This window comes from Rhinoderma darwinii, chromosome 1, assembly GCF_050947455.1.
Source record: "Rhinoderma darwinii isolate aRhiDar2 chromosome 1, aRhiDar2.hap1, whole genome shotgun sequence".
Taxonomy (NCBI): Eukaryota; Metazoa; Chordata; class Amphibia; order Anura; family Rhinodermatidae; genus Rhinoderma; species Rhinoderma darwinii.
Window position 1 is genome coordinate 370,615,069 of NC_134687.1, and position 72,089 is coordinate 370,687,157.

Here is a 72,089-nt window from a genome sequence, read left to right on the forward strand (position 1 = left end):
ACACGTAAATGCTCCTCCTCGCATTTTGCGAGGCTTCTCTGACAGCCGTAAATTTTGAGCTGTGCTTCATTGAGTTCAATGAAGAACGGCTCAAATTACGTCTGAAAGAAGTGTCCTGCACATAATGTATATAAGTGCCCTGCACTTCTTTTGACGAGACTGTATTTTTACACGTCGTCGTTTGACAGCTGTCAAACGACGTCGCGTAAATGACAGGTTGTCTGCACAGTACGTCGACAAACCCATTCAAATGAATGGGCAGATGTTTGCCGACTTTTTGTAGCCGTATTTTCAGACGTAAAACGAGGCATAATACGCCTCGTTTACGCCTGAAAATAGGTCGTGTGAACCCAGCCTAATACATAGAGTGAGCGTGTCCATTACATTTGTGGATTTTTTATTGTGGGGTACAGTTTTGGGTACCATAGTAGAAAATGGGATGCGTACACAGCAATGTGTAGAAATATCAAGATCTGGCATATGACCTATTATTTCAGATATCTGTACAACATGCCAGAAGTCATCAGTTCTGTTAGGCCGGATTCACACGAATGTTGCGAACCTCGGACGTGAAAAATGTCAATTTTTTACGTCCGAGGTGCATCCGTGCTGTACGCTGCGTGTCGCGTTATCACGCATCTCCCATGGACTAGAGTCTATGGAGGGATGCGTGAAGCGCAAAAAAATAGGACATGTCCTATTTTCTCACAGACCCTTCACACGCTCCTTTGAAACAACGGCCGTGTGAACGGCCCTATTGAATGCTATAGGTCTGTGTGACGGCTGTTTCAACGGCCGTCACACAGACGTACTACACGTTTGTGTGAAGAAGTCCTTAGTGGGAGATTTTTATCACTATTAAAGGTTCTTTACAGTAAAGAGGTGGGTAAACTTGTGGAATGCTCTTATGCAGGAGATGGTTATGGCAAATAATTAATAAAAGGACTTATGAAATTTGTAGAGTCAGAAAGGACCCTTCCGGGGTCAAAATCGGTCAAAATTTCCCGTTTAAAAAAACTCCCACAAAAACCAAGTACAGTGTTCTATAAATAGGGAAAAAAGTGATTTATAAAGTTTTAATAGTGTACATTTACAAAGGTCCTTTCACCATATCCACCGCACAGGTGAGTGTTAGATTATCTAAATACGGCTTTAAATGTTGTCCGATTCATTTTTCTTCTTTGTGTTGGAAATCAAGTGAAACAATAAGTGCAATCTTTTTTCTTGATTATTAATAGGACCCTTTAGACTTATTTATTGTTACACGTTATCTGGGGACAGCACAGATCTTGTAAGGATGAGGCTGTAATGTCATCTTATAGACATATTTTGTGTTGACTTCCGTCACTCCTTCTGGTAGATGGAAGCTGAAAGATCGCATCAGAGTACCGAAGAAGATAAAGAGCTCCGTGCGAGCAAGTTGCTCTCCAAGACATACACGAGAACCTGTATATGGAATAAATAAATCATGCAACAAAAGGATATTATGGAACAACATAAAAGTGAAATTAATTGATTGCCAGTAAATAAATACATAAATTGTTCACTAGTATTTAAACAGTCTAGCCAAATTAGGTCTTTACTTTCAGGAAACTGATAAGCTGATGCTCTGCCTGGGGACTCCACAACTTCTGCCCACGTCACTGTCCATATATGGACAATGATGTTGGCAGCAGTACTGGAGTCCCTGAGCAGAGCATTAGCTGATACTCTGCTCAGGGACTCCAGTACTGCTCTGTCGATGTCATTGTCCATATATGTGATTGTAATACAATTTTTGGTTCCCAGATAACCCCTTTAATTATAGAAGGTAAATGTAAAAGTCTACCATGTCATAATACCAACACGGTCGGGCTGTACCTAGTGCGCATGCTCTGACGTGCGCAGTATACTTTTCTTTTTACTCTCCAGCCCAATTCTTATTTGGTCACAACTATCCCTTTTTGACCTACGGCGCATGCGCTGACATGCGCCGTACGGTTCTGATACCCAGCGTCACTCCGCACCTTCGTGAATGTACGATTGAGCAGCGTGGACGCCGCATTCGGTCCATGCTGATACCTGGAGGTGATCCTGTGTTTTTAACATAATAACGTTAGTGTATGCACCTGCACGTTATATAACTGCCACATGTGATAGCACTTCTACTATATTGATTAATTGTGACACTACAGTTATTACTGTACGATACCATTACTGTTGCATGATCCACACAGCCTAACAATTTCCATAGACAAACATTGCTAGTAGTATGAGCTTTAAAACCTGGCACGTGGTCATAGGAAGCCACCTTTGCAAAAGTCAGTTTGGGAAATGTCTGATCTGCCCTGGTAAAATGTAAGTTCTATTATTGTGAAGTGGAAGCATCTAGCAGTAACAACAGCTCAAGCAGAAAGCCGTAGACAACACAAACTCAGAGCAGGGTCACCGAATGCTGAAGCGTGTGACGCATAAAAATAGTCCATCCTCTATTGCACCACTCACTGTATCCTGCAAAAAAAATATACCACGTGGTATACACTTTCATAAAATGGGGGCCTATGGGTGACGGATGCCACTCTGTGGTGTACATCACAGGCCTTTGTTAAGCTTCGGGAAGCTCCAGCGACGTTACTGTCCATAAACATGGACAGTTATCACTGGAGCACAGCATAGCCTGCCTTGCCCGCTGACTCTGGTCGTCCTGTCTCCCCAAGATTGGAATCCTCTGGGCAGCCCTATCAAATCTTCCAACCAGCCGGAGTCCCCGGCTGCTATGTCGGCCTGGGGAAGCTACATCACTAGAACTTCCCTGGGGTAGCCCCAGTGAGGTAACGGGCCAGTAACCTTACTAGGACTATCCCACACACACGTCAGCCCTATCGTAACTTCCCAACATCCAAACTGGATGGAACCAGCTGCTATATCGACCTGGGGTAGCTATGCCACTGGAGAATCCCTGGGGTAGCCCAGGGAAGCTCCAGTAACTTAACTTCTCCAGGCTGACATAGAAGCCAGGGATACCAGCTGTTTGGATGTTACGATAGGGCCGCTGTGTGGGTGGAAGGTTATCTGTGTGGATCCCAGAGGATCACAATCATGGGGAGACAGGGCAACTAGCGTCTGCGAGAAGGGTGGCCTGTACTGCGACTGGAACCTCCAGTGCATATACAGATGTAGCCCCCTTTACCTTGATTTAGCGTGTAACTAGTCTGGAGGAGGCTGAACTCTTAATGGTTGATAGGGGATCAAATACTTATTTCTCTGTGCACAATGCAAATAAATATATATAATTTTGACTATGTGATTTTCTGTGTTTTTTTTTTTTATATATAATCTATCTCTCACTGGTAAAATAAACCTAGCCTAAAAATTCTAGACTGTTCATGACTTTGACAGTGGGCAAACTTACAAAATCAGCAAGGGATCAAATACTTATTTCCTTCACTGTAGATATGCTATTTACGATATATATGTTAAAAAAAAATTGGGATGGCGGGATAAATATATGTCTCGGGGCTTGTGCCCCTGATCTTTTAAGACCCTAGCAATGCCCCTGCCGCTACCAGCCTGCATCCAGTAATCCGCTGGGCCCCAAAGCAAAATATATAACAGGGCCCCCACCTACCATATATCATTTATAATACTAGTGTCTTCTTAGGCGACTGAGGAGCTTTTGGGTCCCCTCAGGCTCCAGGGCCTGGGTGCAACTGCTACCTCTGCACCCCATATAGCTACGCCCCTGGAAGTCATCATTAGTAGTTAGATAATTCTCCATATTAACAATCTGTCTCCTTAGTTGTGATAAAGTCTAGGTTAGCGGACTCTTTAAAAGCTGGCCATTGACGTGTTATAACAGTTGGCTTACCAATCCTTCAGTTAACAGCTTTCAGGCCCTACTGGACATTTGATTTTCAATAGGGAGATCAGCATCTCTCAACCACCTAACACAGCATATTTTATTGAAAACAATATGACTGGACAGTTTGAAATCCAATCCCTACTCTCCCTATAGGACACTTGAGGGGACTTCAGCCCCCAAATCTGATGTCCACATGGGTATTCTGACCTATCTTTTGTGAGGATGGGGGCCTGATAAGTTTTGCAATCCAAAAAGGACTGCTCCTCCTTTGCTACTTGGCTACTTTTGATTGGTGAATGGGGGTCATGCGACCCCCCTGTTCTGTCCTGTTAGATAGGAATCCCAGATTTGACCACCTGTCAGAAATTTATGATGTATTCTAGGGTTTCGGCCTAAATATTTATTCTTGGAATCCCTCTTTAAAAACAAGCAAGAATTATTCTTACCTGCAGAGAAGGGCATGAAAGCCTCATTCATCAAAAAATTCCCATCACTGTCCAAGAAATTCTGAGGGTTGAACTGATTGGGTGTTTTCCAGTACTGAGGATCATATAGCACAGAATCCAAATTGTCCAGAACCATTGTGTCCTTATGGGAGGTAAATATGTTTGACAAAAGAAAAATGAAGAAGTTTTGGACGAGAAATTATAGTATCAGTACAGACTCGACAACTCATGGCTTCTATTAAAATAAAGAGATTCTAATGCTATTTCAAGACACTTATTCTATTTAGTGTCGCTTATGATCAAATTCCTCACCTTCTGCAAGGAGTAGTTACGAACTTTAAAATCTTTTATGCAAGTCCTTGGAATTCCCACAGCTGCTATGTTCCCATAACGTAGAATCTCATGAATCACAGCATTGGTGTAAGGAAGATGCTTTCTGTCTTCATAGTAAAGCTTAGATCCATCAAAAACAATATCCAATTCTTTATGTACCTTGTCTGTAATATATCGCAGATTTCGTCTTTAATTTGGTACATGTCACTTAAGTTTCACGCAGACAAATATCCTCCCATGCTCTTATGCATGCAGACACTCGTCCATGCGCTCATTCCCATATATATATATATATATATATATATATATATACACACAGAAATTAACTTTCAGGCACTGGGATCTGTCTCAGCCATCAGTAGGCAGCAGCAGAATCCAGCAGAAGGCCTTTTCCCACTTCGGGTATGTTCACACGATTAACAAAATACGTCTGAATATAAGGAGCTGTTTTCAAGGGAAAACAGCTCCTGATTTTCATACGTTTTTTGAGCGACTCGCGGTTTTCGCTGCGTTTTCGCTGCATTTTTTACGGCCGTTTTTGGAGCTGTTTTCAATAGAGTCTATGAGAAAACTGCTCCAAAAACGTCCCAAGAAGTGTCCTGTACTTCTTTTGACGAGCCGTCATTTTAAGCGCCGTATTTTGACAGCGACGCGTAAAATGACAGCTCTTCTGCACAGAACATCGTAAGACCCGTTGCAAGCAATGGGCAGATGTTTGCCGACGTAATGGAGCCGTATTTTCAGGCGTAATTTGAGGTGTAAAACGGCTCCATTACGTCTGAAAAGAGGTCGTGTGCACATACCCTAAGGGTATGTTTACACAATTAACAAAATACGTCTGAAAATACGGAGCTGTTTTCAAGGGAAAACAGCTCCTGATTTTCAGACGTTTTTTGAGCAACTCGCCTTTTTCGTGGCATTTTTTACGGCCGTTTTGGGAGCTGTTTTCAATAGAGTCTATGAGAAAACTGCTCCAAAAACGTCCCAAGAAGTGTCCTGCACTTCTTTTGACAAGCCGTCATTTTACACGCCGTATTTTGACAGCGATGCGTAAAATGACAGCTCGTCTGCACAGAACATCGTAAGACCCATTGCAAGCAATGGGCAGATGTTTGCCGACGTATTGGAGCCGTCTTTTCAAGCGTAATTCGAGGCGTAAAACGCCTCCATTACGTCTGAAAAGAGGTCGTGTGCACATACCCTTATTCTTTAATGTCAATGTGTTTTGTTACATAACACTTGCTCTACTCACGTTGTATATCAGGGTAAGCCACCATGTACAGAAGAGCCCACAGCAGTGAGGTGGATGTCGTTTCTGACCCAGCCCCAAACAGATCAGTGATCACGGACATTAGGTTTTCCTCGTTAAATGTGGAGTCCACTTCATTTTTGCTCTATTAATAGCAGGAGAGTGGCATTACATGACACCATATAATAGAATATTTTCTATTCAGTTCTTATACTATCATATATATATTATATATATATATATATATATATATATATATACAGTAAAGATTATTTAAATATAAATAAAAGTAAAGAAAATATTAAAGATTGCCTTTTCAATCTGGGCCAGGTAATAGTCAATGACATCCTGAGGTTCTTCTGATAACCTAGTTTGCTTGTGAATTTCGATCTCTTTTTTTGTATATTGATTCAAATAGTTCATGTGTCGAAACGCAGCTTGGTGCGGACCAGGTATATGCTTCATTAGCCAAGGAAAAGCATCATACATCTAGACAAATGGAATTATATACATTATTCAGCATTGGGTTCCAAAGAGATTCAGGTTCATGAGAAATGTCACTCTGTTGTTGAAAGCTATGTAAGTAGAAGACATATCTGTTTAGGCTACTGTATTTTGGGAATTTAATGCAGCACTTGAATGAGTTTGGGTTGTGGTCTAAAAACTTGCACCGCCACCATACTCATGTGAGAACGAGTAAGGTCATTCAGTATGGAGTAGAAGAACTGATGGTGTAAATGAATGCTTACCAAAAGCATTCACAAGAGGAATAAAGTCTTCATAAAGTATTTTTTTAATACTTTGGTTGAGTCCATGATTTGGTGCCCTCTTTTATTAAAGCATAGCTATCATGCCAAGTGAAATTTTTTAGAATAAGCTTTCGTGTGGGAATACTTGAGTGAGAACAGTATTTCTGACCATAATGTCACCTATATGATGTCTTTTTTAGCAATTTTTCCCTCTGCAGACTTTACTGCTAAATAGTTGTTCATGAGCTCTGCTCCAGAAGGGGCAGGCACCACTACTACTACTACTACTACTACTACTACTACTGCTACTGCTACTGCTACTGCTGCTGCTGCTGCTGCTGCTGCTGCTGCTGCTGCTGCTACTGCTGCTGCTGCTACTACTACTACTACTACTACTACTACTACTACTGTGATGTTCTTCGACAGCCCACAAGTCACAATTCTGTGCCTGCTTCTAATGAACTAGCAGGGCAGTGGCGTAGCTATAGGGGTCGGAGCGGTCGCAGTTGCGACGGGCCCCTAAGCCTGGGGGGCCCACGGGCCCCCGTTGCCATACAGCATTCTTATTAAAAATTTATTTTCTGTGCCGTGAAGCCGGCACTTCCTGGTTACGGTCACATGGTACACTTAGTGTACCATGTGACCATGTTGTCACGTGACCCGTCTTCCAGCCAGTGCAGGGGAAGAGCCAGTGCGGAGGACTCCAGGTGAGCTGCAGAGTCTGTAGTGTAATGTAATGTATTATGTTGTATTGTATTGTGTTGTCTTGTAATGTAATGTATTGTAATGTATTGTATTGTGTTGTGTTGTCTTGTATTGTGCTGTTTGTGGTCGAGACTGGGGGACCGTTAAATTACAGCCCCCCCCTCCTCTCTCCACCGCAAACTGAACAATACAACACAATACATTACACACTGTCGGTCGCGTCCCCCTGGGGATTCGTGTGAAGACCTCCGGGGGGTCATGAGTCACTCACCGAGGTCCCGGTTCCATTCAATGCTGGAGCAAGGAGCTGACGTCTCCTTGATCCAGCATTCACTGTGCCCTGAGCGGCTCGACGCAGGCAGGCGGGATGTAGCGACATCTTCGCGCCTGCCTGCGCTGAGTCACTCATAGCACACACCGGAGGTGGCGAAGGAACGGGGATAGGTAAGTAATTATGCTATTTTTCTATTATGCACATATGGGGGTATTATACTGTATGAGGGGCTGATATTGCGGGGGGGGGGGGGGGCATTATACTGCATGGGGGGCTGATATGGAATGGGGGCTGATAAGATGGGGGGCATTATACTGCATGGGGGCTGATATGGGGGAATTATACTGTATGGGGGGCTGATATGGGGGGCATTATACTGCATAATTTCTGATGACTTACCCTAGCCCAAGTTGAACCAATGTTCTCAACAATACAATGGTTGCAGTTAATCAGTTCTTTAAATGTGACATCATCAATAGAAAAACGGTGTCCATAAACAACAGCGGAGATGACGTTTGTCACTGCATGATCAAGTATCAATGATGGATCAAATGGTTCTCCTAAAAACAATAAGTCTTGTTTAAGTTGGTGGGTAAAAAGATCACTCACTTAAAGTCTAGCACAATTCATATTCTGCTGTTTCCTACTGTATATAGATTCTCTAATAAAGCTGACTGTATATCAGCTTCCAATTATAATATTCCTGATAGCAGGATTCTCCTCTTCAAGCTCAAACGTGATTGGTTTTGCAAATATAATTTACAGGGGGGACTGACCATTTATTCATGCTATCAGACATTGCCTGAATGCCTGGAGCATTAGGGTACCCACATCCCACCACCTTGAAACGGCACCATATACCTTTATGGCTAGGTGGGGGAGTCAGAGCTCTGTTTTTCTTATACCTGTATTTTGATTAAGGGGCCCATGACCATTATTGCCCACTGGCCTAGAGAATTCTAAGTCCCCCAGTGATACTTTTCATAAAGTAGAATTAACTTTTATAATTTAGCCACCACTAGGGGGAATGTGGGAGCTTTCTGCATACTGTTTACTGTTTATACATTGAACTCAATAATAACACAGTATGCAGGAGATTTGGAATCAGAAAGACATCTGGAACAATGAATACACTATGTTATGCAAATTTGTATGACATCTATGTCATTAAAGTGCATGTTATGCATGTAACATGTGTAAGGTCATCCACTGCTCTAAACCAAGCAGGATGGACTTTAAAGGCTATGTACACATTTGATATCGTTGTATTTTTTTTTAAATAAAAATGTTTGGTGCAACTTTTTAAATACTTTTTATTAAAAATTATTTTTACTTTTTGAGATACAGCTGCTTTGTATTCTGTACACCGAGCAGCTAGATCTTGCGCTTAAACATAAATCATTCAGGTCAGCGGCACTGACGGGTTCCGTGACAGTGAATCCTGCGTGTCTCTGACACGCAGGATCGAGCTGTTACCAATCACATCTAATTTCATAACTTAGATGTGATCGATAACAGGTGGATCCTGCGTTTCAGAGATCTTCAGGACCCGCTGTCACGGAACCCGTCAGGGCCGCTGACCTGAATGATTTATGTCTAAGCGCAAGATACAGCTGCTCTGTATACAGAATACAAAGCAGCTGTATCTCAAAAAGTAAAAATAATTTTTAATAAAAAGTATTTAGAAAGTTGCACCAAACACACTGATTTACTCTGTTCTGTTCCCATTTTAGTAATATAAACACAGTTTTAAATCACAGTTTACTAGTCTAAACCAAACTATTTTTGTTTATACTAGTGGGCCGACCTTTCTTGGCTGTAAATAGATCCGCCATACACCTGGCTTCTTCTTGTATCTGTGATGCCAGTACACTCTTTCCTAGTCCAAGGTTTCTTAGTGTCATCAACCCAAAACGTCTCTGTTGTTTCCACATGTGTCCGTTGGCCATTACAATGCCTACACAGAAAATGCACAGGATATACATTTTGACATAACATAAACAATATGTTGGAATGTCTATAGCAGATTTTTTTGTCTGTTAACTTCCGATCTCCCGCCTGATCTTACAGCCCTTTTTTGAACTTCTGTAGAATTGTATGGGGTACATGGAAACAGCAGAGTATTTCAGCTCAGCGGTTTTTATCACTCTCAATGAACTTTTGTTTTAATGGGGAACACGCGACCCTCGCTCTGCCGAATGGTTGGAGTCGCCTACCTATGCCATATATATTAATTGTCAGAACTTTTTTTTATTTTTCCATCAATAGAGTAATGTGAGGGCTTATTTTTTTGCGGGAGTAGTTGTAGTTTCTATTGCCATTTAAAGTACCATATAATGTACTGGGAAATTGAAAAAAAATTCTTTGCGAGCTGAAATAGGAAAAAACTGTGATTCCTCCTGTGTTTTTTGGGTTTCATTTTTACGGCCTTCACCGTGGGGTTAAAATGAGAACTTAACTTTTTCTGCGTCTCAATAAGATTACAGTGATACCAAATTTATATAGTTTTTTTTATATTTTACTACTTAAAAAAAAAAAAACTTTGTTAGAAAAAAAGCCGAAACTTTTTTTTTTTTGTTCCGTGGATTGAGCGGTGTGAGGGCTAAATTTTTTGTCGGACAAGCTGTCGTTTTTATTGGTAAAATTTTTTGGTACATACAACTTTTTTATCACTTTTTATTACATTTTTTTGCACCACTAAGTTGACCAAAAAACAGCGATTTTGGTGTTTTAAATTTTTATTATTTTTTACATTACTTTAGAGGAAAAATTCATGTTTTTTGAACTTGAAATGTTTAATTTTTTTTCACTACTAACTTTATTAACTTTTTTATTTTTAACACATTTTATTAGTCCCCCTAGGAGACTTAAACCAGTGATTGTTAGATCGCTGGTACAATACACTACAATACTAATGTATTGCAGTATATTGTCATTTTTACAGGCTTCTGTTAAAGAGGACCTGTCACCTGGTCAAAAAACTGCAGTTGATAACTCTGTTAGATTGCAGGCGCCTCACAGATTGTGATGCTTTTTAATTTTTTCTTCTAACCCCCACCGTTCCTGAGATATCGGTGCTGTTAGTTCTGGTGTCCGATATGTAAATTAGGCCTTTGACTATCAAGTGGGCTGTTACCCCTTATGAAGTGACAGGTGTTGCCTACTTGACAGTCAAAGGCCTTATTTGCATATCAGGCAACAAAACTGACGGCCACAGGCAGGGCTTAACAGAGGCAGAGTGAAAGCAGTCCTGGGGGCCTTCATTAGGCCCCTGGGCTGCCATGACAACCATCGGCACCACACAATCGCGTTGTGGGGGAACGGATGAGCTGTTGGAGGGGGCCACCCCCTCTTTTCAATGCCTCAGATGCTGTCACGATTGACCGCAGCATTTGAGGGGTTAAATGGCCGGGAACAGCACGATTGCTGTTCCTGGTCGTTAGTCCCAGGTGTCAGCTGTAAAACACAGTTGACAACCGCAGCGTATAGAGCACGCTCAGCGTGTGAGCCCGATCCAGGGGCGTAGCTAGGGGGCAGATGGGGCATGTGCCCCGGGCACAACTAACTGATAGGGAAGGGGGGGCGCCGTGGCAGAGCAGCTGATCGCTGCTGATAGGCACCCTGTATGTTGGACACCAGCAGCAGCAATCAGTGTTAGGGTATGTGCACACACACTAATTACGTCCGTAATTGACGGACGTATTTCGGCCGCAAGTAGTGGACCGAACACACTGCAGGGAGCCGGGCTCCTAGCATCATAGTTATGTATGATGCTAGGAGTCCCTGCCTCGCTGCAGGACAACTGTCTCGTACTGAAAACATGATTACAGTACGGGACAGTAGTTCCACGGAGAGGCAGGGACTCCTAGCATCGTACATAAGTATGATGCTAGGAGGCCGGCTCCCTGCAGTGTGTTCGGTCCGGTACTTGCGGCCGAAATACGTCCGTCAATTACGGACGTAATTAGTGTGTGTGCACATACCCTTAGGAAGAGCCAGTAGTTCATGCAGCGGCATTCTGACTGGGGTCTGTGACGGCCCGGGAGTGGACCAGTCCAGTCATCTGACCTCACTGGTCCACTACCGGGCTGTCACCGACCCTAGTCAGAAGGAACTCCGCCGCTGCCTGCGCCGCATGACCTCCTTGGCTCCTCCGGTGAGTCACGTCAGAGCGGAGAGTGGTAGAGGTAGGCTACCGCTCTCTGCTCTGTTTACAGTGTGGCGCTATTTACCAGGGGTGGGGAGTGTGGCGCTATTTACAAGGGGGCTGGCGGGCTGTGTGTGGCACTATCTACAAGGAGGGCTGTGTTTGGCACTATTTAGAAGGGGGGGGGGCTGTGTGGAGCTGTTTACAAGGGGGGCAGAGGGGGACTATTTTAAAAGGGGGGTTCGTGTGGCGCTATTTACAAGTGTCAGTGTGGCGCTATTTACAAGGGGGTCAGTGTGGCGCCATTTACAAGGAGGGGCTGTGTGGCGCTATATACAAGCGGGACTGTGTGGCATTATCTACAAGGGAGGGCTGTGTGGCACTATCTACAAGGGGGGGCTGTGTGTGGCACTATACAAGGGGGGCTGTGTGTGGTGCTATTTACAAGGGGGGGCTCTGTGGCGTTATCTAAAACAGGGGGCTCTGTGGCACTATCTACAACAAGGGGGCTGTGTGGCATTAACTACAAGGGGGCTGTGTGTGGAGCTATCTACAGGGGGCTGTGTGGCGTTATATACAAGAGGGGGGCTGTGTGTAGCACTATCTACAGGCAGCTGTGCGTGGCATCAGATTAGCAGGTTAGTTTTGTTATACGACTGTTGATAGTGGTGCCTCATCGCAATTATTTTTTCTTTAGAGATCCGTTTTATACATAAATGCGTGGCACCACAATGAGTGCAAATATGACACCGACATACGCTAATATATAAATGGAGGAAAAGAGGAGGAAATGTTTGTGTACACCAGTGTTAATAAAAATAAAAGTTGGAGTATGACCCCTCTTAAAAAATGTGTTGCATCTTTCAACCTAGGCCGTGCGTCACAATTGTGGCACAACGCTGCAGCCATGCTCCATTTTTTCCCCCACATTGACCATAAAATAAAAAAGTAGATACTTACCTCACACGTCTCTTCTCCCCCTCCGGGTCAACTCATCACTCTAATACGGTTCATACAAGGTCCTGATGCCAAACAGTGTCAGGGTCTTATATACGACGCAGCACTTGTCAAAACGTCTGAAATTCAGGAGCTGTTTTCGCCTGAAAACAGCTCCATAATTTCAGACGTAATTGGCATTGCCGTGTGAACATACCCTTAGCAAAAACACAAGCAGATCAGCAATGACTTTTGCAGTGCGGTCATTAACCGCATGCGGTCGGACATTATGAAGATGCAGTTAACTACATAAAAAACTAATTGTTATATAATAACAGCAGTCTGTTCGTAACAAACACCATTGACTTCTATTGAAAAATGACTTGCTGCAGTTTAAAAACGCAACATAAATGCAACATGGCCGCACCGTGTGGCCTTACCCTTAGGCCTTATTCACACGAGCGTAGTTCACGTCCGTGATACGCGTGTGAAAATCATGCGCGTCGCACAGACCTATGTAACTCAATGGGGCCGTTCAGATAGTCCATGATTTTCACGCAGCGTATGTCCGCTGAGTAAAACTCACGACATGTCCTATTGTTGAGCGGTTTTCGCGCATCACGCACCCATTGAAGTCAATGGGTGCGTGAGGATCACGTGCGGCACCCGGACGCACTTCCGTGTGCTGCGCGTGATTCGCGCAACAGTTGTTTAAGAAATGAAGGCAAAAATAAAAGCACCTCCTTCATTTCTGTTAACATAAAAACAGTGTCAGGGGGGATTCACACGAGCGTGTATTCGGTCCGTGCGGGCCGCGTGGTTTTCACGCGGCACGCATGGACCAATACAAGTCTATGGGGCAGTACAGACAGTCCGTGCTTTTTGCGCAGCGTTTGTCTGCTGCGCAAAAAGCGCGACAGGTTCAATAACTCTGCGTATTTCGCGCATCACGCACCCATTGAAGTCAATGGGTGCGTGAAAATCACGCGCACCACACGGAAGCACTTCCGTGGGACGAGCGTGATTCGCGCAACAGCAGTGAAAAGGATGAATGAAAACCGAAAAGCACCACGTGCTTTTCTGTTTCCGAACATCCAAACGGAGTGTCTTTGCGATGAGCGAAGCCGGACAAGCGAACCGAACTTCACCGGGTTCGGCCAAACTCGTTTTGGCCGATCCCGGCAAAAAAATTATCGGTACGCGACGTCAGGAGATAGTCACTGTCCATGGTGCTGAAAGAGTTAAACTGTTTCAGCACCATGGACAGTGACTTGCGATCCCAAAATACATTAACCTGTAAAAAAACCCGAAGTTCTAACTTACCGATTACTCCTGTCTCCTTCCTGCAGTCCGACCTCCCGGGATGACACTTCAGTTCAAGTGACAGCTCCAGCCAATCACAGGCCAAGCACAGGCTGCAGCCAATCACAGGCTGCAGCGGTCACTTGGACTGCTGCGTCATCCAGGGAGGTGGGGCCCGATGTCAAGAGAGGCGCGTCACCAAGGACGCGTCACCAAGGACGCGTCACCAAGGCAACGGCCGGGAAGTTCTCGGTAAGTAGGAACTTTATCTTTTTTTTTTACAGGTTTTTCGCTGTTGTGTTCGGCATTCACTGTCGAGGGTGCTGAAAGATTTAGCTCTTTCAGCACCTTGGACAGTGACGGGCGTTGACAAGCCTCATCTCTATGATGCCGGCTGCGCGAAAATCACGCAGCCGCGCATCAGACACGCATGACACACGCAGCTGTCAAATGGTTTTTGCGCTCGCAAAACGCTGCGTTGTTTGCGCGCGCAAAAACGCAACGTTCGTGTGAATCTGCCCTCATAACAATTCCATATGCGCGAAAATCACACAGCCACGCATCAAACACTTATAACACACGGAACTGCAACTGCAAAAAACGCTGCGTTTTGTGCGCGTGCAAAAAGCACACGTTCGTGGGAATAAGGCCTTAAAGTGGAGCAAAGCCTGGATGTCAGTTCTAGGCTGTATTTTTTTAAATACTTGTTTAGGCTGGGTTCACACGACCATGTTACGTCCGTAATGTACGGAACGTATTTCGGCTGGAAGACCCGGACCGAACACAGTGCAGGGAGCCGGGCTCCTAGCATCATAGTGATGTACGATGCTAGGAGTCCCTGCCTCGCTGCAGGACAACTGTCCCGTACTGTAATCATGATTACAGTACGGGACAGTAGTTCCACGCAGAGGCAGGGACACCTAGCATCGTACATCACTATGATGCTAGGAGCCCGGCTCCCTGCACTGTGTTCGGTCCGGGTCTGCCGGCCGAAATACGTTCCGTACATTACGGACGTAACATGGTCGTGTGAACCCAGCCTTATGCTTGCACTTTTTTTGCAGGTAGCATTGAGGCCCCACGCACACGACAGTATTTTTCATCAGTAATTAAGGACCCATTCATTTCTATTGGCCACGGACACCTTTCAGTATTTTTACTGATTGGTGTCCGTGCTGAAAAAAAAAATCATAGAACCTGTCCTATTCTTGTCAGTAATTACGGCACAGATTTTCCCATAGATGTCTATGGGAGCTTCCGTAAATACAAACGGCTACTGATGTACATCCGTAAACCGTCCGTATTTACCGTAGTGTTGCTAGGCAACATATTGATGACATAATTTGCAACCTGCCTCTTTTTTTTACGGATCCGTATATACGTACATTTACGTATTTACGGACACTATTTCGGGATAGATGAAAATACTCTCATGTGCATGGGGCCTTAGGCTGGGTTCCCACAGTGCAGATTTCCTGCAGATTTTGCGTGCGTTTTTTAAGCCAAAAGAAGGAACGAAACCAAAACAGAAGAAATATATAAAGGAGGGCCTTATAGGTCTGCTCTCCTGGATCCAATTCTGGTTTTGGCTTACAAAATGCATGCAACATCTGCAGCAAATCTGCACTGTGTGAACCCAGCCTAAGGCACACGCTGTAGATTTTGTTGCGGAATTTTCTGAGACTAAAAATCTGTTCCATTTATATGAATGAGGTTGTTTCTGCTGTGTATTGATTTCTGCAACAAAATCTGCAGCATGTCCAGAAGGCCTCATGCACACGACCGTGCATTTGCAGCCGTATACTATCCGCACTTGTAGAGTACCAATTGCGGATAGTATAAAACACATGTTAACCTATGGGCCATTGCACACGACCGTGTATTGTCCGGAGCCCGGACTGGAAAAAAATAGGATATGTCATTATACGGTCCGGATTTGCGTTCCGGCCTCATTGAAATCACTGATCATTGATGACACTCCGCGGCCCTTCGGTGCCGTAATCACGGACCATGCGCACAGCTATGGCCGTGTGCATGAGGGCCTCAGGGTATGTTCACACGCAGAGTTTTCAGTAGTTTTTCAGGGCGTAAACACCTCTAAAAACTGCTGAAATTACGGAAGCAGAACACCTCCAAACATCTGCCCATTGATTTCAATGGGAAAAACTGCGTTTTGTTCAGACGGGACATTTTTTTACGCGGCCGTTTGAAAAAGGGGCATATTTTTACGCGCCCTGTAAAATGAAGTGCATGTCACCTATTGAGCCGTTTTTCATTGAGTCAATAGAAAAACAGCTCCAAAAATGGCAATAAAAAATTCATCAAAAAACGTTTCAAAACAGCTCCGTTTTTACTTTAGCGTGTGAACGTACCCTCAGGCTGCATTCACATTTGCATTCCTTTTTTCTGTTCCGTCATAGGAACAGACGAATGATAAAAAGTAAGTGCCGGGGCCATTTCATGACGGACATTTATGGCGCCCGATGTAAACCCATCGACTTTAATGGGTTCTGTAGGGTTTCCATTAGGGCATCCATAGTTTTCCTGGAAGTAAAAGCGCAGCATGCCCAGACATCATATTTTAAAAACCTTGCTGATTTGTATTTCTATTCTAAGGCCACTTTCACAAGAGTGTAAAACGAGTGCGTTTTTGTGTTCTAATCAACCACGGGGGGGGGGGGGTCCAGGCGTTGCGACTGTAGTATGGGCGCTATAAAGCACATGTATTACGCTCATGTGAAAGAGGCCAAAGAACAACATAGAAATGTAAGTAATGTTGAGGCTAAACAGGTGGGGCCCTCTGCTGCCCCTGCTGGACTCTAGAAACTATAAAAGGCAATTAAAGACAGCTGGAAGGCTTTTGTTACCCAGGGTGCCTCTGTGCTTTAGGTAAGGATTTCATGTTAACGGACAAAATGTGAGTGATCAAGTCCAAGCTTTTATATGGTTTTTAATTTATATATGCCTTGCTAATATTGTTAGAATAATTTGATGACTGCTTTCTGGCTTTTTGGATTTGCAATGGAAGGCATTTATGGAAACTGGTATAAGTTTAAGGAAAATAATTGCTCATAGCAACTTGATTCCAGCTGTCACATTTAATAGGTCTTCGGGTATGTTCACACGACCGCGCAAAATACATCTGAAATCATGGAGCTGTTTTCAGGAGAAAACCGCTCCTGAATTTCAGACGTTTTTGCATGTATTCGCGTTTTTCGCAGCGTCTTTTACTGACGTACTTGGAGCTGTTCTTCATTGGAGTCAATGAAAAACTGCTCCAAATACGTCCCAAGAAGTGTCCTGCACTTCTTTGATGCGGGCGTAATTTTACGTGTCTTTTGACAGCGACGCGTAAAATTATACCTAGTCTGCACAGATCGTAAGACCCATTGCAAGCAATAGGCAGATGTTTGCCGACGTATTGGAGCTGTCTTTTCAGGCATAATTCGCCTCCATTCTGTCTGAAAATAGGTCGCGTGCACATACCCTCAAACATTTTTTCCTTGCTATTTCTTTGTTCAAACTCCCCCAATGAATATATAGAAGTGCTTGTTTTCACCACCTTCCATTAGACCGCATGTGGCCTGTGTGGTGTCTACAGGTTTCTTTCCAAAAGGGGAAAAAATGTCCCAAAAGACACGGGAGCACGGTCGGTGAAGGTGCAAATATAAGGTTATATAACTATTCCCAGGACTCCATACGATCCAGTTTTTGGTACTAAGTTAGGTCTCTTGCACTAAGGCCTAATATGGAATTGGTAAAACCTTTGTAAATTTTTTAATTTTGTAAAAATTTTTCCATAGTATATTCATAATGTAAAATACAGAAACACCCCAGAGCTAATGGCAAATATACATAAAATTAAAAAAAAATTGTCAGTGGTGTTTGGCCTTTCCTATCAATTTAGATCATGTCAGCAATTTTAACAAACAAACTTTATATCAGTCGGTAGGAGAACGCAACTTCTGAGAAAATGTTCATTGGAATGGGAAGGGGGATCCCGTTATGGCAAAACATTAACCTGACCAGCTGGATTCACACATGCAATTTTTAGTCTCGTATACTTTTCCTTTTTGGATTCACTTCTGACTTTGGCTAAAGAGACATTTTAATAGAAACCGCATCAAAAAGTGCATGTGTGACTCCAACCTAAGGCCTCATTCAGATGGTTGTAATGCAGCTGCGTTTTAGTCTGGATTTGCGGTGGAAATGGACAACCGGTCTAATGAGCTAAACTAACCGATACCTAGATCCCTAGATCTATGCTTGTCCAAGTGGTAACAGCTAGAATAAACTACACAAGCACTGGGATCTGTTCCCAATACTGTGATATTATACATAAAAGGGCAGCTGCTATAGTTCTAAAGCTGATCAAAATCCCTGTGATGTGTTCTATTGTAGAAGGCTGTATTGTAGAAAGGGTTTTCCTGTGATTATCATTTATCACCTATACACTGGATAAATGATATCTAATCGGTGGGGATTTGGCCGCTGGGACCCACACCAATCCTGAGAACAATCCTACCCGAATGCCCTATGTGAATGGAGCAGTACTGCACATGCTCCGCCACTGCTCCCATCACTTGACCTTGAAATATCTGACAATTTCTGTCCTTTCTATAATTAAAGGAAAGACCCAACCTCACATACCAAAGAACCCATCTTAACTATTACCTGAAATAAAGACCATGACCGCGTAACTTTGGATAAAAATGGCCACAGCAGCCTCTTTATTTAATAAAATAACTATATATATATATATATATATATATATATATATATATATATATATACACACATGTGTGTATAAATATATATAACGAACAGGAAAGGGCCTTTGAAGTCACCATTTTGTCTCCATTTCAACATCAGCACCTCTCCATCCCCAGCTGCATAGCGTCGATTTGAGGGCCCTCCTGCTGAATGTTGCACCAAAATTATCGTCCCGCTGAGACCTCCGCCCGGTAGGGACATACCGGTTAACATATAGGTACCACCTTTTGGGACTCCCCAATCTTGCGATGGGTCTCCCCTTCTTCCATAAATGTACCACCTTCAAAGACCCCATTCCCGCCAACTGCCGTGACAAATGCTCCTGCAAAGAAAAGAAAAACAAGCCAGAAAAGAGAACAAAAACACTGAAAACCAAAACTACAATGTAAATTAAACCATAGAGCAAAAGAAAAATAAATAAATTTACCAAAATTAAGGGTGGGTCAATGTTCACTGCTGGGATAGACTGAAAGGCCTTCTTCGTGTTTCCATGTACCCTCCCCTTGGATCCTGACTGACTACCAATCAGGTAAGCACCACTCCCGCTAATACTCCCTTGAACTCTTCACCCTCTCGCTAGCCCGCTATTTACACTCACATGACTCCTGCATACTAGGTTAGCCCCTCACTCCCCTAGGGCCAGAGCATCCCTCCAATGTCATGGGGGGCCTTCCCTTAAACCGCACCCCAGTCCAGGCTCCTGCTTTCTATGGGGCTGTCGGAGATGGGGCTCATAGAAAGTGAATGTAGTGGTAGAAGAGTTTTAGTACCGATCCATTCATATAAAGCACTTAGGGACAACCCACCAGCAATCAGACGTTTATCACCTATCCTGTGAATAGGTGATAAATTACAATTATGGAAAAACTCATTTATGGCACGTGGCCAAATTATGTTTTTTGTTGCAATTTTGTTAAAATCGTGGCAAAAAAGAAATGCTAAACACCACTTTTTTTTTTTTTTCTTTTCACACCAGCATACTCCATCCATTGTTTTTCCTTACCCCTATACCAATCGATTGGCAGGCACATATAGTTCTGCTCTGACTATGTCCTGTCCAGAGCCGATTGATTAGTATTTGCTGAAGTTGCATTTTTTCCCTTATGTAGCATAAGATTTACAACACTGAAATTTGTGCTAGGGTTTTTATGTTCACAGGCTAGGTTCAGACTTTGTGGTGTGGCCACAACTGCAGACTAAAAACTTCCTTGTCATCCAGTGCAGTTTAGCTAAAACCAGGTCCAGGCGATTCAGAATTGTTGCAAAAATTTCTGTGACTTTCTCCATGCAAGTGCAGCAGAAATAATCCCATGGGTATGAGTGGGATTAATTTCAGTCGCAAAAATTTCAGCAACAAATCTGTGAATGTACCGAACGTCTACACAAGAAAAACTGCACCGAAACTAATGTGAACATGCAGTTTTCCAGTACATCCCTCATGACAGCACTACAGGAGGTTGCCCTCTTGACCTCTGTAGGGACAGGAAGACAGAGAGGTTAAAAGGCCCCTCCCACCACCCACTTGCCAGTGTTCTTCCTGTCCCCACAAGGGTCAGGAGCAGAGAGCGTAGCTCCTGTATTAGTGCAGGAAAGAAACTCGGGCAGGGGGCAAGATCGGGGGGTCCGTGCACTCCTCCTTCTCTTCCCCCTAAAGCCCAGGCTAACACCCCTCATACGACGGGTCCCTTAGCTCCCTCCCTAAGACACCTACCGGAGGAATCCTAGGCAGGGTTCTGGTAGTGTGTGGGGGCTGGGGTTTCCCAAGCAGGCTTCGGCCGGACCGCGGACCAGGCGGGGACCGGCAGCTCCATAGGCATGGACGCATCGGCAGGAATCCTAGCTGCACCGCATAGCAAGCCTTAGCGCCGGCACTACAGGTACACGCTGGACGAATAGCCGACCGGAAATGACGTCGGGCTACTTCCAGTCCGCGGCCATCTTGGAAGGCGGGAAATTCAAAACGCCCGCATTTAAAGGGACACGCACAGGTATGTAGTTAGAGCTGATAACACTAACTTGGATTTATTTTTTGTGGATTGCATATTGCATTGCCTGTTACCTGTCGCGATATGGAACTTCCTCGTCCTGATGGAACTCCAGATATGTCCCAGGGTCACGTGAGTCTCACCCTTGGGGAAGGGTATGACCCCTTATGTATCTACACCATACTTTACCTACCTTCTGTTTTCTCTAGGAAAAAGATTTCTCTCAGAGACAAACTGATAAAAAGAAGGTTAAAAAATGTGCGACTTGTGCAAAAAAATTGCCAGAGTCACATAAAAAACAATTGTGTCAGGATTGTATTGCCAAAATACTAAAGGAGGAACAACCAACGTTCATGTCCGAACTTAGGACTATGATTCGTGAGGAAGTGGGTCAGTCAGTAGCCTCCCTCGCCCCTCCGCAAGAAACTCCCTCACACTCCCGGGAAAAAAGACCACGGATTGAAGTGGATCAAAAATATTGGCCTCCTTCTCAGGGGTCGGACTCTGAACAGGAGTGTTATTACCTATCGGAGGATGAGTTAGAAGAAAGAGAGGAACTCTTACCTTCAACTTCTTCCACTCAAGAGAAAACATTTTTCTTCTCTTCCGAGATGTCGGATACCTTAATTCAAGCAATACGGGAAACTATGGATATTCCCGAAGAAGACCAACCACATACCATCCAGGATGAGATGTTTGGAGGTCTAACGGAAAAGAAAACAAGGGTTTTTCCGGTAAACGAAAATCTTAAAAGAATGGTGACAACTGAATGGGAAGATTCAGAAAAAAGGCTCTTCATTTCAAGAGATTTTAAGAACAGACTTCTTTGATCCAGAGGACACTAAGCCTTGGGATGAAATCCCAAAAGTAGATGTCCCAGTCGCCAGGGTTGCTAAAAAAAACGCAATCCCATTTGAAGATTCCTCTCAGTTGAGGGACGCCATGGACCGAAAGGCAGACGGACTACTGAAAAGAGCGTGGGAATCTTCCTCTGCCTTGATCTCAACTAATATCGCGGCCACATCAGTAGCAAGAGCAATGTTCATATGGCTAAACCAGCTAGAGACCCATTTGATGATGAAGACATCACGACAAGAGCTACTAGAATCTCTACCTTTACTAAAAATGGCAACCGGATTCTTAGTAGACGCTTGAGCGGAATCTATTAGATTTGCTGCCAGGAATGGGGCTCTCTCAAATTCTGCTAGAAGAGCATTATGGCTCAAAATGTGGTCAGGAGATACTAAGTCCAAAAACAAGTTGTGTTCTATCCCATTTACAGGGTCTCTGATGTTCGGTCCTCTCCTTGATAACATACTGGAGAGTGCAACAGATAGAAAAAAGGGGTTTCCTGAAGAGAAACCAAAAAAACACCCTCAATTTGGAAGATTTCGCCAACAGAGGATCCTACTACACAGAACTACAGCGGGAAAGGGAAGTCCGGTCGCTGGAGTTACCCCAAAGGAAAAAGGGGTCGAGGATATCTCCTTAACCCAAATAATTCATTCCAGCCCTCAAAGCAATGACGCCAAGAGTGTGGGGGGAAGACTCCTACAATTTTATCCCGAATGGTCGAGAATAACCCAGAACCCCTGGGTTCTAAAGATAATAGAAGAAGGATACAAAATAGAATTTTCCTCCATTCCTCCAGAGAAATTCCTAATAACCCAGTACCATGCAAAAGATCTTCATCAGATCCTTATCCAGGACGTCCAGAAACTACTCAAATTGAGAGACATTTCCCCAGTTCCCCACAACGAGATATGCAAGGGCCACTATTCGAAAATCTTCTTGGTCAAAAAACCAAACGGTTCCTACAGGACAATAATCAACCTGAAGGTCCTAAACAAATGGGTGAATTATCGGAAATTCAAGATGGAGTCTATCAGATCGACTATTCCTCTAATAAGGGAAGAGGCATCAATGTGTACGATCGATTTAAAGGATGCGTATTATCACGTTCCTATCCACCCTGCGTACCAGAGATTCCTCAGATTCGCAATTCAGGACGGTCCTTCCATTCTCCACTTCCAGTTTGTCTGCCTCCCCTTCGGCCTTTCCTCCGCCCCCAGAATTTTTACAAAAATTATGGCAGAGATCATGGCATTCATAAGAAGTCAAGGTATAGTAATTATCCCATATCTAGACGACTTCTTGTTGACAGCAGATACTCCGGCTATCTTAGTCAGTCATCGGTCACAGGTTCTTTCCCTACTACAAGAATTGGGATAGATAATCAACTTTCAGAAGTCGAGTCTTCCTCCCCAGAAACAGAAGGTCTTCTTAGGAGTACTGCTGGACTCCTCCCTTCAACATTCCTTCCTCCCAAAAGAGAAACAAATACTCCTACTGGCAGAAGTAAGAAAATTTTGGGGGAAAGACACCTGTTCCATAAGGGAATGTATGCGGTTGTTGGGAATGATGACGTCTTGCATCCAATCTATTCCATGGAGCCAATTTCACTCCAGACCCTTACAGAATCTGATCTTGTCCCGGTGGGATCGAAAACAAAACTCCCTGAATTTAAAAATTCAAATTTCCGAGACTGTGAAATCATCCCTCCTGTGGTGGCTCTGCACAAACAACATAGACAAGGGAGTCCCCTGGAGAACTTCTCCTTTATGTAGTGATTACCACAGATGCCAGCAAACACGGCTGGGGGTCAGTAATCCAAGACCAACACTTTCAGGGCACATGGACTGGTCAAATGAAGATGATGTCCTCAAACTTCAAAGAACTAAGAGCTGTATGGGAGACACTTATAAGAGCTTCACCCACCATAAAAGGGAAGCATATAAGAATTTTATCGGACAACACGACAGCAGTGTCCTTTCTTCGCCATCAAGGGGGAACAAGACACATTCTTCTTCAGGCCCTCTCTGCACAAATTTTCAGTTGGGCAGAAGAAAACGTCCTATCAGTCACGGCAGTCCACCTAAAAGGCTCAGAGAACCTATCAGCAGATTTCCTGAGTCGGGAAAAAGTAGACCCAGGAGAATGGTCCCTAAACAAGGAAGTCTTTCGGTCCCTAACCCGAAATTGGGGTTATCCACAAATAGACCTGTTTGCCACGAGGAAAAACACTCAAGTAGAGACATTCTTCTCCCTAAATCTCAGAGACAACCCATTGGGAGTAGATGCATTGTCCCAACACTGGGACATGGATCTGGCCTATGCCTTTCCTCCGTTTCCTCTAATACCAATGGTGTTAAGAAAAATCCAGGAAGATTTGACAAAGCTCATCATTATTCTTCCCTATTGGCCGAAAAGCAGTTGGTTTCCAATCGTACAATACCTAGCGTTGGAAGATCCTATCATGCTCCCAGTCAAGGAGAATCTTCTCTCCCAGGGTCCCTTTTTCTTCCAGGGAATAGAGACTCTGAAATTGTCAGCCTGGATCCTGAAAGGCAGATCTTGAGGAACCACGGTCTGTCAGATGAGGTAATTTCAACTATCTTATCAAGTCATAAAGAAGTTACCTCTAAAATCTATCAAAAGATTTGGAAGAAATTCTGTTCCTGGCATGGAATCCCAGGACCAGATCCCTTTTCTCCCAACATTGCGAAAATCCTAGATTTTTTACAATCGGGATTCAAAAAAGGACTTGGCCCTAGTACCTTAAAAGTACAGATTTCAGCCTTAGGAAATTTTTTTAAAACTCCTCTGGCTGAACATCGGTGGATCAGAAGATTCACCCAAGCGGTCTCTAAACTGAAACCTTCCCTAAAGAAATCCGTTCCTACCTGGGATTTGAATGTGGTGTTAACGACTCTTTGTGAGCCCCCCTTTGAGCTGCTCGACGAAATTAGTATGCATTTTTTAACTCTAAAAGCTGCATTCTTAGTCGCTATTACTTCAGCAAGAAGGATTGGAGAAATCCAATCTCTGTCAATCATAGAACTGTACCTAAAAGTACAAGAGGATAAGATCATCCTAAAGCTGGATCCCTCATTTATTCCAAAGGTATCTACCGCTTTCCATAGAGAACAAGAAATAATTCTACCTTCCTGTTATCCAGATCCAAAAGACCAACAAGAAGAAAAATTCCATTGCCTGGATGTCAGGCGAACAATTCTTCAGTATCTGGATAGAACCTCCTCCTGGAGACAAGATAAAAATCTATTTGTCCTATTCGGGGGAAAGAATAGGGGAAAGAATAGAGGAAAGAAAGCCTCAAAAGGCTCTCTAGCGAGATGGGTAAAAACCACCATACAAGAAGCCTACAAGTCCCAAGGACTATGTGCCCCACAAGGCATCAGAGCCCATTCAACAAGGGCAGTCTCGGCATCCTGGGCAGAAAGAAGAGAAGCCTCTATGGACCAAATCTGCAGAGCTGCCACTTGGTCAAGCCATCATACGTTTTACAAACATTATAGACTCTCTATGTTCTGTCCGATACGGATTTAAGTTTTGGACGGAAAGTCCTTCAATCCATAGTCCCGCCCTGAGCATTATAATCTGGTATTGCTCCTGTAGTGCTGTCATGAGGGATGTACTGGAAAATAGCAATTAGACCTACCGGTAATGGTATTTCCAGGAATCCATCATGACAGCACCATTACATCCCTCCCTGATTGAATTCTGATTTGTGCAATTAACATGTCAGTTATTATCCCTAGAAATAAAATAGGGTTGCATCCATCCTGGTGTAGTAATTGAAAAACACTGGCAAGTGGGTGGTGGGAGGGGCCTTTTAACCTCTCTGTCTTCCTGTCCCTACAGAGGTCAAGAGGGCAACCTCCTGTAGTGCTGTCATGATGGATTCCTGGAAATACAATTACCGGTAGGTCTAATTGCTATTTTCAATGCTGACGTCTTCCATATTGATATTCTGCAAAAATATTGGAACGAGCAGCGTATACTGCAGTTTGTTTAAAAAACATTGTTTTACGGTAGGAACGCACTAGGTAGAATCCGGACAAATACGCTGCGTAAATCCGCCCTGGTAGCCACAGGAAATTCCATCCAAAAAAAGGCACCAAGTTGTGGTGCGGTTTTTCGGGTGAATGTCTGCTGCGGAAATCCCGCAGAAATAAATAAAAAAAATTAACTTACCCACCCGTAGTCATGGCGCTGTGTCTGCAGCAGTCACATGGGATGGAACGTCATCCGAGGAGGCCAGGCTGCGCTCAGAAGAGTATTGCGTTGCTATGACTACTGCAGGGGGTAAGCATGAGCTTTATTTATTAATTTCAAATTCATAATATCTTTATTTTTGTGGTGTAATCGCAACATTTTTGCTGCCAAAGTCGCCAACTTATAGCACTTTGTTGCAGGTTTTACCGCCCCATTGAATTTAATGGGGAAAACCTGATCGACATCGTTAATTTCCATGCTGCAGCGTCAAATACCGCACCGCAGTTCAATTTATTACCTTTTTTCAGCTGATTTTTTTTATACTGTGTGGATGAGATTTGTTAAAATTTCACCCACACTGCTGCTACTGTATTGCACTGTGTATTCTGCAATGAAATCCATTGCGGAAAATCCGCGGTGTTCACGCTGTGTTCCTACCATTACAGTTGAAAATCTGCATCATCTATTTGTTATATAATAATGAGAATTGTAAAATCGCCCTCCTGCTGTTGATAAACTGTGGGCGGGTAGTTGTAATTGACGTCCACTTCCCGCCACAATGGCTCATGGCTTGAAGGGTAACTAAACGTCCAACAAATTTCTGACATGTCGTAGTAACATGTCAGAAGTTTTGACTGGTGGGGGTCCGAGCACTGAGGCCCCCACTAATCGCTAAAACAACGCAACAGAAGCGCTCGTGTGAGCGATCAGCCTCTTTGTTTCCGGAAAGCCGATGTATCGGAGTACGGGCTCATAGACTTTCTAAACGTTTAGTTACACTTTAAAGCCTTTGTGCATTCCCGTACAGACTAATTCAAGTACGCAGTGCAGATATTGGCACCTAGAGACCCGAGAAAAATTCTCTGTATGCCCTTGTATAAAATTGGAGGCATAAAGAGGTACGGTACAGAGATCTTGCACCTCTATGAAAGCCCTATTACGGCTCCTTACAAAATATAGCTAAATAAATATTTTATATACTGTGGTATAAATCGGTGGCAAAATAGAGCATATGTCATTCCAAATATTCAACAAGTAGGCCACAAGTGAACATGGCCTAATGGCCGGAATCGTAGAAGAATACGATCCTGACTATTTAACCTCCTTGGTCAATACTTACCAGGACATAATAAAAATAAATCTTAGGGCATGTCGAACAGCCTATGTCAATAATGGCACATTGTAAACCTACTGGCATATAAACCTATGCCAATATAAAAATGGTTGTAAAATGAATGCTAATATATTTGGATCCCAAGATGGTTCCCATAAAACTGCAGTATTTCCGGCAAAAAACAAGACCCATACAGCTGCGCCATTTCTTTTAGTTAATACCCACTATCTAGCGTTTTTCTCTGGTACTTCACTTGACTGCTATTTATACATTTCCTTTTTTATAGGGTGTGAATCCATCTCCTGAACTCCTAGCACCAGACTGCCTGTTTCTGCTGCAATTATGCGATCAATATTGCTCGGAGCCGTGACAAACATATCAACCTGGAATGCAAGCATCATGGAGATGGATACAGGGGAGCTCATGGTAGAAAGGTGGTGGCGCACCGATAGTAACCATGCTCTGAAAATAGGAATCATCACAGCACTAGGCTTTCTAATCATCTTGGGGAACTTTTTTGTTATGTTAGTCATTGCTTCATCTGTTTCTGGCTGGTCCAGTAATAGCCGCTATATTCTAATCTCCTTGACCGGCACAGATGTCACATTGGCATTAATTGTGGTCCCACTCAATCTGTATGGCAGCCTTGTTCTAGAACCTGGTGATGAAGATGACCTCAATTCTACCCTTGGGTCATATTGTCACATAGTGGCTTTCCTCAATTCTTCTGTATTTGCCTCGTCAATCTACTCCTTGGCAACGATTAGCCTGGAACGCTATGTGGCAGTCTTCTTTCCTCTACATTACAACAGGGTAATGAGTCGCCGCCGGGTCAAGTTATTAATTGCTGCAGCTTGGTTGTTGCCACCAATCTTCTTGTCTCCCATATCCATCCCTGGTGGGAGAGTAATACATGTCTATTTTTCCCGGGCCTCCCTTATCTGTAACCCAGACTATGCCAGTAATATGATTTACTCTCTACTCCTCACAACAGTCATCTTTTTTCCTTGCTCAGCTATAGTCACATTTGCCAACCTTCGATTGTGGCTGGTGGCAAGAAAGCAGAGCCGACGGATGAGTGTGTGCTTAGCTGGCAGAAATCAGACACTGGGAATTCCCACAGTGAGTGAAAATGTGCCTTCAACTAGAATGTCTGGAATAGATAACAGTCTATGTAAAGCCAAGGAAGTGGGTGAAAAAGGACCACGTAAAGGAGATGCTGCATCCAAGGTCCTGGCTCCAGTAGTCTGTGTATTCTACGCATGTTGGGCGCCATGCATGATTACTATCCTGTATAATGGTAAGACATATAATATAGTTCCATTTATTCATTCTCCAATGTTCACTATAGGTCCGTCTTTGGCTGGGTTTTTAATTTTGGTGGTTCTATATTATAGTATAGTCTTGTCATCAAGTATACAGATGATCACCTGTATTTGTCATGAAAACTGTAGTGTACCTAGTATACATAATGGAAGTTGTATATACCTGCCACAAATCAAGAGTCCGGTAATCAGAATGACTCTTGTGAAATTTTCTATTCCAGTAATTAACGGTCTTTCCACATTACCTGACCCATGCATGGCTGTAAGAAATACATATAATTCAATTTCTTAGAACCAAGTATCTCCAACCTCAATTGATGTTTTCATCAATGGTGCCAGTAAAGGACCTTTTACATGGGAAGATGATCAGGGGAACGGCACACTTATTCCTGATCATCGGTCCGTGTAAGAGTCAAGCGATCAGCCGACAAACTAGCAAACTTATAGACTTTCTATTGAGCCCATACACAAATTGCTTGCCGACCAGGAACCAAGCAGCTCATTGCTCACCCGAGTGCTTCTGCCGCTTTGTTTTAGCGATCGGTGGGGGTCTCAGTGCTTAGATCCCCACCGATCAAGACTTCTGACATGTCATAGTGGCATGTCAGAAGTTTTTTGAAAGTTTAGTAGCCCTATAAAGTGAGTAAAAAAAAAAAGTTATTTTAATGTTTGTTTTTCTACCATGTATCAGGATGAACCGCACTTATTTGCCCAATATAGTCTTCTCTCCTGGGCTCTGTATCTAAACTTGCTGAGTAATGTGCCTTATATAACTTGATTCACTCCAAGGCCATTTAACCAAACTAGGCCTCATGCACACGGCTATATTATGGATCTTTATTGTAGGATTCTGTAATACAGCGCCCATAGACATAGTAATTAAAAGGAATCCATGAAAAAAATAAATTGTGGCACTGTTTTAGGGGAGAATACAATGCCTCACGCAGGAAGCATTTAGTGTGAGTGCATATGGCTCCTAGATACAAAACCGTCAGGACGGTTTGCTTCCCCTACAGGTTCCATTCACAGCGTATAAAAATTGCGATTTTTCTTAAAGGGGTATTCCGGTTACAGAAGATATTTCCAACTTCTCTCCCAATGTCTTGAGTTGTGTAATAAAGTATACCTTGTTTGTCCCCCTCCCATATGTCCCCAGTACTCCAATATTAATTGTTAGTTCACCTGCCTTAGACTTCAAATCCCACAGTTCCCCACTGAACTGCAGTCTGTGCGAGTTTACAGGAAGATCTGCTCACTGATTGGTTCATAGCAGAGCCACACCTCCGGCATCCCTGCTTGTCAACATGGTAAGATCATTCTCACCATGTAAAAAAGGATTTGCACATGCACCATGCATTGGAAGTCCGGTCTGTCAATGTGGGACAAATGTGCTTGCTTGTCTGGCAAGAGCTAAGCGACTACAGGTCGTAAACTTGGGGAAAGAAATGTGACGGAAAGCATAGGGGGACTGGTAATGTAATAGCTGCCGCTCTGTACTTATCTGCTCCCGGTGCCATGACTGGAGCTGCTCCTCTTCTGGCAGCCTTCCAAGCTGCAGATGCCCTCTTTTTCCACTCAGCCTTTCCTGGGTCTACGGGGTCCTTCCTTTCATTCTCTTTGCCGGAGCAATTTGGTTCTTCCTAATGTAACCTGTTCTCCTAGTGTACCCTTGCTATTTCATCTATTGAATTCCTGTTTTGACCTCTGCCTGTACTTTTGACCGTACTTGTCTACCATCTGTCCTGACCTCTTTCTAAGTTACCCATTATAAATCTTGCCACCTGCTACAACTGCACTTCACCTGTTACGTTGGCAGTCTCCATTAGAGACTAATCTGGGGGTAGCAAACTAGGGTTTCCCTGCAGCGAAGTTTAGATACCTGTATAGGGGTGTAAGGATGCATACAAGAGGTTCCCTTAGACTCCGCTCCCTGGTTTAGCCCTATGTCAACTCCCTTGGTGACAAAGTGGGTTCTCACCACTTTATCAGAGCACAATCTGCAAGTGTGAACCTAGCCTTAGGGTTTATGCACACGACTGTATTATGATTTTATATGGAGGCATTTTTTGGGAGATTCTTTACAAATCCAACAAATTTTGTTAGGAATTCAATCGGGTGCTATAAGGCAGCACACCTTTGCTGTACAGGCTCTGCAATGTTGTACGGGCTGTGTGCCCACTGCTCTGCCATGTGCATGAGCCCTTAAACTGCAGCTTTGAACGTGATCACGAATAGGCAGGAAGGGCATTTTACATCTAATTGGAAATACATTTTAAAGTTTTGTAGAATTTTTTCCTGCAAGTATTCTTTAAACGTTTTTTTATTTTTTTTTCAGCTATTAAAAAAGAAAGAGTCCCTGAGTGGGTGGAATTTGTTTCCTTGTGGCTTCCAAGTGGAAATGGCTTCCTCAACTGCTTTGTTTACTTCTGGATCAACAGGAGTTTTCGCCATAAATTCCGTCAACTTAGCCGTAAACTGTGTCCGTGGAGATGGTGCTGCTGGAAAAGTGGTAAAAGGAAGTCCACTATTCGGGTCACAAAAAAAAATGCGATGGCAGCTTTACAAGAAAGGTCATGTAGCATGTCATCAACTTGTATGCTTCTTCCCCAAGCAACGGACTCTGTTTTCTAATATTAATTAAGTAAAACGATTTATATGTTCTATTCTCAACAGTGGTTTCCTGTAATGAACCTAGAAATGCACTTTAACCCCTGAATGTATGCCTGGCAATCTGTTCAGCGCCCATAACTTATTTAGTTGTAAAAAGCTAATTAAATGAGTGATCGTGAGGAGTGTAATGGCTTGCCTGGCTGTGTAACAAATGGTATAAGACATAGGAGAACAAGACACGAATACAAAAACTGTTTCTTAAACGGGTATAATAACCAAACTCATTGTGGCATGTTCAATGACTATAACCTAAAATTACATTAAATATGTTTTATCAGCTCTGACCTGCCAATTCCTAAACTAAGTCCATGTCAGAAAATGAATTTGGCTTGATTTTTTTTCTTTATAAATTATTTCACAACTATTGACCAGGATTCTGGTGTGTGAAATAACTTTCTCTATTATATAGGTTTTTAATGTGTTCACTTTGGTTATGCAGTCGTAATGCAATGGGTCATGTCAATGATGGATGAAGATAATGTCAATCTATTTAAAGAGTAAAAAATTGCATAAAAGGCTCTAAAAACGAAGTGAATTTCCTGTGGATGGGCCGAGTAGTATTGTAGCCTGTCCACGGATTGGTTTGGTCCAAAAAAGAGAAAAAGAAAAAAAAACAACTCTGTGCGTGGCTGTGAATGCCTTGAGTTTTGCCTATTGTCTTGAAGACCTTGCTGAATTTTGATTTTATTTAAAATTTTATAAAACCACTCAAATTAAATTTCTAAAGATAGACTGGTTCTATCTTGATGCAGTAGATAAAATGTTTTAATATTCTGGATATTTAGCACACTATCTTACATTTTGTTACCTGCAAAAAGAAAGAGTAGGCAACTTGTTGATTCAATAAAAACTATCAAGTGCTATGTACTGTAGTGCTTAGCATTGGTCTATAGACTGTGGCTCTATAGCTGTTGAGAAATTACAAATCCCCATGATGTCAAAACCGCTGTACCCATAGGCTGCGTTGTAGCTTCCCAACAGCTGTAGAGCCTAAGGTGGCAGACAAAGTCTAGAAGATGTTGGACAGTGATCAATATAAAGAAGATGGTAGCAGTAAATGTATTTCTTCAAAATTCTGTGCCTTTTGATATGTAGCTTCCATTAGGTAAAACGTTACAAGAAATAACACTATTTTTATAGATGCCACAATTTCCTTTTGCTCGAGTTGCATTATTAAAGTTGTAGCACATTATATGATACCTTGGAAGAAGTGTCTGGTATGTTGTGTAGGAAACGTTTGGCATTCATGCAGCCATGTTTCCAGTCTGTTTAGTTCTTGCCAAAAAAAACTAATGTGAACTGTCAGAGAAAAGCAAGAACATTTTTCCCAAAGTATAAGTTTTTCTGCTTACCTTCTCAGATGGGAGCCAGTTTAATTTCTGGCAAGAACTATATGGATGTAACCCAAGTAGAAAATGACTCTATGAATGTCCCCTAAACGTTTTATGTGGCTTTTCTGTCAAGTGCCTTTGAAAATTTTCAGAATATGTTCTTTCTAGGGCTTGCCTCTATGGGCCTGTATCAATAAAAAAAAGTATGTATATGTATATATGCCAAAACAAGGATTTGATCCCAGCAAGAGGAAGTAGGGAACCCCCTTCCCTATGCTGGGATTCAGGTCATCTTGACAAAAAAACTTATGGCAAAGATCACACGGGCCTCAATGATGTCAAAGTCCTTACTCTGTTCAAAGTCTTTAAGTTTATTATTTTTTCCTGATTTGCTTTATATTTTATTTTGTTCGGTTGTCCGGTTTTATTGTATTTTCAATGTTTGTATATAGTTATTATTATGAATATTAAAATAAAGCTTCAGGCCTTTGATAGTAATGTGTTCTGCTGTGTTCTCTATACTCAAGATCGGTTTACTAGGGTTTAAGAGGGGAGAAATTCATATAGACAATCTCCATTTATACAAATCTCTTTCCTGATGGAGCATAACACAAGTATGATGTAGGATGCAATGTTGGGGAATGGGTGGGCAATGTTAACATGTGGCAGATCCGCAACAATGTACAGCACCATAGAAGTGAATACATATTTATAAACCCCCATTCACACATGGTAGGAAAAGCCACAAATGTTTGTAGTGCGTTTAATATTTCCCTTATGACTTCCAGCGCACACCTGGTAGTGGCCTTTCTTTGGTAAAAAAAAGGCAGCATTTTTCCTAAAAACACTGTGAAGGTACCCTAAAAAACCTGCAGTATGATACGCTACAGGGGATCATTTGTGCAAGACTTTGGACAGCATGTGGAAGTCTTTGTGTAAATGTACAGAATAAATAAATCTTGCCAATTTAGACTTTCAAATATAGCAACACACAGAAAATGAATTGGATGGGTACAGGTCATACCTTATATGAAAAGTAATCTAGTAGCTGCCCTGTGCATATGACTATTACCCAGGACAACTTTTTATTTTTTAAAAGCGCTATATAAAATTTATACTATATATAAAAAGAAAATTGGACTGGGTCTGCACAATATTAAAATATGGTGTAGGCATTGCTACATGGTTTTAGAATTGCATTTATTAAAGAGCAGTAGGACTAGATAGCACACTATATTCAAATACATTTATTAAACTTGATTTGGAACAATTTCTCAATGTCCTAACTGCAACTGCCAGCCTGTAAGCAAACTATTTCTTTACTGCTTCTAGACCTCCCTGATAAGGAGATTACATTTCCGTGTTAAATTTTCATGAAATTTTTTTTATTTGTTTTTGGAAGTTTGTGTTTTCAATTTAAAAAAACCTGAAATCTTGCAGTTTCACAATAGATGATCCCTTTTTCTAGAGATCCCTTCTATACCGGAATCTCAATCATTACAGGCAGGATTAAAATGAAGGATAACACCGCTAGTCTACAGCTGCAGACATAACTTTTAACATTGGATGAGGGCAGCTCACCTTCTCCCTGCACAAAAAAACCCTGCACAGATCGCAGAGCATGCCCACAACACTCTGATGGGTAATTTTCTGACTGATGTTTCCTATTGAGGTCTATGTCCATGTGGCTGCTGTAAAACAAATCTCTAAACTGATGTTCATAGGTCAGAGCAGTCCAGACAAGACCGCTACCTTCATATTTGTGTACAGAAAATAAACCGATTTTTGGAAGGTTTTAGTATATGGTTTTCATTAGTAAAAGATAATTCATAGATACATTTCCTTTAACTCCTTTCTACGACATGATGTACTATGCCGCCACAATATCATGTTCTCAATGGCCACACACCTATTGGCTTTGTATGTTGGTGTGCTTGTTCTGGTCCCCGCTGCCAGGGGATTGGACTTGGATGCAATTTACGGTAGTTTATTGACTCTGTGAGCAAGTTTACAAGAGTAGCGACGTTTGAGACATACACTCATTCACACTAAGAATGGCAGCTGGTTCCTTTTTGAACTAGCTCCTGAACCAATTACGGCATGGGGATGTGGGCACGTGACTTATTATACAGTTGACAACCCACTCTAATTGGGATTGCAAATCTGCTAAGGGGTTTAACTGCTGGGATCAATGTAGTTCGATATAGGGGAGGGGGATCCTGCGGGGGATCCCTCCAGGTCTGTCATGTAAATAAGCCTATTAGGCCTTGCCAGAAGCAGGACCTAATAGGTTGCCTGCCAGTGTAAGGCCCTGTTCAGTTTTTGCCTACGATTAACGCATACGTTAGGATAAAGTTCCTGACATATAAATTAAATGTTGGCTGTGACGAATGCCAAATAGTAGCATCCATTGACTATCTGTTAAATAGATAAGTCATGAACTGAGGTCATGAGAGTTCATGACTTATCTGTTAAACGGATACCATTCTAGCATATGGGTGGCTGATGTCACTATTAGATCCTTTAAATTGATGCCTGTCACCCATAGAGTATAGTAGTATCAGATTAACAGATCTGGCATGAACTCATAATCACATGACCTATCCCTTAAATCGATGTCTGTGACTTATGCCATACAGTAGCTTACTGTAAGGTCCACAGCCGCGGAAAGTTCTTACCTGCTCCCCGATGGCCATGGACGAGTGAGTACCGGGCGGCATCTTCCTCCTGAGAGACGCTGACACTACCTTCCGCATCACTGCACTGGTTCCCATAGGGGGCGCGCGCTTGCGTCCAGCCTTAAAGTGCCAGTGCACACACACGAGTAAGATCTGCAATTAGCCCATGATCACCCTGGACTATAAAAAGGGCTCTGCCCTTTGACTCATTGCCTGAGCGTTGTTGTTTTTACCCATGTTAGGCTTAGCAAATGGTCCCTTAGTGTTATCCTGTTCAGCATTGTTCCCTTCGCTTACCTGTATCCTGTATCTCATGCTATATCTGTTCCTGTGCCTTAACCTGTTGCGGTCGTGTTGTGCCACCGGTCACGCCTGCTGATATACACGTCTGGTGTCTACAAATTGATCTGTGCCGAGCTGCCATTACTGTCTGGACTATTAAAGGTACTATTGTACTAGGACTGTTTGACCAGCTGCTACTCTGCTATGGTGGTGCGGTCTAATGGGTCCACATACCCATGGATCGTGACAAAATACTTCACCCATAGGCTCCCATGTTAAATGTTGGATACTGTACGGTATCCCGTCTGAGTTCGTGTACTCCGATGTGATTGATAACTGGTTCCTGCGTGTCAGACACGCAGGACCGGTTTTCACCGAAGCAGTCGTATTTGGTTTTGACGGCAAGATACAGCTTCTATGTATACAGGATACATAGAAACTGTTTCTCAAAAAGTGTATTTTTTTTTATTAAAAACAAATTCAAAGGTGGTTTAAAATAAAACATTGATTTATTTAAAAAAAAAAAAAGAAAAGCCTTAAAGTGTACATAGCCTTTAATTTATGCAAAAATAAACTATATGTACCCTAAAATGGAGCTATTAAAAAAACAATAAAACTTTTTCTGCAAAGCAAGTCCTCATGTGGCTAAAATAAACAGTGTAAGGCCCTGTTCAATGTTTTTGCCTACATTTAACGTATATGGTGGGATAAAGTTCCCGACATATACATCAAATGTAGGCTGTGACTAATGCCGAACAGTGGTATCGGTCACCATTGACTATCTGCTAAATAAATACATCATGAACTGAGGTCATGAGAGTTCATGACATTTGTTAAATGGATACCATACAGCCTATGGGTGACTGATGCCACTATTAGATCCTTTAAATGGATGCCTGTCACCTATAGAGTATAGTCTTATCAGTTTAACAGATAGGGCATGAATGCCTAAGAATCACATGACCTATCCCTTAAATGGATGTCTGTGACTTATGCCATACAGTAGCATACTTCACACAGGCTCCCATGTTAAAAGTTGTATACTCTGCGGTATCCCTTCCGAGTTCATGAACTCAGATGTGATCGATAACTGGATCCTGCATGTCCGACACGCAGGACCAGTTTTCACCGAAGCAGTCACTCCTGCTAACCTGACGGATTCGGCTTTGATGGCAAGATACAGCTTCTATGTATACAGGATACATAGAAGCTGTATCTCAAAAAGTTTTACCTTTTTTTTTTTATTAAAAGCAAATTCAAAAGTGGTTTAGAATAAAACATTGATTTATTAAAAAAGAAAAAAGCCTTCAAAAGTGTACATAGCTTTTAATCTATGCAATAATAAATTATATGTACCCTAAAATGGTGCTATTAAAAAAACAAAACTTGTTCTGCAAAAAATAAGCCCTCCTATGGCTATGTTGATGAAAAATAAATAGTTATGGCTCTGAATGCAAGAATACAAGGCAGTGTCTTTAATGGGTTAAAGATTGATTTATACGGTTGTATGTGTATGTTCGTTCTTTAGGCTGCATTCTCACTGCAGTATTTTGGTCTGTTTTTTTGTTTGCTTTGGAGCAATCCAGTGCTCCCCACAGCCTGACAAAGCCTGTGTAGTCCAAAATGTTGCTATTCTACAGTTAGGGTATGTTCACACGGGGTGTTTTCAGGCGTATTTTGGGGCATTTACGCCTCAAAAAACGGAAGCAGAACGCCTCCAAACATCTACCCATTGATTTCAATGGGAAATACGGCGTTCTGTACCGACGGGCTGTTTTTTTACACCTCGTCTTTAAAAAAAAAGGCACATAAAAAGACGCTTGTGAAAAAGAAGTGCATGTCACTTCTTGGGACTTTTTGGAGACGTTTTTCATTGACTCTATAGAGAAACCGCTCCAAACAGTGTCGTAAAAAACGCAGCGAAAATAGCGAGTGGTTCAAAAAACTTTTGACAATCAGGGGCTGTTTTCCCTTGAAAACAGCTCTGTATTTTCAGACGTTTTGGATTTTGTGTGTGCACATAACCTTATACTACATGCTTTGGATTATGTGAAGCTTATAATAAAGATTGAACCGAAAAAACATTCAAAAGTCTGGAATGCTGTTCATTTCAATATACATTTGTAAATGCCACTCCCCAGACAATGAGGATCTGAATGCGCACACAGCCCACTAAGGGTATGTGCACACGATGAGAGGCTTTTACGTCTGAAAAGACAGACTGTTTTCAGGAGAAAACAGCTGCCTCGTTTCAGACGTAAATGCTCCTCCTCGCATTTTGCGAGGCTTCTCTGACAGCCGTAAATTTTGAGCTGTTCTTCATTGACTTCAATGAAGAACGGCTCAAATTACGTCTGAAAGAAGTGTCCTGCACATAATGTATATAAGTGCCCTGCACTTCTTTTGACGAGACTGTATTTTTACGCGTCGTCGTTTGACAGCTGTCAAACGACGTCGCGTAAATGACAGGTTGTCTGCACAGTACGTCGACAAACCCATTCAAATGAATGGGCAGATGTTTGCCGACTTTTTGTAGCCGTATTTTCAGACGTAAAACGAGGCATAATGCGCCTCGTTTACGCCTTAAAATAGGTCGTGTGAACCCAGCCTAATACATAGTCCATTACATTTGTGGATTTTTTATTGTGGGGTACAGTTTTGGGTACCATAGTAGAAAATGGGATGCGTACACAGCAATGTGTAGAAATATCAAGATCTGGCATATGACCTATTATTTCAGATATCTGTACAACATGCCAGAAGTCATCAGTTCTGTTAGGCCGGATTCACACGAATGTTGCGAACCTCGGACGTGAAAAATGTCAATTTTTTACGTCCGAGGTGCATCCGTGCTGTACGCTGCGTGTCGCGTTATCACGCATCTCCCATGGACTAGAGTCTATGGAGGGATGCGTGAAGCTCAAAAAAATAGGACATGTCCTATTTTCTCACAGACCCTTCACACTCTCCTTTGAAACAACGGCCGTGTGAACGGCCCTATTGAATGCTATAGGTCTGTGTGACGGCTGTTTCAACGGCCGTCACACAGACGTACTACATGTTTGTGTGAATAAGTCCTTAGTGGGAGATTTTTATCACTATTAAAGGTTCTTTACAGTAAAGAGGTGGGTAAACTTGTGGAATGCTCTTATGCAGGAGATGGTTATGGCAAATAATTAATAAAAGGACTTATGAAATTTGTAGAGTCAGAAAGGACCCTTCCGGGGTCAAAATCGGTCAAAATTTCCCGTTTAAAAAAACTCCCACAAAAACCAAGTACAGTGTTCTATAAATAGGGAAAAAAGTGATTTATAAAGTTTTAATAGTGTACATTTACAAAGGTCCTTTCACCATATCCACCGCACAGGTGAGTGTTAGATTATCTAAATACGGCTTTAAATGTTGTCCGATTCATTTTTCTTCTTTGTGTTGGAAATCAAGTGAAACAATAAGTGCAATCTTTTTTCTTGATTATTAATAGGACCCTTTAGACTTATTTATTGTTACACGTTATCTGGGGACAGCACAGATCTTGTAAGGATGAGGCTGTAATGTCATCTTATAGACATATTTTGTGTTGACTTCCGTCACTCCTTCTGGTAGATGGAAGCTGAAAGATCGCATCAGAGTACCGAAGAAGATAAAGAGCTCCGTGCGAGCAAGTTGCTCTCCAAGACATACACGAGAACCTGTATATGGAATAAATAAATCATGCAACAAAAGGATATTATGGAACAACATAAAAGTGAAATTAATTGATTGCCAGTAAATAAATACATAAATTGTTCACTAGTATTTAAACAGTCTAGCCAAATTAGGTCTTTACTTTCAGGAAACTGATAAGCTGATGCTCTGCCTGGACAATGATGTTGGCAGCAGTACTGGAGTCCCTGAGCAGAGCATTAGCTGATACTCTGCTCAGGGACTCCAGTACTGCTCTGTCGATGTCATTGTCCATATATGTGATTGTAATACAATTTTTGGTTCCCAGATAACCCCTTTAATTATAGAAGGTAAATGTAAAAGTCTACCATGTCATAATACCAACACGGTCGGGCTGTACCTAGTGCGCATGCTCTGACGTGCGCAGTATACTTTTCTTTTTACTCTCCAGCCCAATTCTTATTTGGTCACAACTATCCCTTTTTGACCTACGGCGCATGCGCTGACATGCGCCGTACGGTTCTGATACCCAGCGTCACTCCGCACCTTCGTGAATGTACGATTGAGCAGCGTGGACGCCGCATTCGGTCCATGCTGATACCTGGAGGTGATCCTGTGTTTTTAACATAATAACGTTAGTGTATGCACCTGCACGTTATATAACTGCCACATGTGATAGCACTTCTACTATATTGATTAATTGTGACACTACAGTTATTACTGTACGATACCATTACTGTTGCATGATCCACACAGCCTAACAATTTCCATAGACAAACATTGCTAGTAGTATGAGCTTTAAAACGTGGCACGTGGTCATAGGAAGCCACCTTTGCAAAAGTCAGTTTGGGAAATGTCTGATCTGCCCTGGTAAAATGTAAGTTCTATTATTGTGAAGTGGAAGCATCTAGCAGTAACAACAGCTCAAGCAGAAAGCCGTAGACAACACAAACTCAGAGCAGGGTCACCGAATGCTGAAGCGTGTGACGAATAAAAATAGTCCATCCTCTATTGCACCACTCACTGTATCCCGCAAAAAAAATATACCACGTGGTATACACTTTCATAAAATGGGGGCCTATAGGTGACGGATGCCACTCTGTGGTGTACATCACAGGCCTTTGTTAAGCTTCGGGAAGCTCCAGCGACGTTACTGTCCATAAACATGGACAGTTATCACTGGAGCACAGCATAGCCTGCCTTGCCCGCTGACTCTGGTCGTCCTGTCTCCCCAAGATTGGAATCCTCTGGGCAGCCCTATCAAATCTTCCAACCAGCCGGAGTCCCCGGCTGCTATGTCGGCCTGGGGAAGCTACATCACTAGAACTTCCCTGGGGTAGCCCCAGTGAGGTAACGGGCCAGTAACCTTACTAGGACTATCCCACACACACGTCAGCCCTATCGGAACTTCCCAACATCCAAACTGGATGGAACCAGCTGCTATATCGACCTGGGGTAGCTATGCCACTGGAGAATCCCTGGGGTAGCCCAGGGAAGCTCCAGTAACTTAACTTCTCCAGGCTGACATAGAAGCCAGGGATACCAGCTGTTTGGATGTTACGATAGGGCCGCTGTGTGGGTGGAAGGTTATCTGTGTGGATCCCAGAGGATCACAATCATGGGGAGACAGGGCAACTAGAGTCTGCGAGAAGGGTGGCCTGTACTGCGACTGGAACCTCCAGTGCATATACAGATGTAGCCCCCTTTACCTTGATTTAGCGTGTAACTAGTCTGGAGGAGGCTGAACTCTTAATGGTTGATAGGGGATCAAATACTTATTTCTCTGTGCACAATGCAAATAAATATATATAATTTTGACTATGTGATTTTCTGTGTTTTTTTTTTTTATATATAATCTATCTCTCACTGGTAAAATAAACCTAGCCTAAAAATTCTAGACTGCTCATGACTTTGACAGTGGGCAAACTTACAAAATCAGCAAGGGATCAAATACTTATTTCCTTCACTGTAGATATGCTATTTCCGATATATATGTTAAAAAAAAATTGGGATGGGGGGATAAATATATGTCTCGGGGCTTGTGCCCCTGATCTTTTAAGACCCTAGCAATGCCCCTGTCGCTACCAGCCTGCATCCAGTAATCCGCTGGGCCCCAAAGCAAAATATATAACAGGGCCCCCACCTACCATATATCATTTATAATACTAGTGTCTTCTTAGGCGACTGAGGAGCTTTTGGGTCCCCTCAGGCTCCAGGGCCTGGGTGCAACTGCTACCTCTGCACCCCATATAGCTACGCCCCTGGAAGTCATCATTAGTAGTTAGATAATTCTCCATATTAACAATCTGTCTCCTTAGTTGTGATAAAGTCTAGGTTAGCGGACTCTTTAAAAGCTGGCCATTGACGTGTTATAACAGTTGGCTTACCAATCCTTCAGTTAACAGCTTTCAGGCCCTACTGGACATTTGATTTTCAATAGGGAGATCAGCATCTCTCAACCACCTAACACAGCATATTTTATTGAAAACAATATGACTGGACAGTTTGAAATCCAATCCCTACTCTCCCTATAGGACACTTGAGGGGACTTCAGCCCCCAAATCTGATGTCCACATGGGTATTCTGACCTATCTTTTGTGAGGATGGGGGCCTGATAAGTTTTGCAATCCAAAAAGGACTGCTCCTCCTTTGCTACTTGGCTACTTTTGATTGGTGAATGGGGGTCATGCGACCCCCCTGTTCTGTCCTGTTAGATAGGAATCCCAGATTTGACCACCTGTCAGAAATTTATGATGTATTCTAGGGTTTCGGCCTAAATATTTATTCTTGGAATCCCTCTTTAAAAACAAGCAAGAATTATTCTTACCTGCAGAGAAGGGCATGAAAGCCTCATTCATCAAAAAATTCCCATCACTGTCCAAGAAATTCTGAGGGTTGAACTGATTGGGTGTTTTCCAGTACTGAGGATCATATAGCACAGAATCCAAATTGGCCAGAACCATTGTGTCCTTATGGGAGGTAAATATGTTTGACAAAAGAAAAATGAAGAAGTTTTGGACGAGAAATTATAGTATCAGTACAGACTCGACAACTCATGGCTTCTATTAAAATAAAGAGATTCTAATGCTATTTCAAGACACTTATTCTATTTAGTGTCGCTTATGATCAAATTCCTCACCTTCTGCAAGGAGTAGTTACGAACTTTAAAATCTTTTATGCAAGTCCTTGGAATTCCCACAGCTGCTATGTTCCCATAACGTAGAATCTCATGAATCACAGCATTGGTGTAAGGAAGATGCTTTCTGTCTTCATAGTAAAGCTTAGATCCATCAAAAACAATATCCAATTCTTTATGTACCTTGTCTGTAATATATCGCAGATTTCGTCTTTAATTTGGTACATGTCACTTAAGTTTCACGCAGACAAATATCCTCCCATGCTCTTATGCATGCAGACACTCGTCCATGCGCTCATTCCCATATATATATATATATATATATATATATACACACACAGAAATTAACTTTCAGGCACTGGGATCTGTCTCAGCCATCAGTAGGCAGCAGCAGAATCCAGCAGAAGGCCTTTTCCCACTTCGGGTATGTTCACACGATTAACAAAATACGTCTGAATATAAGGAGCTGTTTTCAAGGGAAAACAGCTCCTGATTTTCATACGTTTTTTGAGCGACTCGCGGTTTTCGCTGCGTTTTCGCTGCATTTTTTACGGCCGTTTTTGGAGCTGTTTTCAATAGAGTCTATGAGAAAACTGCTCCAAAAACGTCCCAAGAAGTGTCCTGTACTTCTTTTGACGAGCCGTCATTTTAAGCGCCGTATTTTGACAGGGACGCGTAAAATGACAGCTCTTCTGCACAGAACATCGTAAGACCCGTTGCAAGCAATGGGCAGATGTTTGCCGACGTAATGGAGCCGTATTTTCAGGCGTAATTCGAGGTGTAAAACGGCTCCATTACGTCTGAAAAGAGGTCGTGTGCACATACCCTAAGGGTATGTTTACACAATTAACAAAATACGTCTGAAAATACGGAGCTGTTTTCAAGGGAAAACAGCTCCTGATTTTCAGACGTTTTTTGAGCAACTCGCCTTTTTCGTGGCATTTTTTACGGCCGTTTTGGGAGCTGTTTTCAATAGAGTCTATGAGAAAACGGCTCCAAAAACGTCCCAAGAAGTGTCCTGCACTTCTTTTGACGAGCCGTCATTTTACACGCCGTATTTTGACAGCGATGCGTAAAATGACAGCTCGTCTGCACAGAACATCGTAAGACCCATTGCAAGCAATGGGCAGATGTTTGCCGACGTATTGGAGCCGTCTTTTCAAGCGTAATTCGAGGCGTAAAACGCCTCCATTACGTCTGAAAAGAGATCGTGTGCACATACCCTTATTCTTTAATGTCAATGTGTTTTGTTACATAACACTTGCTCTACTCACGTTGTATATCAGGGTAAGCCACCATGTACAGAAGAGCCCACAGCAGTGAGGTGGATGTCGTTTCTGACCCAGCCCCAAACAGATCAGTGATCACGGACATAAGGTTTTCCTCGTTAAATGTGGAGTCCACTTCATTTTTGCTCTATTAATAGCAGGAGAGTGGCATTACATGACACCATATAATAGAATATTTTCTATTCAGTTCTTATACTATCATATATATATTATATATATATATATATATATATATATATATATATATATACAGTAAAGATTATTTAAATATAAATAAAAGTAAAGAAAATATTAAAGATTGCCTTTTCAATCTGGGCCAGGTAATAGTCAATGACATCCTGAGGTTCTTCTGATAACCTAGTTTGCTTGTGAATTTCGATCTCTTTTTTTGTATATTGATTCAAATAGTTCATGTGTCGAAACGCAGCTTGGTGCGGACCAGGTATATGCTTCATTAGCCAAGGAAAAGCATCATACATCTAGACAAATGGAATTATATACATTATTCAGCATTGGGTTCCAAAGAGATTCAGGTTCATGAGAAATGTCACTCTGTTGTTGAAAGCTATGTAAGTAGAAGACATATCTGTTTAGGCTACTGTATTTTGGGAATTTAATGCAGCACTTGAATGAGTTTGGGTTGTGGTCTAAAAACTTGCACCGCCACCATACTCATGTGAGAACGAGTAAGGTCATTCAGTATGGAGAAGAACTACTGATGGTGTAAATGAATGCTTACCAAAAGCATTCACAAGAGGAATAAAGTCTTCATAAAGTATTTTTTTAATACTTTGGTTGAGTCCATGATTTGGTGCCCTGTTTTATTAAAGCATAGCTATCATGCCAAGTGAAATTTTTTAGAATAAGCTTTCGTGTGGGAATACTTGAGTGAGAACAGTATTTCTGACCATAATGTCACCTATATGATGTCTTTTTTAGCAATTTTTCCCTCTGCAGACTTTACTGCTAAATAGTTGTTCATGAGCTCTGCTCCAGAAGGGGCAGGCACCACTACCACTACTACTACTACTACTACTACTACTACTACTACTACTACTACTACTACTACTACTACTACTACTACTACTGCTACTGCTACTGCTGCTGCTGCTACTGCTACTGCTACTGCTACTGCTGCTGCTGCTGCTGCTGCTGCTACTACTACTACTACTACTACTACTACTACTGTGATGTTCTTCGACAGCCCACAAGTCACAATTCTGTGCCTGCTTCTAATGAACTAGCAGGGCAGTGGCGTAGCTATAGGGGTCGGAGCGGTCGCAGTTGCGACGGGCCCCTAAGCCTGGGGGGCCCACGGGCCCCCGTTGCCATACAGCATTCTTATTAAAAATTTATTTTCTGTGCCGTGAAGCCGGCACTTCCTGGTTACGGTCACATGGTACACTTAGTGTACCATGTGACCATGTTGTCACGTGACCCGTCTTCCAGCCAGTGCAGGGGAAGAGCCAGTGCGGAGGACTCCAGGTGAGCTGCAGAGTCTGTAGTGTAATGTAATGTATTGTGTTGTATTGTATTGTGTTGTCTTGTAATGTAATGTATTGTAATGTATTGTATTGTGTTGTGTTGTCTTGTATTGTGTTGTTTGTGGTCGAGACTGGGGGACCGTTAAATTACAGCCCCCCCTCCTCTCTCCACCGCAAACTGAACAATACAACACAATACATTACACACTGTCGGTCGCGTCCCCCTGGGGATTCGTGTGAAGACCTCCGGGGGGTCATGAGTCACTCACCGAGGTCCCGGTTCCATTCAATGCTGGAGCAAGGAGCTGACGTCTCCTTGATCCAGCATTCACTGTGCCCTGAGCGGCTCGACGCAGGCAGGCGGGATGTAGCGACATCTTCGCGCCTGCCTGCGCTGAGTCACTCATAGCACACACCGGAGGTGGCGAAGGAACGGGGATAGGTAAGTAATTATGCTATTTTTCTATTATGCACATATGGGGGTATTATACTGTATGAGGGGCTGATATTGCGGGGGGGGGGGGGCATTATACTGCATGGGGGGCTGATATGGAATGGGGGCTGATAAGATGGGGGGCATTATACTGCATGGCGGCTGATATGGGGGAATTATACTGTATGGGGGGCTGATATGGGGGGCATTATACTGCATAATTTCTGATGACTTACCCTAGCCCAAGTTGAACCAATGTTCTCAACAATACAATGGTTGCAGTTAATCAGTTCTTTAAATGTGACATCATCAATAGAAAAACGGTGTCCATAAACAACAGCGGAGATGACGTTTGTCACTGCATGATCAAGTATCAATGATGGATCAAATGGTTCTCCTAAAAACAATAAGTCTTGTTTAAGTTGGTGGGTAAAAAGATCACTCACTTAAAGTCTAGCACAATTCATATTCTGCTGTTTCCTACTGTATATAGATTCTCTAATAAAGCTGACTGTATATCAGCTTCCAATTATAATATTCCTGATAGCAGGATTCTCCTCTTCAAGCTCAAATGTGATTGGTTTTGCAAATATAATTTACAGGGGGGACTGACCATTTATTCATGCTATCAGACATTGCCTGAATGCCTGGAGCATTAGGGTACCCACATCCCACCACCTTGAAACGGCACCATATACCTTTATGGCTAGGTGGGGGAGTCAGAGCTCTGTTTTTCTTATACCTGTATTTTGATTAAGGGGCCCATGACCATTATTGCCCACTGGCCTAGAGAATTCTAAGTCCCCCAGTGATACTTTTCATAAAGTAGAATTAACTTTTATAATTTAGCCACCACTAGGGGGAATGTGGGAGCTTTCTGCATACTGTTTAATGTTTATACATTGAACTCAATAATAACCCAGTATGCAGGAGATTTGGAATCAGAAAGACATCTGGAACAATGAATACACTATGTTATGCAAATTTGTATGACATCTATGTCATTAAAGTGCATGTTATGCATGTAACATGTGTAAGGTCATCCACTGCTCTAAACCAAGCAGGATGGACTTTAAAGGCTATGTACACATTTGATATCGTTGTATTTTTTTTTAAATAAAAATGTTTGGTGCAACTTTTTAAATACTTTTTATTAAAAATTATTTTTACTTTTTGAGATACAGCTGCTTTGTATTCTGTACACCGAGCAGCTAGATCTTGCGCTTAAACATAAATCATTCAGGTCAGCGGCACTGACGGGTTCCGTGACAGTGGATCCTGCGTGTCTCTGACACGCAGGATCGAGCTGTTACCAATCACATCTAATTTCATAACTTAGATGTGATCGATAACAGGTGGATCCTGCGTTTCAGAGATCTTCAGGACCCGCTGTCACGGAACCCGTCAGGGCCGCTGACCTGAATGATTTATGTCTAAGCGCAAGATACAGCTGCTCTGTATACAGAATACAAAGCAGCTGTATCTCAAAAAGTAAAAATAATTTTTAATAAAAAGTATTTAGAAAGTTGCACCAAACACACTGATTTACTCTGTTCTGTTCCCATTTTAGTAATATAAACACAGTTTTAAATCACAGTTGACTAGTCTAAACCAAACTATTTTTGTTTATACTAGTGGGCCGACCTTTCTTGGCTGTAAATAGATCCGCCATACACCTGGCTTCTTCTTGTATCTGTGATTCCAGTACACTCTTTCCTAGTCCAAGGTTTCTTAGTGTCATCAACCCAAAACGTCTCTGTTGTTTCCACATGTGTCCGTTGGCCATTACAATGCCTACACAGAAAATGCACAGGATATACATTTTGACATAACATAAACAATATGTTGGAATGTCTATAGCAGATTTTTTTGTCTGTTAACTTCCGATCTCCCGCCTGATCTTACAGCCCTTTTTTGAACTTCTGTAGAATTGTATGGGGTACATGGAAACAGCAGAGTATTTCAGCTCAGCGGTTTTTATCACTCTCAATGAACTTTTGTTTTAATGGGGAACACGCGACCCTCGCTCTGCCGAATGGTTGGAGTCGCCTACCTATGCCATATATATTAATTGTCAGAACTTTTTTTTATTTTTCCATCAATAGAGTAATGTGAGGGCTTATTTTTTTGCGGGAGTAGTTGTAGTTTCTATTGCCATTTAAAGTACCATATAATGTACTGGGAAATTGAAAAAAAATTCTTTGCGGGCTGAAATAGGAAAAAACTGTGATTCCTCCTGTGTTTTTTGGGTTTCATTTTTACGGCCTTCACCGTGGGGTTAAAATGAGAACTTAACTTTTTCTGCGTCTCAATAAGATTACAGTGATACCAAATTTATATAGTTTTTTTTATATTTTACTACTTAAAAAAAAAAAAACTTTGTTAGAAAAAAAGCCGAAACTTTTTTTTTTTTGTTCCGTGGATTGAGCGGTGTGAGGGCTAATTTTTTTGTCGGACAAGCTGTCGTTTTTATTGGTAAAATTTTTTGGTACATACAACTTTTTTATCACTTTTTATTACATTTTTTTGCACCACTAAGTTGACCAAAAAACAGCGATTTTGGTGTTTTAAATTTTTATTATTTTTTACATTACTTTAGAGGAAAAATTCATGTTTTTTGAACTTGAAATGTTTAATTTTTTTTCACTACTAACTTTATTAACTTTTTTATTTTTAACACATTTTATTAGTCCCCCTAGGAGACTTAAACCAGTGATTGTTAGATCGCTGGTACAATACACTACAATACTAATGTATTGCAGTATATTGTCATTTTTACAGGCTTCTGTTAAAGAGGACCTGTCACCTGGTCAAAAAACTGCAGTTGATAACTCTGTTAGATTGCAGGCGCCTCACAGATTGTGATGCTTTTTAATTTTTTCTTCTAACCCCCACCGTTCCTGAGATATCGGTGCTGTTAGTTCTGGTGTCCGATATGTAAATTAGGCCTTTGACTATCAAGTGGGCTGTTACCCCTTATGAAGTGACAGGTGTTGCCTACTTGACAGTCAAAGGCCTTATTTGCATATCAGGCAACAAAACTGACGGCCACAGGCAGGGCTTAACAGAGGCAGAGTGAAAGCAGTCCTGGGGGCCTTCATTAGGCCCCTGGGCTGCCATGACAACCATCGGCACCACACAATCGCGTTGTGGGGGAACGGATGAGCTGTTGGAGGGGGCCACCCCCTCTTTTCAATGCCTCAGATGCTGTCACGATTGACCGCAGCATTTGAGGGGTTAAATGGCCGGGAACAGCACGATTGCTGTTCCTGGTCGTTAGTCCCAGGTGTCAGCTGTAAAACACAGTTGACAACCGCAGCGTATAGAGCACGCTCAGCGTGTGAGCCCGATCCAGGGGCGTAGCTAGGGGGCAGATGGGGCATGTGCCCCGGGCACAACTAACTGATAGGGAAGGGGGGGCGCCGTGGCAGAGCAGCTGATCGCTGCTGATAGGCACCCTGTATGTTGGACACCAGCAGCAGCAATCAGTGTTAGGGTATGTGCACACACACTAATTACGTCCGTAATTGACGGACGTATTTCGGCCGCAAGTAGTGGACCGAACACACTGCAGGGAGCCGGGCTCCTAGCATCATAGTTATGTATGATGCTAGGAGTCCCTGCCTCGCTGCAGGACAACTGTCTCATACTGAAAACATGATTACAGTACGGGACAGTAGTTCCACGGAGAGGCAGGGACTCCTAGCATCGTACATAAGTATGATGCTAGGAGGCCGGCTCCCTGCAGTGTGTTCGGTCCGGTACTTGCGGCCGAAATACGTCCGTCAATTACGGACGTAATTAGTGTGTGTGCACATACCCTTAGGAAGAGCCAGTAGTTCATGCAGCGGCATTCTGACTGGGGTCTGTGACGGCCCGGGAGTGGACCAGTCCAGTCATCTGACCTCACTGGTCCACTACCGGGCTGTCACCGACCCTAGTCAGAAGGAACTCCGCCGCTGCCTGCGCCGCATGACCTCCTTGGCTCCTCCGGTGAGTCACGTCAGAGCGGAGAGTGGTAGAGGTAGGCTACCGCTCTCTGCTCTGTTTACAGTGTGGCGCTATTTACCAGGGGTGGGGAGTGTGGCGCTATTTACAAGGGGGCTGGCGGGCTGTGTGTGGCACTATCTACAAGGAGGGCTGTGTTTGGCACTATTTAGAAGGGGGGGGCTGTGTGGAGCTGTTTACAAGGGGGGCAGAGGGGGACTATTTTAAAAGGGGGGTTCGTGTGGCGCTATTTACAAGTGTCAGTGTGGCGCTATTTACAAGGGGGTCAGTGTGGCGCCATTTACAAGGAGGGGCTGTGTGGCGCTATATACAAGCGGGACTGTGTGGCATTATCTACAAGGGAGGGCTGTGTGGCACTATCTACAAGGGGGGGCTGTGTGTGGCACTATACAAGGGGGGCTGTGTGTGGTGCTATTTACAAGGGGGGGCTCTGTGGCGTTATCTAAAACAGGGGGCTCTGTGGCACTATCTACAACAAGGGGGCTGTGTGGCATTAACTACAAGGGGGCTGTGTGTGGAGCTATCTACAGGGGGCTGTGTGGCGTTATATACAAGAGGGGGGCTGTGTGTAGCACTATCTACAGGCAGCTGTGCGTGGCGCTATCTACAGAGGGCTGTGGCGTTATATACAAGAGGGGGCTGTGTGTGGTGCTATCTACAGGGGGCTGTGTGTGGTGCTATCTACAGGGGGCTATGGCATTATATACAAGAGGGGGCTGTGTGTGGCACTATCTACAGGGGGCTGTGTGTGGCGCTATCTACAAGGGGTCTGTGTATGGCACTATCTACAGGCAACTTTGTGTGGCATTATCTACAGGGGGCTGTGTGTGGCCTCTTTAGTTTATTTTCTTCTAATTTATTGTTATGGTAACTCCCTTATATAACTATATCACTTGTAAAATGTACAAATGTTTTTACACCTCATTGATTGGTAGAGCAAGCAAACACGGCGAGGGGAAGGAGATGTTGGGAAAGAAGTTGGGGGAGCGCCAATCTGAATCTTTGCCCCGGGTGCAGGAGAACCTAGCTACTCCTCTGGCCCGCTCCATACATCACACCCCGCACCAGGACGTAATAGCACGTCGTGGCGTGCAAAGGGTTTAAGGAAATCCTTAATACATGCCTGGAGGACTGGAACTAAGATACATTAGTTTGTAGCATTGACTATCCTCAATTTCTAAGCATGCTAAAATTTAAACATGCCCATTTTGTTTTTTTAAAGGAAAACTCTACTTCATTGTTTATTTCTACATAAAGGTGGGAATTTAGCAACCTTTCTACAAAAGTTGCAAAAGAGCCTTTTTAAGCCACCCTCGCCACTTTTGTGGAAAGTGGGCGGGGCTTCAGAAAAGGAGACAGGCACACAGCGATCCGACAAAATAATTTTACATTTACGCCAGAAAACTGGTGTAAATTATAGTGAAAATCTTGCTATTGCCCATTTACTCTATGCCATGCTGGGCCTTGTTCTTTGCCCCCCCCCATCAGACTACCCCCGCCCCCATTGGAAGGTTAAACTAAAAAAATAAAAAAAATTATTATGCTCACCTCACCTCTTCTCCCCTCCTGGTCCCCTCAGTATGATGTGGCTTATGCAACGTACTGAAGCCAGGCAGTCAGGACGTTGTATGCGATGCAGCACTGATGACTTTGAAGTGCTGCGTCGTATATAAGACCCTGACACTGTTTGGCATCAGGACCTTGTATGAACCGTATTAGAGTGATGAGTTGACCCGGAGGGGGAGAAGAGACGTGTGAGGTAAGTATCTACTTTTTTATTTTATGGTCAATGTGGGGGAAAAAATGGAGCATGGCTGCGGCGTTGTGCCACAATTGTGACGCACGGCCTAGGTTGAAAGATGCAACACATTTTTTAAGAGGGGTCATACTCCAACTTTTATTTTTATTAACACTGGTGTACACAAACATTTCCTCCTCTTTTCCTCCATTTATATATTAGCGTATGTCGGTGTCATATTTGCACTCATTGTGGTGCCACGCATTTATGTATAAAACGGATCTCTAAAGAAAAAATAATTGCGATGAGGCACCACTATCAACAGTCGTATAACAAAACTAACCTGCTAATCTGATGCCTATTATAAATTTTAGCGAATATAGTGTTTAGTGTGAGGCCCCACTGAGGCTAGTTGGAATACTTTATTGGTATTCGTCCTGGTGATACCCCATCTTCTCCTCAGCAATTAGTAGGACTGCCATGAATAGTTGCTGACATGCTATGAATAGTTTTTAACAGTACATGTCATTTATTTTTGTAGGTATGTGATGTTTTATACTTGTTTGTAATTCATTTTTGTATCCAACATGGAGCAGTGTAATTAGGGGGCGTGTTATGGTGCCGAAGCCCTTGATACATAGAGTATATGTATGTGTATGGTGATAGTGGTTTTACATAGCCTTGAGATAGGCCATTGTATGGCCGAAACTTTGCCTTAGTTCTGTATGCATTGTTTGATAAAATAAAGTGAACTTTTTTTTACTGGATTTTTGGTGCAGTGGCAAACTCTTGATGGACTGATTTTCCGGGAGTTAGTGGAGTCTGGAGCCATTGATGCACAGATAAGTTCACGAATGATGCTGGAGATTACTTCTATTTCACAGTTTAAAAAAAGAAAAGTAAATGTAAAGTTTCTTAAACGAGTTGTCTCATTACAGACTTTGGTAGTATATATTAGCAATATGCCGACCAATGTCCAATTGGTGTGGGTCAGGCCCTGCTGATCGCTAGAATAAAGTGTAAGTGATGCTACTTCATCTCCTGTCGGCTTCCTTTTTTTGGGGATCGGGTTCACTTCCGGCTGATCATTTTATGACAGGGGGTCCAGCTGCTGAAACCCGCAATGATCATCAGATATTGGAAACTGCACCTTTCCCCTGCATGAAATGTAGCATTAGGCTGGGTTCACACGACCTATTTTCAGACGTAAACGAGGCGTATTATGCCTCGCTTTACGTCTGAAAATAGGGCTACAATACGTCGGCAAACATCTGCCCATTCATTTGAATGGGTTTGCCGACATATTGTGCAGACGACCTGTAATTTGACTGCCTCGGCAAAGAAGTGCAGGGCCCTTCTTCGCAACGTAATTTGAGCCGTTCTTCATTGAACTCAATGAAGAGCAGCTCAAGATATACGAGCGTCACAGACGCCTCGTATATTACGAGGAGGAGCTTTTACGGCTGAAACGAAGCAGCTGTTTTCTTCTGAAAACAGGCTGTCATTTCAACCGTAAAAGCCAGCTAGCGTGTGAACATACCCTTACAGGGGTTTTCCAGAACTGAAGTTTTCATAGCCTATGCTAATTGTTCTTCCAGTTCTTTTCTCTCCGTATATATGGTATTTATGCTCACCGGTAGATATAGTTGTGTCTGTGCCTGGTACTAAAGCCCAGTCACATTCACTTGAATGGACCTGAGTTGCTGTGAGCTGCAGTACCAGGCACAACAAAAACCATATGTATGGCAGGGCACGGCCCCATCATTCAGCTGATTAACAAGGTTCTGGCAGTCGGACCTCCATCGATCAGATGTTAATGGTCTCTCCTAGATATAGACCCTCAGTACTACAGTCTCGGAAAACTCCCTTAAACTAATGAATGGGTGAACATTTAATATACAGTATAGTAATGCTAAATTTGCAAGAGCTGCTTCTCGCAGTAGTAGTGGGGGAATCTGCTTTATGAAGTCCAAAACCTTTATTTTTTTACTGATCTTTTAGGCTAGGGCTGCATGGAAAATTAAAACTGTCTTCTACTATCCCGTTGGGAAAAAGTTGCTTGGGACCTTTGACTGCAAGAGTCATAAGGTTGCATGCAATCTTTTCCTTATAAGGCGAGTTGCCAAGTAACCATGACTTTAAAAGAGTTGATTGTTATAAATTAGTATAATATAATCATTACTAATCAGTCAGTAACAGATTAAACCACAAAGTTCTGTATTATGTGATACATAATGAGCCTACAACATATTATTACAATATTATTATGCATAAATAAACTATTGCCACAGTAAGGCTCTGTTTACAACACTCTGTAAGGAGCATCCATTGAAGATTTCATTGTTTTTTTTCTGGACGAAATAGGGCATTATACTGCATTTTTTTTGTCCAGCAAACTGATGTAAACTCAATGGAACCCAATAAAGTCAATGGGTTTCGTTGGCCACTGTTGTATTCTATCATGCCATGGATCCGGCAGCTCTGACATTTTGTTGTTCTGCTTCTTTGATGGAGCAGAACAATGGTAAGCAGTGACGCAGTTGTGAACAGAGCCTTAATTTAATATGCATTTGCAGTAAACTTCGAACAGTACCTCTTCCTCTAAGAAGGTCCCTTAAAAAACTGGCTACTGGGCGGCCGGACAGCACCTCAGAATGAGAGACTATTCCATCTTTTACAGCTTTGTACCCGTTCAGCACCACAAGTGGCGTTTCTCCAAGCCAAACCGTGTAGATGCTTCCATAGGATTCAGCCAACTACATTGGAGTAGTAAAAACGTTAGTTTTTCAAGAACAAGCATAAGAAAAATGGATGTTGATACTAGTTTTTGATAGTATAGAAAATATCTTTAGATATCATTACCATATCTTATTTAAAATAATTTCTTTACTAATTTAATAACGATAAATTTCCCCAAAAAATGTACGCAGCCCTGCCTGAACAGCACTGGTAGAGGGGGTCACAGATCACTCTTGCCAGGTAAAGATAGCACACAGCGGCTGTGAGATAATGACAACCACAATGTGCTCCTCCTGCAACATTTTATGTTAGCAGAGATTGATGCAGAAGCAGTTAGTTCCATGCAATAAACAGAAATAGGCTTTTCACATGAAGCTTTCTGCTAGCAGAGGGTGCATAACGGGACTGTGATGGAGGGGAGTGTATAGGGGGGTCCTGCTGATTATAGGGGGCCTACTGTGACTACTGGTGGAAGGGGGAGTTCTGCTGTGACTACTGGTGGAAGGAGTTCTGCTGTGACTACTGGTGGAAGGGAGACACAGCACTCATACACCAGGCAAAAGCCACAAATGTACCCCTCACACATAGGCCACATACACAATGTCTGTCATAAAACAATTTGCCGGACCCAACTAATATACACTATATTGCCAAAAGTATGTGGTCGCCCCTTCTTTTTATTGAGTTCAGGTGTATCAGCCACACCCATTGTAAACAGGTGCATAAAATCAAGCACACAGTTATTGTCATGTTTTTCTGCTTCTGAAGCTAGACAGAAAGGTAGATGAGGGTTAAGTCTAGGAGCTGTTTCTGCTCAGCTGCTCTAGTCTCTGTATGAATCAAATAGATCAGTTCTATATAAACCCGCCTGACTCTGGGTTCCTTGCCAGTTGTTGTTTTTCCTTGTTCTTTAGCTCTGTGCCCTTGTGATTATTCCCGTGTCGCCCTCTTTGCCTTCTCCCTTATTGCTACTGTGTATGACCCGGTTTGACTTGACTTTTCATTGCCTGCTGATATGGTACTGCTGTGTAAATATACTTCTATGAGGTACGCAGTTTGTATCCAGATTTTGGAGGGCGTTCCGTGCCAAACTTAAAGTAGACTTAGCACTCTCGTCTGCTTATCACCCACAATCTAATAGGCAAGCTGAATGTTTTAAAAGTTGGAACAAATCCGCAGATGTTATGTCTTAGACTGTCAGATAGTCAGCCATTCCTTCCTATAGCTGAATTTGCACTTAACAACTGGGTCCATGAATCCACCAAGACCTCACTGTTTTATTGCAAATATGGTTTCAATCCTCGTTTTGGTTCTTGTTATTCCATTGATTCCATCATTCCTGAAGTTGAGTCATATATGGACCAATCGAAGCAGGTTTGGACTTAGGTTAGGTGGAATATTGAGGGTTCAGTCAGCATCATATGGTCCAGTATCCACCACTGTCGGGAAAGTTTGGCTTTCTACGAGAAATATCAAACTTAAGATTCCTTTTGCCAAACTTGGACCTAAGTTCATTGGCCCATATGAAATTATTCAGGTCATAAACCCATCTGCCAATCGTCTTTAACTCCCTCCATCTTTTAGAATTCCTAACATCTTTCATAAGTCCCTGTTGAAAGAATACCAATCTCCAGTCCATGTTATAAAGTCTCCACTACCACCTATCTTAGTCAAAGTTAACCTAGAATGTTGACTCCAGATGGGTTGAAGGCTCCCTCCAATATTTAGTGCGCTGGAAGGGATATGGTCCTGAGGAGAGATCACGGGTTGCCTCAGTGGCGTAACTACTGCTGTAGCAGCCGTAGCCGCTGCTACGGGGCCTGCAGCATGAGGGGGCCCGTGTCGCCCGCCGGCACGGGTCCCCCATGGCCGGAGGCTCCGCTTGCAGCCGCTATGGCTGCTACAGCGCGACACCACTGAAGGGGTTGTTCCTACAAAAGACATGCATCCCCTATCCACAGGATAGGGGATACATGTGGGATCGCTGGCAGTGATAAGGAGAACGGGAGACCGAAAGTCCCCCGAAGTTCTCCATGACAAACCTGACTACCAGGGTCTGTCGGCAGCTCCATAGAAATGAATTGTGCACCGGTCGCGCCTGTGCACAAGCGTGACCAGCGCTCCTTTCATTTTTATTGACCTGCGCAGACTCCGGAAGTCTGAGGTTTGTCATGGAGAACTTCGGTGGACTTTTGGTCCCCCGTCCTTCTTATCGCTGGGCGTCCCAGCGATCACACATGCATCCCCTTGTAGGACAAACTATAGGCCGTCTTTTTTTGGGGGGGGGTTGTGGGCTGTATGGCGTTATCTACAGGGGGGGCTGTATGGCGTTATCTACAGGGGGGCTGTATGGCATTATCTACAGGGGGGGTTTGTGGCTGTATGGCGTTATCTACAGGGGGCTGTATGCCATTATCTACAGGGGGGGCTGTATGGTGTTATCTACAGGGGGGGTTTGGGGCTGTATGGCGTTATCTACAGGGGGGTTTGGGGCTGTATGGTGTTATCTACAGGGGTGGGCTGTGTGGCGTTATCTACAGGGGGGCTGTATGGCGTTATCTACAGGGGGGCTGCATGGCGCTATTTACAGGGGGGATGTGTCATGCTATCTATAGGGAGGCTGTATGGTGCTATCTATAGGGGGCGCTGTGTGGCGGAATCTACAGGGAGGCACTATCTACAAAGGGGGGGGGGGGTTGTGTGATACCCAGGGGAGAGGGGGGGCCCAGTCAAAAGTTTGCTATGGGGCCCAGTCTTTCCTAGTTACGCCCCTGGGTTGCCTCCAACTGTGTGAGTGCTCCCAAATTGGTGAAATATTTCAACATTGATCATCCTCTCAAACCCTGTCCTGAGAGTCCAGTGGCCCCTCATAAAGAGGTTGTACTGTCATGTTTTCTGATCCTAAAGCTAGATAGAGAGGCAGGCAAAGGTCAAGTGTGGGAGCTGTTTCTGCTCAGCTGCTCTAGCCTCTGTATCAGTGAATTAGATTGGTTGTATATTTTAGCTCCTTGTCAGTTATTGTTTTTCTTGGTTCTTCAGATCTGTGCTCTTGTGTGTATTCCCGTTTATCGCTCTTAGCATTCTCCCTTATTGCAACTGTGTATGAGCCGGTTTGACTTGACTCTTCTTTGCCTGCTGATTTGGTGTATGACCTGGACTGCATTTGATATCTCCTTTGCCTGCTGACTATGTACTGCGTTACCACTCTTACCATATCTTTTTTACCAACAGTTCCTTCAGAGGCGTCGCAGGGCTAGTTCGCCACCTCTTGCAAATCAGGCAACTAGTGCCAAGTCTGGCAGTCAGTGCGCTTTTGCTGGACTAGTTACTTTTTATCAGTACCATTACAGCCATACAATCTTCATAGACAAACATTGGTTTTACTATTGGTCGCACTGAAGGGCTCAGGGACTTTAAACATGACACTATCATAGGATGCCACCTTTGCCAGAAGTCAGTTTGTGAAAATTTCTGATCTGCTAGATCTGCACCGGTCAACTGTAAGTGCTATTATTGTCAAGTGGAAGCATCTTGGAATAACAGCTCAGCCACGAAGCATTAGACCATGCTAGCTCACAGAGACTGCCCACCGAGTGCTTAAGCGTGTGGCTCTGTTCCATCACTCACTATAGAGTTCCAAACTTCCTCTGGAATTGACATCAGCTCAAACAATTGTGCACTGGAAGCTTCATGAAATGCGTTTCCATGGTAGAGCAGTAGCACACAAGCCTAAGATCACCATGTGCAATTTCAAGCGTCAACTGAAAAGCACTCTGCCACTGTACTCAAAGCAGTGGAAATGTATTCTCCGGAGTGATGAATCAGGTTTCACTCTCTAGTAGTCTGATGGGCAATTCTGGGTTTGGCAGATGCCAGGAGAACGCTACATACCGAAATGCAAAGTGCTTACTGTAAAATTTGGTGGAGGAGGGATTATGGTCTGCATCTATTTTTCAGGATTTAGCTGGCCCCTTATTTCCAATGAAGAGAAATATTTATACTACAGCATGCAAAGGCATTTTAGACACGCCTCTTAATAATTTAGGCAAATCTCTGGCTGTCCGTGCACCAGAAAGGATATATATTCGCCAGCTATGAGCTAAAGTAGATTTTTGCTATGTTCACGCTAATTTCTTGCATAAATTATAATTAATTTTTTGGACCACTCCTGTTAAGCTTCACCCACTGCCTTAAAAAGTGCTGGAAAATGCAAAAGTCACTACGTTTTTGCGCAATTTCTGACTTTTTAATGCCATAAAACAGTGTAGAGTGCTTTATAAATTCCCCTCTAAAAATTAATTTTCTTACGTTTTTTCTATGATATTATTGCTACCCGCTTATTACTTACTGCTATGGGACTACAAGTAATAATACAACACATCACAGAGGTAGAAGAGAAACCACACCACAAAGGAAAAGTTTTGCAAAAATATAATATACATAATGAAAAAGTAATGCATTAACAACATCAAACACACATTTATAATAACTAATATACTGTAGCTAGGAAACCAAGTACTCACTTTTTTAAGAGTCTCTGGATGGAGTTTGAAGCTCAATGTCCACAAGTTACCAATGACAGGGAAAGGAATTGGTCCAGGTGGAAGTCTCCTTGTGACCCATATCACTTTTAGATATTTGAGTGTGAACAGGCAGCTCAGCAGGAGTAATAACAGCTCAAAGAAACTCAACATGGCAGAGCATAGAATATGCTGAGCAAGTGACTCAATATATGTTTGTATGGGTGTTGTGTTCTCACAATCTTCTGAAGCCATAATATATTTACTCTGGTCCATCCCACATTTCACTCCTTTTGTGTAACCCTTTCTCTGATTCTCACACACATTTTCACTTATTTCTATGCTGTTTATGAAAGGAACAATACATTATACAGTTTAGCTTATCTTTATAAAAAAGAAAACCAAAAAAACAACTTTTTGCGAATTCATATTAACCATTTAAAGGGGTATTCCCATCTCGGACATTTAAGGCATATCCATAGGATATCCATAAATGTCTGATAAATGTGGGGCCCACCTCTGGGACGAGCACATTATTACTAGAACAGGGCCTCCTGACCACTGTTCTACCAAGTGCAGCTGGGACTGGGGCCGAGCCAATGTTTGACGATATGGCTGGGTTTTCCAGAAACAGCTGAGTGCGTTTTGGTATGCTGTTGCTGGAACTCCCATAAAGGTAAATGGGAGCACAGCGAGCTACCCTGTTTCCTTAGCTCATGAGCAATGGCGGATCACAATAGGGCCAGTTCGGTTGGGCGCCCGGGCCCGAGGCTTCCACAAGTCCAATGCAGGGGTGAGATCCAGCCGGTCCACCGCAGTTCTTCAGAAAATTACAGCTGGTTTGGAGAACCGGGACCCAGAACCGGTATCCTAAACTCAATTGTATCCGCGTCCTTAGAATTGATCAGGCTAGAGCTGGTGAAGCACGGGAACTATCAGTTCCCTGCTCTGCCATTTGGTGCTTTACCAATGATGCAGGTGGTGCGATTCCGCTGGATGAGGCCTGGTAAGAAGAGACCAGGTCTGCGTCGCTGGAGGACAGAGGGCACTATCTGCAGGGGGCTTTATGGGGGGCACTATCTACAGAGGACTCTATGGGGCACTTTCTACAGGGGGCTCTATGGGGGCACTATCTCCAGGGGGATCTTTGAGTGGCACTATCTACAGGAGGCTCAGTGGGGGCATAATCTAGAGGGGGCTCTATGAGGGCACTATCTACAGGGGCCTCGATAGGATCACTATCTACAGGGGACTCTATGTGGGGTACTATCTACAGGGGATACTGAGGGGCATTATCTACAGGGGCTCTATTTGGGGCACTATCTACAGGGGGATCCATTAAGGGGCACTATCTACAGGGGGCTCTATATGAGGCACTATAGGGGGCATTGTGAGTGGCACTGACTACAGTGGGCATTGTGAGTGGAATTATCTACATGGGGCACGGTGTGTGTGTGTGTGTGTGTGTGTGTATGTGGTGCTTTACAGTATTTGACACAGTTGTATTCAGGGGCACAGTGTATGGTGCTATTATATTCAGGGGTGCAGTGTATGGTTCTATTATCTTCATGAGCACAGTGTATGGTACTATTATATTCAGAAGTGCAGTGTTTGGTGCTATTACATTTAGGTGCATAGTGTGTGGAAATGAGAATGAGAACTTTATCTTCATTTATATGTGCGTAAATGTTGGAAAAGTGAGGAGCCAAAGACATGTGAGTGGCAAATACTGCAGAAATGGGTCATGGCCGGAAGAGAAGTCGTCATGAGGTCTGGACCAGATGGAGAAGAAAAGAGAAAAAGAACGACTCGAATCTGAGTCGATGTCACCTGTGAGTCACTGGATTTATAGAGAATCTGTCACCTCTCCAGACATGTTTGTTATAGGAAATCCTTGTATTCCACAAAAAGTCTTTGTGTAGCTCAGGACTAATAGATAAAGCGTGTTACCATTCCCCTTGTCAAAAGGATCTGTCCATACACAGTGCGATACTGTCAGCGATGATTGGTGACTGTCGGTATAATTCACTGTATTTTAACGATATATATTGTGCTCCCACAAATATGAACATTTGAAAATTCACTGAAGTGATAAATGAGTAAAATGTATAATTTTTATTTCATAGCTATCTAAAAACAGGGGTACAATCACCACTGTGAAAAGCCCAACCGTGTATTTAAAAACGTATTAAACAGAATACTCCCAGTCCTAGTTCGTTTGCGAACCCTTAATGACTGGGTATGTAAACAGAGATATCAAAATATTTGTGACTGTCAGTATGTAGGGACACAGACCTTTGTCAAGGAGAATTGTAACACCAATTTTTTTTTAAACTCGTTTTATTAAACAGCAAATTAAATACAATTCGATCATCAACAAGAAGCAGTATTATCACATCATGTGTACATATACATAATGGAAGAAATGACAGTAACAAGAGACTGAGTATCCGGTCACACCAGAAACAATACTCAAGTGCTCACATTTATAAAATGCACAGTAGAAATCAGGATTAAGCATATGTGTGATATACACAGTCATTGTTGAACTGAATTAAACTAAGTTGAACTTAACAACGCACATGTGAGACCCGCACATAAAAGTATGTCATAGCATATTGAATGTGTAATAGAGTGATGAACATGAAATGTTACGTTAGACCTCTAGATTTCTCATTAATAACCTTGTACAACAATGGGACTTTCTAAACATCCCATTATTCGTTTCCTCCAGAACCCCAAAGATCAGACGGGAGGCCTGCTCTCAGCGATCTCGGGGAAGAGAGAGCCAAAGGAGACACTATCCATCTCCCCCATATCTTCTGGAATTTTTGGGGGCAGCCTCTGTGAGAATATACCATTCTTCATAGGGAATTGTCGTGTTGATCAGTCTCCTCCATTGACCTAAGGTTGGGAATTTATCACCCGTCCATCTGAGTGCAATGGCTTTACGGGCAAAAAATAAAGACTCCCTAAGAAAAAATCTAGTGTGATGTGGCCACAACGACTCATCTAAAAGACCAAGAAGGCACACTTCAGGGGTAAATGGCACTGGAATCCGCAGAACAGATGTCAGTTGTGATGTTATCTCTTTGCAAAATAAATTAATATATGGGCGCTCCCAAGCCATATGCTAGAAATCAGCTTGTGTTTTAGAGTATCTGTGACATCTAGTGTGGGGGATTCTCCCCATTTTATGAAGACGAATTGGAGATAAGTAACATAAGTGCAGAAAGTATAATTGAGTCATGCGATTGTTAACCGCAGGGGATACACAGAGCAGGGACGCCAGTGCCTCCTCCCAATCCTTCAGACTGTTACCAGGAACAAGTATTTTCCACTTGGTCTCGGAGGCTAACTGAGTGGATTTCAATCTATTTCCCAAAAGATAAGTGTACAAGGCTGAAATAATGCCCCTGGGTCCCTGTGATACAAAAACTCCAATTGTGGGGTAATCAGACATGGGGCAAGATACATTCGGGAACTGGCTGCGTACAGCATGTCTCAGTTGTAAATATCTATAAAATGATGTACGTGGTACCTGAAATAATTCTTGTATTTGTGTGAAGGATCGAAGAGTCCCATCACTGTACAGATCCCCCAGAGTCTTAACACCATATGAAGTCCAAAACATATCCCCTTCAACAAGTGAGAGATGAGGGAACATAGGGCTTCTCCATAGAGATATCGTGGAATGAAGGTCATGATTTGTAACACCTTTTTATCAATGCTCACACAGACAGGTGCTGTTAACTGAAGACACGGCGCGGCAGGGAGGTGGTGGAGAAATGGGGTAGAAGTTCGGGGAACAGCCCGGGGCCTATGGTCAACTTAATCCACCACTACTCATGAGTTACGCTGTGCTACACTGTATCTGTAACTTCTATCACATATCCAGTTTTTGTGGCAGTTTTTTGAGCCAAAGCCAGGAGTGGATCCAAAATGAGGGAAAAGTATAAAGAAACGACTGATATGTTTCCTCTCTTTTATATCCACTGCTTTGTTTGGCTCAAACAACTGCCACAAAACTAGATATGTTATAGAAGTGAATCTGACACGTGTGCAGGGGGCCTTACTCCAACATAGCTGTATGAGGCCTTGTTTTTGTAAGGAGCTGTGATACAGCGGCCATAGACTTCTATAGGGCCTTCCTGCTTCTCTGTATGCCTCACCAATTTCAAAGAGGGGCATATAGAGGGTTTTTTTCTGCTGGATTCTGGATGAATTTTCGAGAAAAAGATTGAGCAACGTTTTATCAAATTTCTACAAAGGGACAGTTTACCTGGAGCCATGTAAGTGGAAACAACCAAAGGTAAACTTTTTTTTAAGAGTATATACACATGAGGCATTTCCACTTGCAGATTTACATGTCAAAGGCCTATAGATAGAATTCTTGCCATCTTAGGCCACTGCCCTTATCCTACACAGAAATGGAGTAGCACATAAGTCATTTTAAGAAGGTTTATTGGATTTTGCCGGTTCATTCATATTCTTTTAGCCTTTTAAAAAATAATCTTTATTTATAAGGCACCAATATATTTTGCAGAGCTTCCCACCTAGGGAAAAAATAAACAAGAAAATAACTAGTAATATTTTCTGCTATAAGGATGCTTGTCAATGAAGATATCTTTAAAGAGTAACTGCACTTTTATCAAACTTTTGATATGTCATAAAAAACATATCAAAAGTTTGGATAGGCGGGGGTCTGGGTGCTGAGTCCCCCACCGTTGCTGAAATGAAGATACAGAAGCGCTCAGCTGAGTGCCCCGCACCTTCGGCTGTGATCAGCACTCCCTGTCAAGCTGAAGATGGCTCACATAGATATTCTATGTAAGTGTTCATTAGCCTGACGATGAGAGCGGATCACAGCCGAAGGTGCAGGGCGCTCAGCTGAGCGCTTCTGAATCTTCGTTTCAGCAATGGTGGGGGTCTCAGCACCCGGACCCCCACCGATCCAAACTTTTGATATGGATATGTCAACATGACATATCAAAAGTTTGCTGAAAGTGTAATTCCTATTTAATAATAAGAATGTTTTGCCTGGAGGAAAATTATTCTGATCATTGCCCATATTATTTGCATCCTATGCTGTACGTGTATTTTCTCTTAAGGTATCTTACTAAGCGCTGGGATTGTAGTTTAATCAGTAATAACCAAGAAAAATGTAAAGCCCTCATTCGGTTATAACCGATAGAACAAATTCCCATTGATCAAAATCCTGTTACAAATTCACATAGTGTTAATCATTAATGATTGTCTTTTCCTGTCCTTTAGTAACGTGTACCTGGGCGCATTAAGGCTAGAGCCCTTCGAGTTGTGGTAAAATTGCAACATTATTGTGACTGTGACGCAACTTCAATGTTCCCCTATCTCAAAAAATCAGCTTTGTTCAGGAAGAAATGAAATTAGAGCAGCTATATTTTGCAATTATGGAACTATCATAAGATAGCTATAGTCTTCGGATAGTAGTTTCTCAAACAATCGGCTGACGTAGCATATATATTTTGCTCAGCGAAGCGTGCAAATTATTTTATTAGTGAGCTATTTCTTCATTGAAATGCATAGCCTCGCTTACTCTACTCATTCTCTGTGGCTTCTCCTGTTAGGTATTCTACTGAATTCAATATAGTGTCTGATCTATAGCAGTGAAAGACAATAGGGCATGTTTATCAATACCATTGTGATTTATATCAGTGCAGTTCCCTCTGTCTAAAAATGGTAAAGGTCACAGATTTGTCCTTAAAAAAAGCACCCATATGATAACTGAATGGACAGTCACTTGACCCACATGATGTGACCACTGGCATTCAGGTAACACTGTCCAGCTATATACAACGTGTGTGTGTGTGTGTGTTTTATTATTATTTCAGTAACTTTTTTTTACTGTCCCCATTGGGGCTCACAGTCTAAATTCCCTATTGGTATGTTTTTTGGGTGTGGGAGGAAGCCAGAGTACCTGGAGGAAACCCACGTAAACATACAAACTCCATGAAGATATTGTCCTTGGTGAGATGTACCATTCCACTGTGACAGGGGCCTCATGCACTATAAGAAATGTATGTGAGCAGAATTTATAAAACATTTAGAAAACTGTAGAATTTTCTGTTCTACAAATAAGTAAAAAACTAACTAAAAACTGTACAACCCCTTTAAGATATTTTTCCTATCACTTTATACAGAACCAAACAGTGACAGAGAAAGAACGGAGATCGGAGTTCAACACATAAGGTGTAGTGAGTTTATTTGCAGTATTCTGGCAAGTACTACCGAGTTCGACCGAGTTTCTTGTTACATGTTACACTGCATTTTTTGGAGGTTATGTTTACTGGGCTAAGGTTACATCGGTTACATATTATATGTTGCATAACGATATCTCACATAGACTGTTATTATTATACACCCGAGTACATGCACTTAAAGGGGTATTTCCATCTTATTAAGTAATTACATATTGCTAGGATTTCATTACTTCATGACCAGTGGGGGCCCAACCTGTGGGACCCCTACTGATCCTAAGAATGAAGGGCGCGCATCGCTGATTTAGTACTGTGAGCCATACACTATTTTTCCCTGCACAGTAGCGCCGTTCTTTGTGGTTTTTTTTAATATAAATTTTATTCAGTTTCCACATTATATAAATACATATAAAATAGGTGGTACAAATAGATCACACAATTTGAGATTATAGCATGTACTTGATGTCACAAAAATGTCTCCATCCTCCCTCGTTTCTATATGGATTTAATTATTTCAACCACTACCCTAACCCTCCCACCAGGTCTCCATCAAAAGCTACATAGTTACTCTTATTTTTTAGTATCGGAAAATTGTATTAATTTCTTCAATGGGGAACATCTTCTTTAATAATTCCTTCCATCTCCTGAAAAATCTCTCTCTATTTTTTTAAATCTTTTTATCAGAGATAAATTCCACCAACATACGTTTTCTCAGAGTATTTCTTAAATAGGAGAATGTTGGGGGGAATTTTAATATCCATTGATTCATGATTACATTTTTTGCTGCCATTAATATTAAAGTCGAGCAAAATGTTTGACAAACTTCTGACATGTCATAGTGACATGTCAGAAGTTTGGATTGGTGGGGGTCCGACAACTGAGACCCCCACCAATGGCTAGTTCGAAGCAGCTGAAGCGGTTGTGTGAGCGTTCAGCTGCTTCGTGTCTGTTCGGCTTTTTCCGGAAATAAATGTATCGGTGTATGGTCTCAATAGAAAGTCTATGAGCCCGTACTCCAATACATCGCGCTTCAGCTGCTTCTTTCTAGCGACTAGTGGGGGTCTCAGTTCTCCACTAATCCAAACTTCTGACATGTCACTATGACATGTCAGAAGTTTGTCAAACGTTTAGCTACACTTTAAATGTAGATTCGCATTATTGAAATACACAGTTTCAATGCTGTCATTTTGTGTGCGACCAGCATGGAGAATGCATAACCAAGGATTCCCTATTGGATTTAGCCGTGATATCTTATTAACCAATTTGCATGTGTCTTGCCAGAAACTCCAGCTTTATATACTCACCGTAGGTCACATTTTGGGCAATAGTGAAAAATCTTTAACATACTTCTGCAAAGGTATATTAAAGCATATGGAATCTAAAGTACAGTTTTTAATGCTTGTTGCCTCCAATTTTCAGATATAATTACAGGTTTAATTTTTTTATAACCCTTAATTATACTTCCATAAATATCTTCCTTAGACGTTATTCCCTTGCTTCTAGTCCATTTTCTTTAAATGGAGTCTTCTATGTTGGAATAAGATATAACTCCATTCAACTTTGCGTAGATATTAGAGAATTTGTTTCTGCTCCCCCCTGTTGTCATCAGGTCTTCAAATTCCATCCCAATTTTATTTTATCTTCTGGTTGTATCAGTTTAAGGCGTTACAGACCCTTATGTATTGTAAATACTGAGCTTTAGATAGATTAAATTTATTCTGTGTCTCTTCAAAAGACAAAAATGTACCTGCGTTATTCATGGTATCCTTTGGGAGCTTTATGCCCTTATTTAACCACATATTTTGTATAGATTTGACATTTCTAAGATTAACACCTAAATGGACTCCTATATTAGCATCTAAATAGATAGGCAAGTCATGCTTCTTTCTTATTAACTTCCAAGTTGCAATTGTGTCCCTAAAAAGTAACATTTTCTCCGGACTGTATGGCTTCTTGGATTTTTTCCTCCCTTTTAATACTATCCCATCTAATGGTATTGGATAAGTCATGGTACGATCAATATTTAAATCGGTGAAATATGGCTTCTGTTTTCTCCACTCCCTAATTTATTTAATCATACATGCCAGGTTATAACATCTTATAAGAGAGAGTGCCATACCGCCTCTTGGTTTTGATTCCTGTAAAAAATTTTCATCATGTTTTCTATTCCTCTATATAAATCTCAATATCAGCCGCTCAAGAATAATTGTATCTCGATGTTTGATTAATAGAGGTCAAACTTGCATAGGATACATGATCCTAGCGATGCTGATAATTTTCAATAATTTAATTCTGCCATTTATACTTAGAGGAAGATCCTTCCATCCGCTTAGTTCGGCCTTGATTATACTAATGATTGTGTCGTAATTTGAGTGGTATATTTTATGTGGGTCTCTATTGAGCTTTATCCCTAGATATTTTATTTCATGCTGAGCTATTTGCATGTTTATATCTTTGTACCACTCTATATTGGCATTTTTATTAAGCATTAATACCTCCGTCTTGGTTTTATTTACCTTATACCCAGAGATTTTGCCAAATAGAAGCAATGTTCTCAAGATTTATTCAATACTTTACTCTATATCTTGTATGTAGATCACGAGGTAATCGGCAAATAATGACAATTTGACTTCCTGAGAGCCTACTTTAATCCCCTTAATGTTTTTGTTGCTTTTAAGATGTGATGGTATGTTCACACGGCAGCGTCCGTTACGGCTGAAATTACGGGGCTGTTTTCAGGAGAAAACAGCACCGTAATTTCAGCCGTAATGGCATGTTGAGGCGCTTTTCGCTGCGTCCATTATGGACGTAAATGGAGCTGTTTTTCCATGGAGTCAGTGGAAAACGGCTCCATTTACGTCTGAAGAAGTGACAGGTATGCTGGGTTCACACACACACTATTTACGGACGTAATTCGGGCGTTTTAGCCCCGAATTACGTCCGAAAATGCGGCTCAATAGCGTCGGCAAACATTGCCCATTCATTTGAATGGGTCTTACGATGTTCTGTTCCGACGGTCATTTTTTTTACGCCCCGTAAAAAAGACGCCCGCGTCAAAGAAGTACCTGTCACTTCTTCAGACGTAAATGGAGCCGTTTTCCATTGACTCCATGGAAAAACAGCTCCATTTACGTCCGTAATGGACGCAGCGAAAAGCGCCTCAACATGCCATTACGGCTGAAATTACGGTGCTGTTTTCTCCTGTAAACAGCCCCGTAATTTCAGCCGTAACGGACGCTGCCGTGTGAACATACCCGTACTTCTTTGACCCGAGCGTCTTTTTTACGCCCCGCCTTTTGACAGCGGGGCGTAAAAAAAATGACCGTCGGAACAGAACATCGTAAGACCCATTCAAATGAATGGGCAGATGTTTGCTGACGCTATTGAGCCGCATTTTCGGACGTAATTCGGGGCTAAAACGCCCGAATTACGTCCGGAAATAGTGTGTGTGAACCCAGCCTAATACTAACGGTTCTATAGTCAAAGCAAGCAAAAGGGGGGGGGGGGGGGCAAAGGGCATCCCTGTTAAGTACTTCTGGTCAGTTCAACAAATCTGTGTGTACTGCCCAGTGGCATAGCTATAGGGGTCGCAGCGGTCACGACCGAGCCCAGAAGCCAGGGGGGCCCGAGGCCCCCGGCACCACATCAATGAAGAGTTAGTATAGTAACTGGGGCCTATGTAATAAACTACACGGGCCCCTGTTACTATAGTAACTGACAGTACTTACCCTCCTCTTCCTGGAGCGCATCAGAGGTTCTGACGTCACAGCGCTATGTGCTGTGCACAGCATCCCGACACTTGATGGAGTGAGGATCTGAGGCCGAAGAGGAGGTAAGTTTAATTTTAGTGTCTTGCTGATGGGTTGGGGTCAGACACCCGGGACCCCGCCAATCAGCTGTTTTGAAGGGGTTGCAGCTGCTCGTACGAGAGCTACTTCCCCTTCATTCCGGTCACTTTCTCACACTGAATCGCCGACACGGACGTGTCAGCGATTCACAGTGTGAGCAAGTGAGGGAAATGAAGTGGAAGCAGCACTCGTACGAGCGACTGCAACCCCTTCAAAACAGCTGATTGGCGGGGGTCCCGGGAGTCTTACGCCGACCCATCAGCTATTGATGGCCTATACTGAGGATAGGCCATCAATGTTTAGGGACTGGACAACCTTTAAAGCCTACCGTGTGTTAGGCTTAGATACAGGGCCCCAGCTTATACTGCATAAGAATACTGTCTGCTGCACCCTGTATCTAAGCCTACATTAGGCTTAGATACAGGGTCCAACAAACAGTATCACACATGCACCTGGGCCCTGTATCTAAGGCCCTGTTCCTAAGGCTCTGTTCACATCACCGCTGCCCTTCCGTTGAGGGGTTCCGTCTGGTTAACCCCTCAACGTAAAGGCAAACGGAAAACTTAACTTTGCTAATGGTTTCCGTTTGTCACCGTTGTGAACGGGTTCCGTTGTTTTGGCGGAATCAATAGCACAGTCGACAATGCAAAACAACGGAACTCATTCACAACGGTGACAAACGGAAATCTTTAGCAACGTTTCCGTCACCATTGAGATCAATGGTGAGGGAAACGGAAGCGGAGGTTTCAATTTGCCTTTCTGTTGAGGGGTTAACCCGACAGAACCCAACAACGGAAGGGCAGCGGTGATGTGAACAGGCCCTTACTAATGGTTTTTTTTTTTGTGTTTTTTTTACAGGTTCGGTGGTTGGACTACGTCAGATTTGAGGACTACTTCGATGATGGCTTTTTTATTCTCAATAAAATGGTTAATGAGGGTTGTGTGGGGGGGTTTTATTTCAATAAATCTATTTTTTCTATGTCTTTGTATTTTTTTTAACTTTAATGCTACCAACTTACTAATGGCCGCTGACAAATTGACCGTGTCCATTACTAAGGCAGGGCTTAGTGTTAGCCGGTGAAAAAGCTAACACTAACCCCCATTATTACCCCAGTACCCACCGCCACCAGGGGTGCCAGGAAAAGCCGGGTATGATCCAGTACCCGACCATCTGTAGTGATGGTCGGGCACTGGGGTGACCGCAGGCTGGTATTATTAGGCTTGGAAAGGCCAAAAACAGTGGCCCTTCCCACCCTGGTAGTACTAATCTGCTGCTGCTGTGTTGTATCTGGCTGGTTATGAAAAATGGGGGGGAACCCACATGTCATCTTTTTTTTTATAAATAATTGGACAGCACGATGTGGGGTTCCCTTATTTTTATAAACAGCCAGATACAACATAGCAGCAGCCTAGCATTACCAGGGTGGGAAGGGTCACAGTTTTTGGCCTTTCCCAGCCTAATAATACCAGACTCCGGCCTCCCCAGTGCCCCTCTGTCACTACAGATGGTTAGGTACTAGATCATACCCGGCTCTTCCTGGTGGCGCCGGGTACCAGGGTAATAAGTCCCCCCCTTAGTAATGGGTGTTGTGAATCAGCCAGCGACAATTACTAGGGTGGTAGTTATAAAGTTTAAACAAATACAAAGACATAGATAAAATATTTAATTGAAATAAAAATTCCACCACAATCCTCGTTATCCATTTTATTGAGAATTAAAAAAAACGCAGTTATCGAGGTAGTCCTCGAATCTGAAGTAGTCCAACAAGCAAACCTGTAAAAAAACACAAACACACAAACATAATTAGTATCACGTCAAAAAGGAAAATAATTATTATTCTTACCTTTCCTGGGTCCAGCGCTGGAGCTGCAATGTCAGCGAGCTGGGCCCTATATCTAATCCTATCATGTGTGATACTGTCTGCAGGGCCCTATATATAATCCTATCATGTGTGATACTCTTCTGCTGAGCCACTGTATCTAATCCTATAATGTGTGATACTGTCTGCTGAGCTACTGTATCTAATCCTATCAAGTGTGATACTGTCTGCTGAGCCACTGTATGTAATCCTATAATGTGTGATACTGTCTGCTGGGCCCTATATCTAATCCTATCATGTGTGATACTCTTCTGCTGAGCCACTGTATCTAATCCTATAATGTGGGATACTGTCTGCTGGGCCCTATATCTAATCCTATCATGTGTGATACTGTCTACTGAGCCACTGTATCTAATCCTATAATGTGTGATACTGTCTGCTGGGCCCTATATCTAATCCTATCACGTGTGATACTCTTCTGCTGAGCCACTGTATCTAATCCTATAATGTGTGATACTGTCTGCTGGGCCCTATATCTAATCCTATCATGTGTGATACTCTTCTGCTGAGCCACTGTATCTAATCCTATAATGTGGGATACTGTCTGCTGGGCGCTATATCTAATCCTATCATGTGTGATACTGTCTACTGAGCCACTGTATCTAATCCTATAATGTGTGATACTGTCTGCTGGGCCCTATATCTAATCCTATCACGTGTGATACTCTTCTGCTGAGCCACTGTATCTAATCCTATAATGTGTGATACTGTCTGCTGAGCTACTGTATCTAATCCTATCATGTGTGATACTGTCTGCTGAGCCACTGTATCTAATCCTATAATGTGTGATACTGTCTGCTGAGCTACTGTATCTAATCCTATCATGTGTGATACTGTCTGCTGAGCCACTGTATCTAATCCTATAATGTGTGATACTGTCTGCTGGGCCCTATATCTAATCCTATCATGAGTGATACTGTTTGCTGAGCCGCTGTATCTAATCCTATAATGTGTGATACTGTCTGCTGGGCCCTATATCTAATCCTATCATGTGTGATACTGTCTGCTGAGCCACTGTATCTAATCCTATAATGTGTGATACTGTCTGCTGGGCCCTATATCTAATCCTATCATGTGTGATACTGTCTACTGAGCCACTGTATCTAATCCTATAATGTGTGACACTGTCTTCTGGGCCCTATATCTAATCCTATCACGTGTGATACTCTTCTGCTGAGCCACTGTATCTAATCCTATAATGTGTGATACTGTCTGCTGAGCTACTGTATCTAATCCTATCATGTGTGATACTGTCTGCTGAGCCACTGTATCTAATCCTATAATGTGTGATACTGTCTGCTGGGCCCTATATCTAATCCTATCATGTGTGATACTGTCTGCTGAGCCACTGTATCTAATCCTATAATGTGTGATACTGTCTGCTGAGCCAATGTATCTAATCTTATCCATAGCTGTAGGGTCGTAGTGCTATAGATATGCTGTCTCATATATATATATATATATATATATATATATATATATATATATATGCACATATTCATACACGCACACTTTTTTTTTTTGGGGGGGGGGGAATATGTATTGGGGCTATTCCCCCTGATGTTTTAAGTCCTTAGTGATTTCCCTGGCTGCTAGTGCTGCATTGTTGGATCACTTAGGAGACCCAGCGATGCAGCTGAAAGCTGCGGACCGTTGGTCATGAGAAGCTTGGGGGGTCCCAAGAAGAACCTTTGCATCGGGGCCCATGAGCCTTTAGCTACGCCCCTGGTACTGCCTATACCTATTCCGGCCGTCAAGTCCCAATCCCCTGCAGAAAGTTAGAGAAATTTCCAGATAATCCAGCCCTTTGCAGTACAAGGAATAACCAATCCCAGGACACATGGTCAAATGCAGTTTGTGGGGTACGTCATCAGGGATTAAGTTAGATTGATAATAAGT

General features: G+C 42.7%; 3 protein-coding genes across 3 annotated transcripts; 1 reads left to right on the plus strand and 2 right to left on the minus strand.

Moving 5' to 3' along the window:
* Positions 1–1,062: 1,062 nt before the first annotated feature.
* LOC142754588 (cytochrome P450 2J4-like) lies at positions 1,063–11,614 on the minus strand. Its single transcript, XM_075860392.1, has 8 exons — positions 11,581–11,614; positions 9,405–9,554; positions 7,997–8,157; positions 6,182–6,358; positions 5,873–6,014; positions 4,600–4,784; positions 4,288–4,429; positions 1,063–1,446 (listed from the first exon to the last, which is right to left on the minus strand). The coding sequence occupies exons 1-8, from the start codon at positions 11,612–11,614 to the stop codon at positions 1,268–1,270; spliced, it is 1,170 nt and encodes a 389-aa protein (XP_075716507.1). The 3' UTR covers positions 1,063–1,267.
* Positions 11,615–27,272: 15,658 nt separating this feature from the next.
* LOC142754740 (D(4) dopamine receptor-like) lies at positions 27,273–30,886 on the plus strand. The gene is made up of 2 exons (XM_075860406.1): positions 27,273–28,230; positions 30,591–30,886. The coding sequence occupies exons 1-2, from the start codon at positions 27,273–27,275 to the stop codon at positions 30,884–30,886; spliced, it is 1,254 nt and encodes a 417-aa protein (XP_075716521.1).
* A 7,635-nt stretch (positions 30,887–38,521) lies between these two features.
* On the minus strand, positions 38,522–58,430 carry LOC142742388 (cytochrome P450 2J4-like). The gene is made up of 9 exons (XM_075852086.1): positions 58,230–58,430; positions 53,561–53,723; positions 46,866–47,015; positions 45,458–45,618; positions 43,607–43,783; positions 43,290–43,431; positions 42,019–42,203; positions 41,707–41,848; positions 38,522–38,905 (listed from the first exon to the last, which is right to left on the minus strand). Exons 1-9 carry the CDS (start codon positions 58,398–58,400, stop codon positions 38,727–38,729), a joined length of 1,470 nt encoding a protein of 489 aa, XP_075708201.1. The 5' UTR covers positions 58,401–58,430; the 3' UTR covers positions 38,522–38,726.
* Between the last annotated feature and the right edge of the window lie 13,659 nt (positions 58,431–72,089).

What these genes read in the sequence shown, in the direction of transcription:
- LOC142742388 (XM_075852086.1), bottom strand. Translation starts at nt 58,400, where the DNA reads ATGTTGAGTTTCTTTGAGCTGTTATTACTCCTGCTGAGCTGCCTGTTC. An exon ending in ATCCAGAGACTCTTAAAAAA is followed by an intron (nt 53,724 to 58,229) that starts GTGAGTACTTGG and finishes ACTCCAATGTAG; the next exon opens with TTGGCTGAATCCTATGGAAG. An exon ending in ACCTGGCCCAGATTGAAAAG is followed by an intron (nt 43,432 to 43,606) that starts GCAATCTTTAAT and finishes TGCTATTAATAG; the next exon opens with AGCAAAAATGAAGTGGACTC.
- LOC142754588 (XM_075860392.1), bottom strand. Translation starts at nt 11,614, where the DNA reads ATGCCGCTGCATGAACTACTGGCTCTTCCTAAGG. An exon ending in GGCTTACCCTGATATACAAC is followed by an intron (nt 4,785 to 5,872) that starts GTGAGTAGAGCA and finishes GATATATTACAG; the next exon opens with ACAAGGTACATAAAGAATTG. An exon ending in GTAACTACTCCTTGCAGAAG is followed by an intron (nt 4,430 to 4,599) that starts GTGAGGAATTTG and finishes ACCTCCCATAAG; the next exon opens with GACACAATGGTTCTGGACAA.
- LOC142754740 (XM_075860406.1), top strand. Translation starts at nt 27,273, where the DNA reads ATGCGATCAATATTGCTCGGAGCCGTGACAAACATATCAACCTGGAAT. An exon ending in GATTACTATCCTGTATAATG is followed by an intron (nt 28,231 to 30,590) that starts GTAAGACATATA and finishes TTTTTTTTTCAG; the next exon opens with CTATTAAAAAAGAAAGAGTC.